General features: G+C 38.0%; 2 protein-coding genes across 10 annotated transcripts; one reads left to right on the top strand and one right to left on the bottom strand.

Moving 5' to 3' along the window:
- Window positions 1–9,500: 9,500 nt before the first annotated feature.
- On the bottom strand, window positions 9,501–33,230 carry PRPF4B (pre-mRNA processing factor 4B). Of its 3 annotated transcripts, XR_007766029.1 has the most exons (16): window positions 33,184–33,230; window positions 28,082–29,275; window positions 24,391–24,564; window positions 23,967–24,122; window positions 23,149–23,230; window positions 21,373–21,583; window positions 18,821–18,894; window positions 17,303–17,393; window positions 16,781–16,928; window positions 15,412–15,549; window positions 14,018–14,171; window positions 12,961–13,075; window positions 12,313–12,464; window positions 11,749–11,835; window positions 10,266–11,038; window positions 9,707–9,752 (listed from the first exon to the last, which is right to left on the bottom strand). XR_007766029.1 is itself a non-coding variant. In XM_050890799.1 (15 exons), the coding sequence occupies exons 1-15, from the start codon at window positions 33,219–33,221 to the stop codon at window positions 10,835–10,837; spliced, it is 3,018 nt and encodes a 1,005-aa protein (XP_050746756.1). In that variant the 5' UTR covers window positions 33,222–33,230; the 3' UTR covers window positions 9,501–10,834. The 3 variants fall into 3 exon arrangements, 2 of the variants coding, with proteins under 2 accessions (XP_050746756.1, XP_050746757.1); XM_050890799.1 differs by having other exon boundaries at window positions 9,501–11,038; XM_050890800.1 differs by lacking the exon at window positions 33,184–33,230 and adding an exon at window positions 32,217–32,244 and having other exon boundaries at window positions 9,707–11,038.
- Window positions 33,231–33,467: 237 nt separating this feature from the next.
- Window positions 33,468–58,146, top strand: LOC127013227 (zinc finger protein 319-like). 7 transcript variants are annotated; one of them, XR_007766058.1, is made up of 8 exons: window positions 33,468–33,633; window positions 34,138–35,271; window positions 42,196–42,329; window positions 43,329–43,416; window positions 43,855–44,121; window positions 52,674–52,796; window positions 54,652–54,750; window positions 57,372–58,146. XR_007766058.1 is itself a non-coding variant. In XM_050891964.1 (6 exons), the coding sequence occupies exons 3-6, from the start codon at window positions 43,398–43,400 to the stop codon at window positions 57,518–57,520; spliced, it is 558 nt and encodes a 185-aa protein (XP_050747921.1). In that variant the 5' UTR covers window positions 37,032–37,293; window positions 42,196–42,329; window positions 43,329–43,397; the 3' UTR covers window positions 57,521–58,146. The 7 variants fall into 7 exon arrangements, 2 of the variants coding, with proteins under 2 accessions (XP_050747919.1, XP_050747921.1); XR_007766059.1 differs by lacking the exon at window positions 43,855–44,121; XR_007766060.1 differs by lacking the exons at window positions 43,329–43,416; window positions 43,855–44,121.
- Window positions 58,147–67,180: the final 9,034 nt, after the last annotated feature.

Below are 67,180 nucleotides of genomic sequence, written 5' to 3'. Positions count from 1 at the left end.
AAGCACCTTTCCACTCATACTACTACTGCTGAATTTTCTTTTGATGATTCTACTGATGATTAGATTATCTTCTAGTGATGCTGAAATTAGATACACCAAGAACTGACATAATTGCTCTAAAATGGTTACCTCAGGAATATTTCAATAGATATTATCTTATTTTAGCAAAACCTTAAGTATGTTAGTTTGAAATTTAGTTCTCACTATTCTATCCATCAAGGGAGAACAAATTCTGCCATATAGGTAAGAACCCAAAATACGTGCAAAAATACTTCTGTTAAGCACTTCCCTTTCCCAAGCCCTTCACTCCCTTCATAGTTCTTCATCTCTGAGAACATGCTCTTCCTTTGTGCTTGTTGGAAACAGAGAAAGGTGACACTAATGGGGTAGAGTGGGGAATTCTCCCAAGTTTTGCTACTCTGTGCTGTAGCTAGCAGAGAGCACACCGGTAAGCTTTTGAAGGGTTTTTCATATGCTTTTGCAAGTTTTTTGTAAACTACATATTTCAAAAGATTTAGGAAGAATCTCTGTGAGATTGCGCTTCCCATTACAGGACATTCCTGCAGCAGTTGCACCATCTGTGCCATAGGAAATCAGAAAAGCAGTTAAAGTATGCTTGGTTGTCTCTACTGGGAGTCAACTGGCAACTAGGAGAACCATGATGGTGGCTTCTGCCAACCTCTCCTTCCCTACTCCGTAAAACCTTGTGGAAGTCCAGTGGCTTAAGCAGTGGTCAGCAAAGGCAGATAATATTTTACTTCTGTGATGGGTGGTAAACCAAGAAACAATTTAAACTTTCTTTAACTCCTTTCACTTGCGTTTTGTGCAAGATCAGCTTAAAACAAACCACAGTTTCGCTTGTGCCTTTCCAGCTTCATTTCCCTTTACCATTCCTGTTGCAGATAAAACACCTTGATATCACTTTTTCTTCTTCTGGGCAGTATCTTAACACAGGTATTCACATAATTCTTAATCTTCTTTGCTGCTAATCATGCAGTGGGAGGTAATGTGAATGAATATTAAACAGCATCTTATACTGCTCTTCAGCAGACACCACTACTAATCTGCTGGACGAAAGGAGACTGGGATATTTTTTCAATACTAGAACTGAAGCTGTTATTTCTAACTTTGAGCCTGCTACTGAATGTAGTACTGAAGATACCCTCTCTGTTTCCAAATGTAGTTTTGGGTTACAAAATGGTAATACAGAGGACAGCCTTTTAATGGAAGGAAATAATGCATCTGAGAATGAAAAGGTAAATGATGGTTTACCTAAATATTTCAAAAGCATGGATTTGAAGTTAAAGCCATAAGCAATAGAAAAAAACTGAGGAACTAACATCCAGACATGAAAACAAAATATTCCCCTCTCCTCCCTCCCCCACCATTCATTAGTCTTTACAAAAGGTATTGTTTTCAAAATAGGATAACCACAAGTTAGGTTTTGATCTGTCCCCAGAAGGCTCTGATGTGAAACTGTTCTCTCATCTACTGGAAACGGAAGGAATGCAGCATCTGTCTACATTCCAGGAGAAGACCAAGACCTCACAGCTTCTCCCCTGATGGTTGTCAGCAATTGACCTACTTCAAAGTCTACGCATCAGTCAGCCAGGGCCATTTCATTCTCCCTGTCTTCAGATAGCTTTTAATCAAGAAAAAATTCCAGCTGCTGTATGCGTGAGCAGAGCTGTTCAAAATGAGTTCTCCAGTGCTGTGGGACAGGTAGGTGCGTAGTGGAACACCCACCACTGGCAGTTCAGCCATGAGGGACGTTAGAGCATCACGCGATGCTCCAGAGAGCTCTGAGACGCCCACAATGTTAAACTCAAACCATATGCCCGTGAGGAGATCTTCCTCTTGCTCTGTTGCTGAACCAAGCTCTCATTTGGCTGTTCTAGCAACTTCAAAGTTACAGTCATCAAATACGGCTGCCACCTACTCTTTCTTATACCATTGTATATGAACAATATAGGGCCAAAACCTCTTCAGAGGGAGCTCAGTAATGAGTAAGATTTTGTCTTGTCAAAAAGGTTAAAATCTCTCTCTTGCCATGCAAAGCTGAAATACACTAATACTGAAAAACATTAATCTCTTGAATTGCTACTTGTTGTGAGTAAGTCTCAGTCAGCGCTGCTGGTTTAGTGTAGTTTATAAGTTAAGTCAGTAAGTGTTTTCTTACTGTTTAGAAGTGATAGGTAATACCTCATGGGAATTGAATACAACTGTGTTATAAAAACAACCAAATTTCATTCATTTTATGTGCCAGGATCTTGAGACATCTTGTAAGACCTCGTTATAAAACTAGCCAGCACATAACCGTCTTCCAAAGGGCTTATCCTTGCTATAATTACAGATTTTTTCAAACATTCATAAAACAGTAATAAAACGTGGCATACAGACTGCTTGTTACTTGCAGTTGTATTACTTAGCATAAATACATTGAAACAGTGTAAAAGTGGTGGTATGACTTAGATACAGTCTCGACCACATTCCAACTGCCTAAAACTAGTGTGGGCTGAAAGCTTTTTAGACTGCAGTGAAATTACTCGTATTTACCTTGGTATAAATAGAAAAAATTGTAAAATAGCTTACTGATAGCTTGACTGTTGCCCGAGACCAAATAATGGGTGGCCTTGTAAATGAAATACATATGTGATTTAAGTAAATACATTTACCCCTCTCTCAGAATCTAGGACTAGAACATGTTCCTGTGGACTCTTGGATTTTGGAGGTGTCATGGTTTAACCCCAGCCAGCAACTCAGCACCACGCAGCCGTTTCCCCCTCCCCCTCCCAGTGGGGTGAGGAGGAGGAAAGCAAAGGAAAAAAAGTAAAACCCGTGGGTTGAGATAAGAACAGTTTAATAACTAAAGTAAAATATAATACTAACAATAGTAATAATGAAATATAATAATAGTAATGAAAAGGAATACAACAAAAAAAGGAAGGGTGGGGGGAAAGGAAAAAAAAAACAGTGATGCACAATGCAATTGCTCACCACCCGCTGGCGGATGCCCAGTTAGTTCCCGAGCTGCGATCCACGCCTCCCGGCCAACTCCCCCCTGTTTATATACTGGGCATGATGTTCCATGGTATGGAATACCCCTTTGGCTAGTTCGGGTCAGCTGCCCTGGCTGTGCTCCCTGCCAGCTTCTTGCACACCTGCTTGCTGGCAGAGCATGGGAAACTGAAAAGTCCTTGGCTTAAGATAAGTGCTACTTAGCAACAACTAAAACATCAGCATGTTATCAATCAGCATTATTCTCACACTAAATCCAAAACACAGCACTGTACCAGCTACTAAAAAGAAAGTTAACTCTGTCCCAGCCAAAACCAGGACAGGAGGACTATGATGACTATTCCAAGAAAACCTCCTTAAGCTTCTACAAGTAAATTACATACTTTATTTCATCTTTTTGTCTGTAAAAGAGGGTTGTTACCATTAAGTATGTGTTTAGATTGCATTCATTTCTCCATCTGTGTACAGGAGCTTCCCACACATGAATTTTGCTAGCTTTTCTCACTTTAAAATTCAGGTGTTGCTTCAGGTATGCAGATCTTCTGTGAGATGTCTTAAATTGCTCTTAATTGCATATATGCAAGTACTGCATGATTTACCACACGGTAAGAGAATTTCTGAATTATTTTTAAAGAAGAAAAACCTTAAGAAAAAAGCTTGTTGACCTAGGTCTTATTTGGGATTCTTATGTAAACATAGCTGAATTTTTTATTAAGCCTTTATGAACAGAAATAGATTAATTACTTGCAAATAGGCATGGACTTGGTATATTAGCTTTAATGAGCTAGCAGAGCAATTTGGGTCAGGTTGTGGAATCACCCGTTTCCTATCCTGTCAGAGTGCCTGGATGTTCTGTGAAAGAGGCAGGGAACTCTATGCCTAAATTTTCCCTGCCAGATTTATTTAATTTAAGCCTCCTAGGGGAAGAAAATGGATAGGCGTTGTGTGTGTTTCAGATTTAACTTAAAAACTCCCAGAAAGAGTGACTAAACTGCCGTTTTCCTGTGTGTGGGAGACCATTCAAAGGAAGAGTGATTGCAGGCAGTCCTCTTGTTCAGCCATGATGAGAAATCTTCATTCAAGAGGCTGAAGGGAATGGTGCCTTTACCGGATTCAGCCAGCGGGCTTAATCTGTCTGGATATTAAATCCAGACTAAATTTTGTAAAATTGTGTATGGAATTCTGTGTGTTACCTTTCCAGATGTCTAGTAGCTGCACAAGTGAGCATGGCACGAAGGTCAGCTTGGCTTTAGTTGAGCAGAACTTTGTTCTTTCCCATGGAAAGACTGCAGCCCAAATGCAGGGCTGTTCTATACTGAGTATATCTCATCTGGATAATGTTTTTAGGATGAGCTTTATTTTAACATAGGAGATCGATTTGTAGAATATCTGAGCTTTAGGTGTATTTAGATAAGGTGAAGCTCCTTTTACAGGTAGCATGTGAAGTTCAGCTTCCTCATTTGAGAACAGGGTTTAGGAGCAGAAAGAATACAGATAAATTCACAGATTGGCGAGTGTGACAGCTCAAAGCCACTGTCAAGAGAGTTTGCAGAAGAAACTTGGCTTTGCCAAAAATCATGAATATTAGTTCTGCTGCTCCTGCTTGTAATGTGTTCAGTGCCATTCTTACTCTTTGCTAGAGTTCAGCTCAAATTCAATAAATTGCAGGAAGAATATTCTCCCATTTATTCTAATGGAGGTTTTTATACATTGGGCAAGAATTATGGTAGCAGTGAGGTATGGGACTTACTTACAAAAGGATAAGACTTAAACATTTTCATTACTTTAGAACCAAAGCCTCATTCCTTGCAAGGAACTTAGCATAAAAACCAATGCTGCTAGTAAATGAACCTTTACAAATGACAGAAACCCCCCCCGAATCATAGAATATAGATTGGGGAGGACTGCTATAAGTCATCTGGTTTTGTCCCCTGCTCAAAGCAGGGCCAGCTGCAGAGGTAAATTAGTTTGCTTGGCATTGCATCTTGTTCAATGCTGGCTGCCTCCAAGGATGGAAATTTCACAGCCTGAGTAAGCTGTTCGGTGCACACTACTGGCCTCCCATTACATCACCATAATTTCCAGCAGCCTACAAGACAGGCTACTTTCCTCAGAGTATTTTCCTTCTGTTGTTATCTGCAGAAGAAGCTGCACCAATCCATTTTTAGACCCTTATACTCCAATCAGGATGCAAGGAATGAAGTGGCTGTTATTTCCAGCTTGCGCTAACTAAAAAAAAAAACCCGCATTTAGCCAGGGAGTTTTGCAAGTGGCAAAGCGCAGCTATGGAACTGTTAGAAAAGTGGATATGCAGAATGTCAAAACCAGACTATTACCATTTATTCTGCTTTGACAGCAGATGTCTTAACGTGGTTACCAGTCTTTCCATCAAGAAAGTCTTTCCATGCAGAAATTCACCTGCATCCTCTAAGAAATTGTACTTCTGCCTGATAATGTATCAGATTCTATGATAAATCTACCTACCCAAAGGGACAGGTCTAGTGTAGCTGCAGGTCTAAACAGGCTTTCAAAGACTTGTAGAACATGTCAAAGAGACAGTTTAACAGTCTATGAAAAGATCCATTTCCTGTAACAATACAGGATTAGGGTTTTTGACATTACTGGAAACCAGAGTGCTTTCTTTTCTGAAGAGGAGGATTGGTTTGCTCCTTGTGAATGCAGAGGCGGCTTACTATGGGGGTACCACAGGCTCCAGGTGCTGGCATTCTGTCCTTGCTCAATGGGAGCCCTTGGAGAGAAAGCAGCTCCCCCAAAATGCCAGGCATCTTGCACGTCAAGCTGGTGGCAGGGCAGAAGAGTCAAAAGACTTTTCTTCATTCCAGCATGACTGCAGATGCCCTCTTGTGCCCAATAACCTCCTTTATCAACTCCCTTTCTTTTTAAAGCCATATGGACTTTCTTTGCTTGTTATTCTTGGTACCAGTCCCATTCTTTTTAATAGGGCATACTTCAGTTGTCCTCAGTTACTGCCTCCTAGTTTCTTTTTACAAGAACACAGAGCCACAGCTGTTGCACTCTCACTTGAAAAGTAACACTTTTGAGACTGGACCATATAGACAGTGACTATATCACTATCTACTTTCTGGGTTATGACCTATTTATTTCTACCTGCCCATAAGTAGCTTTACATTATTTCTCATTAACTTAACTGAACACTGAATCTTTGTAAGTATTCTTCAGGTGTTTTCGCTATTTTATGAATAATTAGCTCATACCTACCACAATCACCAAAATGAGTGTTTATGAGGCAATAACTGAGACAATGAAGAATTCAAAAGGTGTATCATGGAAGGAAGGGCCAAGTTTTTCATTTAGAGAAAGTAATTATTTGTCACGAGTTCAAAGTAAGTTTTAGTTATTTACATATTTAGATGAACAAAACTAAGACATGAAAGTCTAGGAGACACATTTGGTAGTTTCGCTTCTGTACCCACATAACAACAAATATACTTACATTAGTAATTTGATACATAATTTACAAGTTAAGAAGTGAAAATACACACTCCATCCCACTTCACCATGCTGCTTCTCCCATTTGACCAGCCTCAATTTTTTTCTTACAAAGATTAATCTATATCTGGCTTCCCTTCACTGTAATACAATGTAATTCTTTCATCCCCTAACTCATACCGGCTAGTACCTCCCTATAAAAGATTAAAAAAAAAGCATGGGGAAAATCACAGTGAAATCCACATTAATTCTTTGGCACTGACAGGGCTTCCAAAACCAGGAGAGAGGCACCTTAACAAGACAACAGCTCCATTTTACACATATTCAGGAAGACTTTTTCACAGATTCTTTAATACCTCTGATACAACCCCATTCAAAGACAACCCCATTCAAAGAACTATGCTTTTAGTGTATTTAAAAACTGTTCATATATTTAGCAGCTTTGCCATATGACATTTGTAAACACAACAGAAGACAGGATGCAAGTAAGTTTTAAGCGTACTTTATTAATTTCAAGCAATTGCCACTTCCCAACATCCTCCACCGAGTTACAATTTTACACATACTGTAGAAGATCGCTCTATCTGCAGTAGTATCACAGACTGGTCTGCCTTCTGTGTACGGGTCAATATACACATAAAGGTTCTTCAGAGGTTTAATGCCACTTACCCTATGTATGGAGATAAAGTATTATTAAAAAGGTTTTAAAGGAATCATATTCTATCAAACACTTTTAAACAGCTTTTAATTTTTAAATTATAGTAGTGTACACCAAGGTAATAAAAACACATTCTAACTGCATCAGGCTGGTATCTTGTTTTTTCTGAATGCTTGGCAAACTAAGTATGTTAAATGTGAAGCTCCTTGTCACCATGAGGGAGAAGGAAACGGAAATTGGCACAGTAGATTGAGCCAAACTTTCTACAGGTAGGACCTCAGGTGAAGACACAAATTACATCTTCACATACAGGAGGAAAAGATAAATTATGCTCCCTCTTAGATCAGCTGAGAAATAGTTCAACACGAAAACTCTGCTGCACAGCTGTTCTGTTTGCACCAAGCTGCAACCATTGGAATTCAGCTGACTGCAGTGGCACTAGCAGCTACTCTTGCTCTCCTCAGAGACCACAGGCTACTGGGACAGGTATTGCCTAAAACTGGAGAGGTTCCTTGACAGTGTCAAAAAGTCCTCAATTCCAGAGGCTTTTGAAGCCAGAACTGAAGATTTTCTATTGTTGCCAATAAGAAATATCAGCTGAAGCTGACACTGGATGGAGGACTGACATCCACTTGTTTTGAATAACCCCTGCCTGTCAGCTAGCCTCTGTATCAACAATAAAGTCTGACAGAATTAAAATAAATAACAAACCTGCTGAAGTTAAAGAAAAAATTGCATCATCTGCTTAAATATTTACTAGTTAAGACACATGTATTTGAACCAAATATAATGGCAGATTTTTTCCTAAATTTCATAGGTTTTGTACTGATCATTCTATCATTTTAGGAAAACTGCATTTAAACAGTAATGTTTTTTTACCTACATTTCATCACAACAAAAAAAATCTCGTCAACCAGAAATGAAACACATATCTATGTAACAAATTTTAATACAGTAAGTATGTTTCAGGAATTATCAGTACTGCAGCAGTGTTAATCAATTCTAAATTGGAATGCTGGAAACCAAAAGATTAAGACAGAACTACACGAAGAGTATTTTTCATATCTTTTATAGGACAGAAACCTTTGTTCATGTCTTCTGGTAGCCATCATCTTCTTTTGAGCTGCACCTACAACACAAAGAACAAGTAAACGAGCAACTTTATGCTTCTCCAGAATAGCTTAAAACAGTACTGTAGGCATTAAGGGGCATCTTTTCTACTGCTTTGTTTCTGTATCACCAACTGATTTCATTGTTTTATATTCCTATTTTAAGAATAAAGTACAAAGCAACAGAAAGAATAAGCTATTACTATATCTGTGTAAAACTGCCCTCAGAAGTGCTGCCTATGTTGTAAAAGTGCAAGTTACTTTCTGTATTTAACTAGCAAGCAACTAGTATTTCATTAAATGTGAAAGCTATTTTTTTTATTTCCTGTATGAACAAGATACCTTAATATGTGGAAATAAGGAGAGATTATTTTTCATTAAGAATTTTACAATATAAATTGAGAAGAGACAGGTTGAAGGTTCCAAATAGGCATACAAAACCACCCATCTCCTGCTTGTTTTCGTAGTTAGTTCATTACATCTCCTCGGTGGGGTATTCCCCACCAGCAGAATGACTGCTTTGTGTCATTTTTCCATTCTTGAGTGCACTAAGAGTGCATGATTGTTGCCATTATGTACCTAGATGGATACAAAAACCCTTCTTAGTTCAAAGAAGTATTATAAAGTACGTGAAACCAGTGGGGTTTTCACAGCTTGTCAGAATATATTAATAAAAATGAAAGGATGAACTTCTTAACATTGTCAAAGAGAACATTAAAAACAGCAGTATGGACCTGAAAAGTTTGATTCTGTTTTCCTCACCCTGTATAACCAACTCAAATGTTTCAAGCTCTTTTAACTTGTTGCTAAATGTTTATCTACACATGCTGTCAGAAATAACCTTGTTAGGAAGGTGAAGTTGGTGTCTCAGCAAATCAGACCCATGGAGTAGGCGTTGAGTGGCCTGTGACTCGCTTTCCTTTTTCTCTTTCAGCACCATCAAAAGGAAAAGTGAGAAAAACAGCACAAACATTAGTCAAAGCCTGAATTTAATCCCATGTCCTACAGGAATAATTTCATTACAATGAAAGCAGACAGACAGTATCTGTAGGGTTTTTTGCTTTGTTTTTGTTTAAGCAGTGACAATTATATATCTAATTAACATAGCCTATAGCTCTCCCAAAGACCATAACGTTTAATAATCCCTTTAATTAAATGATTAATAGGAAATGCAGGGGTGGTTCTTACGAATTACCTGATTTACCATCACTGAAGACAGATTCTTTTAAAAATGGCTACAAATGCCTTGTTCACAAAAGACTTTATTATCTAATGATGCATACTGAAAACATACAGAAATCTGCATGGTCCACTTTACATGCAGCAGAACAATCTTCACTTTACAATAAGTAAGTGTCAACTGTTTTATGCAAGAGACAACACTTTAAAGTCACATTTCTTAAAGAAAAGCTTCATTTACAAAAGAAATAAAAGGTAAAGAAGCAATTACCGCTTTTAAAAAGCAGCTGCTTTGTTCAAGAGTGGAAGGTTTATGCCTGTATTGAAAGACAACATGATCACAAATAATGAAAACAATGAACAAATGAAACACTTTTAGCATAAAGCAGTACACTTTCAAAATGACATACAAATAGTTAAAAATCTCATTATGTTGTCTATCTATCCTTTAGATATAAGGTCTTTCGAATGAGATCCCAACATACGTAATTACTAAATGAAAACTCTTCTGTAAGTATTGGTTCTATGTCATAGTGAACTGTATTTAACAAAATGTATACAAAGTCTATAGCAAGTTGATTAAAAAAATTAAAGTAATAAGAAACAGTACACTGAAGGCGCTCTATCCATCAAGTGCGCACTCTCGAAGTTGTAAATGTGATGAACAGAACAGAAGTTGTAACTATGCCACGGTTGCAATGCCAGAAAATAAAACAAGATCATTTATCAAACATGCAGGGAATTCTGCCACAATGCTATTGTCTCTCATTTGTCAGTTGTTCCAGTAAAATAACAGCTTAAACACCGGTGATGTTGATGGGTTAGCTTACCTTCAGTGTACTGAAAGTTGTACACAACCTGCTTTAAAAGAGGAGACCATCCCTGCGGGCAGGCTCAAGAAGGAACAGACCCCCTTCGGCACTGACTACACCAAGGGCATGCTGCTGTGGCCTGCACACACACACCTAGGAAAATGTGAATATAAACAGCATTTATGCTGGCCATTTTTTAAAGACAAAAATGAAGCCAAGTCTGCTAAAAACAAATCAACCACCCAGTATTACTGCTCTTTTTTTTTCTTTTTTTTTTTTTTTTTATAACAGATGCTTTTTTCTTTTTATAATATATACGAACTGCAACCATATACATTAGCATTGTACTTCTGTGCAGTCTTGGCAATTAAAACAGTTCTACAGTGAAAATTTTCACATAAGACACAAAACAGAATTACTCTAACATTTCTAAAAGAAATATCAGCCTTGATGTTAATTCAAATGTATCATTTCTTCCTCAACTTTGCAGGGGAAATATTTATGTTTATATACATTAATAACTGCTGTGAAATTTCTTCAGTCTTTGTATCTTAATTACTCAAACCCTTTGAACTTCTTCATCTGGTTTAAATTTTTTCCTGGATGAAGGCGTGCTGCAGAGCCTGGTTGATGCTAATCCGTTTAGCTGGGTCTAACATTAGAATCTGGTCCAACAAGTCCTTTAGCTGGTGTACTTTTTTACGCTGGTCTTCAGGGAGTCGTTGGCACCCAATCAAGTCTGCTAAAAGGTCCTTGGTTGGATTAATGGTGCTCATAACAGTAACTTTCTCCTACAAATACAAAAATGGCAACCTTGTAGAACAGAAGTAATGCGCAAAACCCCTATCCCTTTTACAGTGCTTCAGCAGCAACTTTTCTGCAGGGTTCTCTCATGTCTGATCAGCATATGCCCTTCGTCATCATATGGCCTCAGAAATCCTCATGCGGGCAAAGGAAAAGAGTGGAAGTAATGCTGTCAGGGGTAGGCCAGGCTGCATCTTTCGCCAACAGCAGGTGCATACATGAACCTAACATCAGTTAGGTTCATCTCAGTTAACTGAGAACATCAAAATTCCACGTGGAAAGTTCCCGTATCTGACCACTAATTCTGTGATTCTTGATAAATATACTATGTTAAAATGATACAGAAAGTAACAGTGACCTCCTCCAACGTAAGCACATCATACTGAAGTTGGACAGCCTTCTCTAAAATGAAGGCAGAATTTCTTTTATTAGTAATTTAAGGATAGATTATGTGGAGACACCCTGTATGCCTACCAAGATTAAACTTAAGATTTCTCTTAAACACGGTCCTAAATCGTAGGAAAAAATCTCTGTTGCCAGTTTATAACTATGTAACCTGTCCATACTGCTGCAAAAGGACATTCTAATAGTTTATAAAATCTTATTTTTAATTAAGATGTCAAGATACGTTTGAAAGACCATAATAGTAGGAAAGCTTGGAAAAAGTAATAGGTTAGTCGACACATGAAGGACTTACCCTTTCTGTCACTTTATCTACTTCTATATACATAAAGTTGAGATTTTGATCAAAGTGCTGATCTTTGAACACACCTTTTCGAATCATCTGGAAAACGAGGGAGAGGCAAGAGTTTCAGACAAGTTCTCTGTGTCTTACAAATTCCACAATTAGCATCAATGTCTACTAACTTATTGCAACATGAATAATTTAATACCAATGAAAAATATATCAAAAGGACAGTAGGAAATGTCTAGATTGAATAAAAAAAATACAGTTCAAACCAGTTGAAAAAGGACACAGTATCTTCCATTGACTTACGTATTTTTTTTCAGGTCAGTGCTTAGAAGATTTCTGCTTTCACTTTATACTTAGTCTATGAAAAAGAAGCTGTATACTTTCACTTCGTAAGATTTTAAGTCAATATAAATTATACAGTCAGAGCGATGTCTGATATTTACTTGCTGTTAAGAGAAGATGTATACGATAAGAAACAGAATTCAGGGAGAAAAAAGAAAGTATGTTCTACTGTTCATTATGGCAGTTTCAGATATTAATTAAAAATCATATACTTATTTTTCTTACCTTGTTTGGCATCTTTCCTTTGAGATCCATGGCTAGTTTCAACATATGGTTATTGGTTTTGCCAGGAAATAGTATTTTTCCTGTATAAAGTTCATATAATGTGCAGCCTACAGACCACATATCTATACCATAGTCATAGATTTTTCCTATAACTGAAACAGAGCAATTCCAGTTAATTCCATAAAGGCAGCCTTAAACGATATAATATCACAAAACCAGACAGATGAAAAAATTCTGATTTGTAAACTATATTGGTGCTCCTCCTCATAGGTATAAGTGGTCGCCATAAAAGGATGCAAACCTTTTACAGTATGCCTATTTTAGAAAGGGAGGTTTTTACCTAACACCCAAACTAATCAGCATGAATTAAGTTAGTAAAAAACAAGTCAGAACAATACCTCTAAATTAAAACATAACTATAACCAATCAGAATGACTTCTCCCTGTTCTCACTGAGCTGACCACCAACATACACAAAGAGTCACACAAGCATGCTTTCAAAGTCTGAATTTTTGACTGCCATCATATTTCCAGAGTGATGTTTTGCTAAGACCAAACAGAGAGTAAATTCAAGTCAAATTCTCATTTGCTAGTACTGGTATATCCTGCTACTGCTTATGATACATGTAGCCAATCCAAATGTACTTACTAATTTCTGGAGCTCGATAAAATCTACTAACTAGATACGGTGTGATGTCATTATCTGCAACATGCGAAGCTGATCCAAAATCGCAAAGCTTTAATATCGTTTTAGACTCATTCACCTGAAAGTTAAACATAAATATCCGTTAGCACTATTTGCAGACAGAATTGCCAATAGCACTGTGAAAGTGACAATACATTTAAGTCAGAGAAGAAAAACATTCAGCCTTTAAATTGGAAGTTCTTCACATATTTCAATCCTTCCTCTCTGTATTCTAAGGAAATTGTAAAACTTTCTTAAATTGAAAGTGACAGTTAATGTCTTCAGTTCCTACAAAATACAAAAAAGGTCAGTTTTGTGTACTTTTCCCTTACCAAAATATCTTGGTGGACCTGATTTCATTCAGATACTGAAATTGTTATTTTAGACTTCAACTCTACTATGCAGATACCATCATAAAACACATAATCACATTCATGCTTACATAGTACATTTTATGCTGTGATTCAAGAAGAAACATTGTAAATAAATAAAAATCTAGTTTGTCACAGCATGACACAAGAAACGTGTTGATTCTCTGATGTAGCGCTCACACCTGCTAACCAGAATGTTTAATGGAAACTTTAATGGAAACAGAAGAGAAAAAAGGCGTTAAGGACTTTTCCCCTTATCTCATTCACATAAACAAAATCTCCATCCACACTCAAACAACCTACTTCCATTTTGCAGAAAGCAAGAACATTTTTCAACTATTGATGGAAAAAGTCCCAAGATTTCTCCTAAGGATACTGTCTTTCTTTGGAAGATCTGCTTTCTATAAAGACAGAATTGTATGCAGGTTTGTTTGAGAAGACTGTACTAAATAAAAGATTTTATTTAGATGCTGTATTATATTTCTTACTATTTATACCACGATAGCATTTTATATCAAAACGTGAACTCTTAACATTTTCAGTTAAAGTGAATTTTGACTTCATCTAAATTAACAGAATGATATTAATTTCAGATACTTAATTCTACACTACAGACTGTGCAAAATAAGTTTCAATTATTTATTACTTACCAAAATATTATCTGGTTTAATATCTGCATGTAGGATATTGCATCTTTTAAGAAGTTTTAAAGCCAGGAACAACTGCTGGCTGTAGGAACGCACAGCTTTAATATGGAGTCCAACATCTTTCCCGTACTTCTTCAACACCTCTCGTAAATTCATACTATTAAAAGAAAGAAAGGGAGAGAGAAAGAATAGAAAAGAGCTTAACAAAGAAAAACATAGCGGCCTCCTAAACTGTAAGACAAACTTGAACAAACCAGTTAGCTTTAGACATTTTTGGAGAAAAGCAGCATTCAACTTAACATACATACATACCGCTCTGTTAGCTACAGCAATGAAACAAAAATGCTGGTCAATCAGATCTATCCTATACTGTGTCATTACTTACTAGACTGGACTTACTTAGTTCAGAACACATTTTTAATCAACGTTAATTTGAGAGGATTTATTTGCACATGAACAGCATTTTCTTAACAACTGTAAAGCCTTTGTACTCGTTTTCCTCAGAAATAAATAAAAAAGGAAGTACACAAAAAGATACAAGTTGAGGAGGCGATTTTTTTGTGACTTAAACAGCAGATAAAAAGACGACAATTCCAGGACAAAAACATCATTGGATATAAATAATGTACAAGTGTGTTACAAAGAGATAGTGCAGCACAAGAAAATAATTTGTTGTATGGCTTATTAATGAAAATATAATTGTAATTTCATAAAATTTGCATTGCTTCAGCGTATAACTTATCTTCACCTCAAATATGGCAAAAATTAAAATATTACATACACAGAAAACTTAGGATATGAACAACTGATGTCTCTAAGCAGGAATGGGAATTAAGGCAATTAATATATCCAGATCTATCACAGAACAGTGTCTACAATTAACCTGTCAAAACAGCTTAACTATTTAAAGAAAAAGTGAGCGTGCAAAGAAACCACTGTAACAATTTTATTCCTTAGACTGTTGTTATGTATGTACTCTTCACAGAATATACAGCATTTGCTGAACCTCTCTGGGAATGCATTCTTAATCCAAACACTTAAAATAAAGAATTACGAAAACTAATAAAAATATTGCGACACACACAACACACACACACAAAAAAAAAAATCATTAAGAGCAGCACTGGTGAGATGAACCATCTTTAATAATACATTATTTTGTCTCAGATATTGTCCAGGCAGACAGTTCACAATGATACTTTAAGTAAATCAGAAACAGTTCAGTAGTCTGTGGATTTGTGCCTCCAGATATATATTTTTTTTTTTTAAAAGTTGCTTGCATTCTTGAATCTTGGCAATAGAACAATGTATCAAAACAATAGCCAAAACCAGAAAGGTAAAGATCATGCAATAGTATTTTACTTTTTACAGAGAACCCCAAACATTTGTCATCTTACCTGAGTGGCTCAAATACCAGACAGAGATGTTGTTTGTGGTAGAAATGTCTGAACAACCGTAGACAATGAAACTTGTCATCAGGATCTGCATCATTGAGCTTCTTCAAAAATTCCAGTTCTTTTAGGCCAGTTTTTTGCCTGAAAACAAAGAAATACGATTATAAAACAAAATCAGTGAAATTCTAATACTTTTTTAAAGTCTAGACATTCACTTGCACGATTATAATTATCCAGAAATTAGAAGTGTCTTGTCACTACTTAATGAACCATGGCTTAAAAAAATCACAACAGTGGTTTGCTGTCAGTGCTTACACATTGGGTAAATTTATTTAATTCTTTGATCTTCACTGTGCCTTTGTAACCTGCTTATCCTTTCCTTCTCCCTCCCAGTTGCACGTAAAGCTAAAATTAGATTTCCTCCTGTAATACGACACTTTAGTTTCAAACAGCACTCGAGAAGTTTACTTTTTTAAAAAAAAGTACTTAACCACGTAAATTATTTAAAAAAGTTTTAAGCTAAACTGACTAGAGTCAAGTAGACACCCAAACTGATTATCTATACAACATACCAAGCTGAAATAGCTTACCCCCCCCCTTTTTTTTTTTAAACTTTTCTAGATACCTATTCATATAACTCAAAATAATCCAGTTACACAGCAAGACAACTTTTAAAACTTCCAAGGTAAAATGCATGGAAAAGATTTTCATTTAAGTTGTCTTTAATGGAAGAGGACATAATACATGACTGTAAAAATACTGCAGCAGATACTGAAAATGAATATTATAGACAAGTCCTCACATAACGCAGTTTAACAGATCATACTTGTTAATGTTCACTCATTCTGAAAGACCTCAAATTTTTTCTTATTTCAACAGGGAGAGTCTCATCCCTTTTTATGTAACTTATAGACATGCAAACATATAAGAGAATATACAAAAACAATGTACGGAGGTCTTTTTCTAAGTTGCAGATTATCAATTAGGATCCAACCCATAGCCTGCCAAATTGATTTGGTCCATCAAAACAAAATTTTTACAGTCCATGACTCCCATCTCAAAAATTTTAGGGCTGGGCAGGCCTCATAATTAACTGTAACCTTGTTTCTTGCTACCACTGTTCCCTGCAGTTTTGCAAATGAGAAAGTGCCTGATGAAAATGTAAGTACCCTTCTCCTCTGATAGCTGTAAAGAAGTGTGGATACATAGTCCTCAAGCGCTTCCCATTATCTGGCTCATATTAGCAGAAAAGGCAGGAATCACAGCTGTAATCTGTTACTTCACTTGAAACAAAGGGAGATTCAAATCACATCATGAAAATCTTCCAACTGTTACATATGCTTTATTATTATTAAACAAAAACATTACTTACATAAGTTCATTGTTCCTGATGATTTTAACCGCTACTTCTTGGTTTGCTCTTGCCATGTCCCTGGCTCGCACTACGTTACTGAAGACTCCCTGACCAGTGTAACCATAGACATTGTAACGTTTATCTAGAACTTCACCTATATTAACACCTGAAGGATAAAATCAAGCAATTTAAAGTTATGAGTGACATACATAATGAAGCTTTTTATGAAAAAGAAACCATTCTGTATAATTCAGAAAAACAGGATAAATGGTATAATCACTTAATTTCATAGTGTACAATGTTTTATATCACCTAGCTTTGTGGAAATTATGGGGAACAAACTGTGATTCTCTAAGTCTGCAGTCTTTTTATAACTGAGGTTAAAACCTGCATGCTCATTTCATCCATTACATTACACACTCAGTGAGGGCACCGTGGTACATTTACATTAGAATAACATTTCAGTACTTCTACATGAGGATCTTTTCCATTCAGCACCCTCATTCTAGCTATCCTTGCAAATCAACAAATACAACTTACGGTAATAGCCTTCTGCATCAGTCCAGTTATCCCTGAGATTGGGGTTTTCTTTGAAGTCTTTTCCAAACCCAGCAGCCCTTAGACGAGCACTCTGAAATAAAAAGAAAAGTAACAGCTTTGCTTGTGTGCTCTATGTTTTTCCTTGATGTTTACTTACCAAAAGCCCTTTTTTCCTACTGAAACACTGTTCCTCTCCACTGTACAAACCCACTTATCTTGTAGGGGAGAGAAACTACTGAACACAAAATGCTATTTACATACCAGATCAACCAATATTATTAAACATAAATGGGCAAAGTTTCAATTAATACCCACAAGGAGTTTATACAAGTCATGTTAGAATGCACACTTTGGACCATCTCAATAAGACTTTTTACTTACAGTATGTTTGTAGTAAAAAAGTTCAGCAATTTGCAAGGAAAATCTGACTGTTTAAGCCTTGAATTTCTGTTCATTCAATGCCACTTCACAGATTTCATACTATTATACTTATGAACATAAAATTACTACAATTGTTGTTAACATCTCTTAACAGACTTGGCAACATATTATCACAAATTCAAATCTATGAGCAGTAAAGAATATCTTCAATTGAACAACAGTTTCTGGAAGGGGGAACTGCTCATTTACAAGCCATAAAAATCCCTACTTGTAACTTTCAAATGTTTACAAACGCCTGCCCCCCCCAGCATTTATCTTTTTCAGAGGGGTCAAAGGGGTTTTGATCGTTTTTATGTTATTATTACCAGTGTTACTAGAGTGACATCATGGCAGCCTTTTGTCACCAATGCTTCTGTCATAGCTAACAGATTATATCTGCCATAAACCAAAATTAACTGGAGAATTTCTAAGTTAAGAAGAAAGCTGTTGTCTTGACTTATTTCTCGGTGTTGTGCATCAGCAACAATGAGGTCCATTTAGAGAGAATGGCAAGTAAAGTCTCAAAACCAGTCACTGGACTGCCAATATTTGCAGGCCACTTCAGCACATTTAAAGAAAAGCTGCTGGAATAGTACAAAAGTAAAAAGAGGAAATGTGTCTCTTTATCCCAAAAAACCCCAACCCACCAAACAAACCACCACCACCACATTACTCCAACACAGCATCATTAGCAAATTAAAATATCTTACACAGACACTTTTTAATTAACCATACATCAACCTCTGAAAAAAGCACATATTTAGAACAGTGCAGCATGGTAACATTAACATAAAGCTTAACTTACTTACAAGTTTGTTACCGTGTGCCGTTATAGGTCCTATTCAAACAGCAGGTGAATTCCCCAATTGCTTACTCTGGTAAAACTCCCACTACTTTCAGCAGGTTTTCTTTCACTGAAATACTAATTAAGAACTACTTTGTCTGCCTTGGCTGATCAAAGGATTCAGAACATACTATCCACTCAGTTACACATACTTTTACAAATCAAAGTTCCCACAAACCTCAAGTGATAGTAACTCTCTAACAAAAATCAAGCAAAAAAAAAAATCGCACATTTCATCTTCAAGAATTACCTACATCAAAGTATGCAGCGAACATATCATCTGATTCGGTGAACATATCAGGAGCTAGCAGTTTCTTCTGAGCTGAACCTTAAAATGAAATTTAGATTACTCAACATGAAAAAGACGACAAACTAATAACTCTGTTACCAGTATAATTTGTGACTTGGTATCCTTACAATATAATCTAAGGCCAGTATGTTGGCAAACAGGTAGCTCTACTAATGTTTCTAGCAAATACCATTTTACATTCTAGAAATACAAAACTCAGATTGGTTAAGTTCTTCAAAGCACCCAAAAATTTATACCTCCTTGAAAAATTAAGTATAATAGCTTTCAAATAATTCACGCAGCAGAAAGAAACAAGTATGTGCTTACATGATCCCTACAGATAATGACTATATATAGGTAAGTATAAAAGGAAATATAAAATGACTGTGTGTATATATATAAAAATACAGACATATTTTCCAATATAGAAGTTCAGGCTTTTCTGCTAATCACACGGTATTTTACTAAAAACCAAAGTTGTAATGCCCAGAAGTTGTTTCTTTGGAAAATGTTTTCAACCCTGTCAAAAAGGACCTTGTATGTAGCTTTTAGTCAAAGACAATGTTAACTATTACGTTCCAGAGAAACATTTTTAATGTGGGCAAGATTATCCCTTTCTCACCTTTTAATCATCTTTAAAGACCCAAAGACATTTTACTTTGTTGATAAGATAAAAGCAAAGAAATACAAATTAAGTACACATTAGTGAAAGCAAGTAAACTTCAAACTATTTCATAACACACATTATGGTAGCATCCCTTCATGACCACGGTAAATCACAAACACTCCCTTTAGGGTATTAAGCAATGGAGAAAAATAAACAGTTGACCTCAGATGCTTCAGGTCTCATGATGCATATAGCCAAACACTTTCATACAAAATAACTAGACTGAAATCTTCTGACAGCATCAAAAAATCTCACCCATCATGCCTACACTGTTGTTTCAAGGTACAGACCTGTCACCTGACACTATGGGGACACAGGTTACACCATTGTTTCAAGATATAGACCCAGCAACTTCCTCAAATTTTCTTTTTAGTTCTAGTTACTCACACTTGCACTGGGCTACAAGGAGTTATTAACTAGTTCCTTAGCAACTTACTATCCTGGCTCTACATGAGGTCAGGATATAAATAAAAAATGGCTCTTACAAAGAAAGATGATTCACTGCTTCCATCTGTTTTTATAGCCACCTCCAACCCAGAATCCTACCAATATATGAAAACTCCCAGATTTGAGTGTAACTGATCTGTTTTTAAAAACAAACCTTTTTCATATCTTAAAAATGTCTATGTAGTTAACAGTTATATTTTCATATACTTTAGTGGACAAAATTAGAAAGCAGTACATGCTTCGACAAAAAAGGAAAAAGATATTGTCTGTTACACGTAAGAAGACTAAGTCTAAACTTGTGGTATGCAAATAAAGGAAAAGTGCATAAGATTGCTCTCCTGCAATGTAGGTGGAAAGAACTACCTGAAAACATACTGCTCAAGGGAACACCAGGACAAACTACAGAGCAGTACACCAGTCCCAAAGAGATGCAGCTTTATCACTTCAAAGAGAAGCATCCACTAGAAGATCGCATATTTAGCCCCCGAGGATACATCTAGCACATGACATGAAATACAAACTAGCTGTCCAACTATTTCCTGAGGGGTTGGGCAGGTTTCACAGCCCTTGTTAGACAGCATGCTGTTGCAATTAAACTGTAAAGAGAAACTGAAGTAGTTAAAACTAGCTCAAGTATGACCACACAGCAACTAGACACACCTTCAACTACTTGGAACATGTACAGTAATCCACTTTCAAAAGCCAAAAAACGAAAAAAAAAGGCAAATTTTCAATATTACAGGGTGCATTGGAAGATGCTCTGTGTTCCTTTTGCCACAGCAGGCACAATGCAGGTTTTATATCAAGATGTATTTCATTTCAATATTACTGTACAACAGATTATGTGCAGGGAGGAAGAGGAGGAAACAGCCATTTCTTCAGCAAGAAGTTATGCCGCCAAAATGCACTTACTAGCAATGACTCTCAAAAGCCTTCATCATTCTAAATGACTACAGACCCACCTATATTCTTCTGACACAGTGGCTGCGACCAGAAAAAGGGACAAAAGGGGCATGGTTTCCAACCCACCCCAAAATAAAGACTAGGACTATATTAAACTTCTAAGAAAACAACACGCCTAAGGGAGAACAAAAATTTGGAAGTTAAAAAGGGTGATTCTTGTTTATAAAGACAGACATCGTTATTTGCTCTTCCAAACGTATAGCATGAATTGTGTTAAGAGTTATTGGAAATAGAGAGAACATGTTCCATTCATATCATCCTCCTTAACAAGCAAGCTTTATTTTCATGTTATGTTTTACGTACCATAATATTTGTGGAAACATTCTCAAATTCTGTCCAAAAAGTCAATCTACTTCCAAGTCTGGAAGTGTATAAGGAAACTAAGCAAAATGTCTGAGCTTTCATAAATTGCATTATACAGTGAGATTTCAGATTCTTACCGTTGTTCTGTTCAACTGTCATGAGGTTGTGCTTGGCTTTTACTGAGGCCTCAAATGTGTCCACATTTTCCCGTTCATACTCCTTAACATCAGCAGCTACTCTTTCTAGGATGTCATCTGGCGAATTTGAGCGACTACGCGTACTACTTTGAGGACTGCTTGGTTCAGATGGTACAGATATATTACTGTCTTCTGTCTGGCCTTTGTATTTCTAAAAAGAAATTTAATTATTAATCTCACCATCACAGCTTATCACAGTTTAAACATTTTTATACTCACCCTTTCAATGGTTTGTGCTAAACCTTAATCTTTGCTTTCATAATCACCTACATCTCTAAAGGCAACAGATTATTTGCAGAATGGGATACCGCTTTTGAAAACTCATTTTGCCACAATGCACCACAGCCCAGACCATAAAATAAGACTGAAAAATTCATGTGTCCCCTTTAGGTTTTTACATTTCTGTAAAAAGTGATTTTTATTGAAGATGAACTATTTTGTTGTGCGTGACAAAATGTCAGTAGCAATAGATTTATTACTAAACCATTCTGGCACACAAGTATTGAAATAAAGTCTTTAAGGAAAAATTAATTATTTTGTATCTTACATCCTAGAATCTTTCCCATTTTTATTAGTGTTATGGTACAGAAAAGTAGTTTTTAGATTCAGGTTTTTTATTTGAATTGGAAATCCTGTTCATTCATTCATTCTTGTTGAAAAATTTCAGATGCATTAAAAAAGTTCAAGACAACACATTTACAATTTTTTTTTAACCTAAGTAGTATGAAATTATACAAATGTCACTTCCTCTCCCAAAAGGTAAAAATCAAAATGAATAAATGCTGATACCACTCAGTTATCAAGGTCGAACTATTCAATAATACAAGCAGAGGTTTCCCATTTAGGGAATGAAGCTCTGGAATTTGCTTCCTGCACGGACCAACAACAGGTGTAACCGACCTTCAAAAATAATTTACTTTATATGGTTTTGCTCAGTCACAGTTCTGAAGGATTTTAATATGGGCTTTGCATAGAAGTCAAATGATGAACAGTATTTTTAGTGCTAAGTAGCACATTATAACCGGTGTTTTTATAACTAAATATTAAGTAAATATGCTACAGCATTTTGCTTACATGTTCTAACTGTGTGCCAAATCCCAACTTTAGAAAAAGATACCCAACTTGTGCTGTAGAATTACATCTCCTTTGGCCACAGCTCCCTTTCAGGGTCTCAATCACATAGTACCTCTCACTACTGTTAACCTTCTTACCAGGAGTAAGAAGTTCATCGGAACTCACACGTGTAACTGGATACATTATCTACGTTCATGAAGGGGGAACCCATGTCAGTGGCTTTATGAAGTTTTGGAAATGGACAAGGACAATTTCTACTTGAAAACTGACCAGTTAGGTTAATTGATATGTAACTTAATGCTATATTGACATTATGATATCAATGATACAGCTACAAAGAAAACCTACAGGTTAAGGTAATTGAAAAACATTTTTAACATGTCTTAGGGCTGTCAGAGAACGTTTAGCTGTAGCACAAAAATTACTCACAGAAGAGTTACTTCAGTCTTAAAAGCAATGCTGTTGCAACAGAAGCATGAAGTTTAACTGAGACTAACATTTACAATAAATAAATTGGAAAAAATACAGTAATAGTGATTACTATAATAATGTAGTAACAGGCTAAGAACCTTCCTTTATCACAACATTTTACACTAAAAACATAAAATTAGTTTCTGTAACCCACATAATATAACCATGTACCTGAACAATTGCTTGCCTCTGTAATCTTCTTTGTCTTATCTCTGCTTCTTCATCCTCTTCTTCCAAATCAAAGTCTTCAAGACTATAAAAATATAATTATTTTTTATGTAACATCATAAATGTAAGATTATCTACTGAATTTTACCAAATGCAGTTCTTTGGCATAGAAAGCACACAATATATTAAACAATAGCTGTTCAACTGACTCAGAAAGCAAAGGTGTATTAAATCCCTGTGTGTATACTTACATCTCCTTACAGAGAAAATTTATCTTTTGATATCTCACTGGGACTTTGTGTATTTCATTTTAACTGCAAACAATTAACAGTAACTGTTTTTAAAGAGAAAAAAACCAAAAAACCCCTTGTTCATTTCATTCCAGCATCATTCTTCCTTAATAATTTGATTAAGAATGCATACTCTTGTGCAATTGGATTAAGTAGACATTTAGCAAATATAAAAACAATTTGCAGATAGCAGTTAATCCTTTCAGCTATTACAGTTTTTCTCAAGCAATAAGCTTGAGGAAACAGACCAATATTTTCACAAGATACTGATCAAGTTGAATTTAGAAACCTAACAACATAGCATCCCCTCAGGTCTACCCACTAGCCAACAGGTCTTGATATTTCTTGCATACTCCGAAGTTTTTCAGATCATCCCAACAATAATTTGACAAGATCACAAGTAGTAAAACATGATTAAGGTTTTAGGTGACAACCCAACAACTACACCATGAAGATAAATGTCCATTCATTCTCAGTATCAGTGGATCTGTATTTTTAGATAATCAGCAAAAGTTAGAAATTAATTCTTACTTTTCATCTGATGAAGACTCCTGTTCAGCTTTCATACCCTCAGAAAGACTACCTTTAAATTTGTCTTCTTTAACTTTGCTTCTGCTCCTACGTCTATGGCCACCACGTGACCTGGACCTCCTTCGAAGGCGAGATCTACTTCTTCGGCCTCTATCCCTGGTAACAATAAGAGGGGTTTGGGTTTTGGGGGTTTTGGTTTGGTTTTTTGAAGAAAAGGAGGAAAATCTACTCATAAAACATAAAGATACATAATGACTCCAAGTAATAAAACAAATGAATTCATGGAGGACAATATGAATGCAACTATGCTAGCATATATAAATGTGGACAAAAAAATGCATCATCTTTTTACACATAAGATAGCAATCTTTACTCTTTTAGTAAGATTTTACAAAATACATTAAAAAATGCAGTGTGTCTTTACCTCCTCCGAGGAGACCTACTCCGCCTTCTTGGAGATCGGCTACGTCGAAGGGGTGAACGAGACCTCCTTCTAATGGGGGACCGAGACCTTCTTCTGGATGGGGACCATCTACTGGGTGGGCTAACATCTTTTGATCTTTCACGTCTAGACAAAAGATCATCTCTGGTCCGTGTTCTTAAAATAGAGGAAGAGAATGGTAGTAAAATCAGGAGCAAGCTGAAAACAAAAATCACAGTTCTCTCTAAAAGTTCCCTTTAAAATCTTACTGCAGGTGAGGGACCACCAGACGGGCTTCTGAGGGATGGATGGATAAGTATGCTGCCCCTCCTGTGTGTGTCTCCCCACCCTGGGAAATATGTGCCTATACTTAGGTCCAGTTCAGGACATCTCTGGGAACAGAGCTGGTTAATTACTACCACAAAGCTAAGAGGTTTTAAAACAAAGCTTGCGTTTAGGTCTTACATAAATAGTGGCCTGTTTTCATGTTTATCAGAAACAGTATTTAAACAATAAATGAAACCCAAAAACTAATTTTTGAGAATTTTCTCAGCAACTTTACAACAGAGTGTTGAAATTTAGGACCATGCTACTCCACAGCAATGACTTTAATGTCTATTTCAATTTGGGCACTAGAACTGGATGGGTTCAACATTTCACACATTCTAATACAGCAGCTGAAAACTAAAATTCTTAATTAACGTGTAAACTAACCCTTGTCAAATTAAAAAATAATTCAAGTTTGACACTATATACTATTCAAAATTTGTTCATTCTTGTCTATACAGATTCACAATTATTCAAGGAAAAAAACTGTTGATGGGACAACTATATTGAAAAGCTTAATTGTATTCCACGACAGCAAGACTTCAATCAAAAATTGGAAAGGATAGAACTTAAAAATATTTAACAACTATTCTAATGAGGCTGCAACAGAAATTCTTGGACAACATTTCCACACCATTGTTCAAAGAAAATGTTGCTACTCTACTTCTCCCCCTCCCCCCCCCTTGTTTTTGTTTTAAATCAAATTGGGACAACTTATTTCACATGTTATACCTCATCAATGAACAAAATCTCTTGGGTCCCAAAGATTAATTCCACCCATCCTGTAATGGTTTTTTGTTTGAGACTGCTGTATCAGCTTCAGTTACCTTAGCTACGTATAATGACCAGGCACACAGAACTGATGCAAAATAGTAAACAGTGAAACAGAAGGAAAATTTATGCACATGCAGAAGTACTGGCAGTTTCTACAAGAAATTGCTGTAGACCCAAATGCTGGAGCAGACTGATCCCTTTACCCATTTAATTTACGTTATGTTCTTGTGAACAATATTACACAAAAAGTCACAGGATGAACTGACAGTTCCAGGTTTCCTGGCTAACAAAGTGGTTGTACTGCCAAAACCCAATCAAAATATCCGTAAAAAAGATAAATCAGTTCAGGGATCACAGGTATGAGATAAAAAGTAGAAGCTGATTAAGAATTCATAGTAACATCACATAATGAGTAACTTCAGTCAAAGACCTGAGAAGTATCTTACATGATTAGAACACTGGAAACAAACATGAAAAATAAAATTACTGGGAATTTTTGGTTAAAACTGTTCATTAAAGCTCCTGAAATTCTCTGACAGCCTGAGTAGTTACAGGTAGTTGAAACTCCAACATAGCTGGAGTTAGTTCAGGATGTCCCACAAACAAAGAGTATTCCTACTGATTTGCAAACACTTCCAGCAGGAAATATTTCTTAGTAGTCCCCCACTCACATGCTGCTCACCACGGTGTTACAGAAGTATGAATTTGATAGCAAAATTCTAGACACATGCATCACTTGAAATAGCGTCTAGACAACTAATCCACACTGGCTGCAATGCAAGCTGTCATGAGAAATGAAAACTCAAAGACGCAAAATGCTACAGAAGAAGAGTCAAATACTACCACAGAATCATAGAATGGTTTGGGTTGGAAGGGACCTTAAAGATCATCTAGTTCCAACCCCGCTGCCATGGGCAGGGACACCTGCCACTAGACCAGGCTGCTCAAAGCCCCATCCAACCTGGCCTTGAACACTTCCAGGGAGGGGGCATCCACAGCCTCTCTGGGCAACCTGTTCCAGTGCCTCACCACCCTCACAGTGAAGAATTTCTTCCTTACATCTCATCTAAATCTACCCTCTTTCAGTTTAAAGCCATTACCCCTTGTCCTATCACTGCCTGCCCTTGTAAAAAGTCCCTCTCCGGCTTTCTTGTAGGCCCCCTTTAGGTACTGGAAGGCTGCCATAAGGTCTCCCCAGAGCCTTCTCTTCTCCGGGCTGAACAACCCCAACTCTCTCAGCCTGTCTTCATAGGAGAGGTGCTTCAGCCCTCTGATCATCTTCGTGGCCCTCCTCTGGACTCACTCCAACAGATCCATGTCCTTCTTATGTTGGGGGCCCCAGAGCTGAACGCAGTACTCCAGGTCAGGTTGTGCCGATACATTCCTGATTCACCAGAAAGCAGTCAGATAAACTGCTAACATTTACAATACTTGCTTATCTGGTTAACACCACTGAGACCATCCTCCAAAGCACCTGCAGTGTTGCTAAGCAGTAGTACAGACAAATAAGCTGATAATGCGCCTGTAGAAGACACCCCACACTCGAAGCCAGAGTAACCTTCAGTGATGCAGGCAGAAAGACTTTCACATTTATTAGGCGCTTATTTACTGAGCTAGATCTTTGTGGTTCCAATACACGGTTTTAAATTCATACTTCTTTGTTCATAATTCTCGGAGTGGGTGGAGCTAAACCCCATGATAAAAAGTTTTAAATTATTCATTATCCAAAAGTAATGAACTCTTCTGCCTGTTGAACTTCTTACATTTAATGAATTAACTTCCAAAAATGCATACACTTATATTGTTCTCTGCTTGGGAACTTAACCATCCAGGCCTTATCAGCTGCAGAGAAGGAGATGCTAGTAATTATTGTCTCATGGTTTATATTAAATTTCAAGGTAACTGCTTTCATAGGCTAAATTGTCTTTTCAAAAAAAAGCCAAGACTAAAAATACATTAAAAAGATCTCCATCTTTCTCCTTTAAGTGTATACAAAATACGGTAATGATATACAACAGACCCATAATGAAGCAACACTACCATACCTCTAGCAAATGAAAAATACAAAATATTTTTAAGAAAAAAATTACTGTGAGAAGGACATCTTGATATAAAAGATGTGCTTACATTCACACAGGCTGACTCTATCATTAGGGGTGTTTTTGTGGGGGGAACGGGGTTAATTACCCACTTTTAGCTAACACTGATATGTAAGAGTGGAGGGGACTCTCACTACACAGAAATTCCTGAAAGCAACAGAACTATTAACTAAAAAACAAAATAGAAGCCAAATTCTGAATCCAACCGAGTGACAAAAAGGAGAAACTGAGCTACAAAACTTATTCCCAGTAATGGTGTGAGCAGCCAATAACTCAGCACTTTAACAACCAAAGCTGAATTTGCACATCTGACAGCTGGGGGGCGTATTTTTAAAAAACGGAATACATACAAAGTAAGCTCATAATATAATGCACAATCTCATTACCCTTTTTAATAGCTATTTTCAGAATAAAACAAAGAGATAAACACCAAACTAGAAGACAGTTAATCCTGTAATGCATTTTTGTGATGGTTCATGACATCTTTAAGTTACCTGGGAGAAGAAAGACGCCTCCTTTCTGATTCTCTTCTTTTCCTTTCTGCAGATCTACTCCTCACTCTTCTAACTGGAGACCGAGTTCGAGAGGGGGATTTACTCTGTTTAGATCTACGATCATTAAAGAGAGGGGATCTGCTTCTTCTTGACTTTTCGCGTTGTTTGGGAGATAAGCTTCTTCCTTTTGGGCTACGGCCAGGTCGTCTAGGGGACCTGTTTTCTTTCCCTGAAGAAGCATCTTTAGAAGGAGATTTAATTGGCTTTTTTTCTTTGTCAGTCTCTGATCTCCTAGGTTTTCTATCTTTGGACCGTGATCTTCTATCTTTGGATTTGCTTCTTAGTTCTGTTGGAGATTTAGATTTTCTGCCACGATCTCTGCTTTTGTTTTCATTTACAACCGGAGACTTTCTGCGATCTCTTGATTTACTTTTATCATCAGCCTTAGTTCTATCCTCTGGGGGAGATTTAGACTTTCTGTTTTTCTCCTGAGATCGTCTTTTAAGCATTGGAGACCTAGATTTCCTTGTCTGATCTTGAGACTTACTTCTCTTATAAGGGCTTTTGGATTTCCTCCTCTCTTTTGACTTGCTTCTAGTTGTCTTCTCTTTGATTCCATCAACTCCTACCTTGCCTTTCTTTTTGTCAGATCTGTGCCTAGTCCTTTCTTTTGATTCACTCTTACTTCCTTTCTTGGAACTAGTTTTATTGTCCACAGGTTCTAATTTCCCCTTAGTGTTTGACTTAGCTGTAGGTCTTGTTCCATTTCGCACTTTTTCATTAATCTCCCCCTCTTCTTCAGATCCTGACTCATAACCTTGTAATATTAATCCCATCCCAGACTGGACTTTTCCTTCCATTAATTCGTTTTCAAGTTCAGCTTTCAATAATGCTCTTTGTTTCTCCAAGTCTTCCAGAGGAGCTAAAAAATCAATTTTAGTTCTTTTAGCTGGTCCATCTTCTTTGTCAGAGGTATCAGCTACCTCTTTCCGTTTATGTTTCTTATGTTTGTGTCTGTGTTTATGTTTTTTGTCCTTATCTTCTTCTGAAGAATGTTTATGCTTCTTGTGTTTACTTCGGTGTTTGTGTTTCTTTTTTTTGTGTCGGCTGTGTTTGTTCTGCGGTTGGTCTGCCTCTGATACTTCCCCATTTTCTTCATTTACACTTCTCTCAGATGCATCAGCATCCTCAACCCTGCAAAAAATAAAAGCTACAGATCAGTACTATCAGCTCACTGCAGTCCTTAATCCTGTGTTGACAGTCTTTTTTATGATAGAAACTAACGCATTTAATTACCTACCTTTGGGAGAATTAAAAATATACGACTAATGTAACTAAGTTATAATAGCAGATACACTTCCTTATGAACAGACAGCTATGACTGCAAAAAGAAATACTACGGAAGGAAGATACAGCAAAAGCACTAACAAAACAAAACATGTGGGTGAAATCAATGCTTATGCTTTTAGGTTCAATACTGACAGTATCTGTTAATAGTATACAACAGTGCTGCACATTTATGCATCCCGTCAGTCCGTCATCTATCTTATTTGCTGCTCCACTCCGATACCTAACCCAAGCTATGCCTTTTAAAAGTATTTTCAAATGGCAGAACACAGTTGTGCTCCAAAGATCAAAACTTATTTCAAGGGATGATGCTGACCATCTAATGAAACCATCTTGCAAAATCTCATGCAGTCAACTGATTCTCTTAACTGCAATTTCTTTCTGTAAGTGTACACACCTGTTAGAAAAATCAAGAACTGTTCTTACCATGCATTTATATTACTTATGCAATACAAGGAACACTACTGAGGAACAGGATAAATTAAGGAAGTCTAATTTCAGAAAAACTTTCTGATAGTATACAGCAGACTATCAGCTTCCCAAGAAAAAGGTGGTAATCTTTAGAACTGTAAAATGGCATTGGCCGAAAAAGCAGGAAATAACTCTACAGCAGGTTATTAAAATAATAATGTACAGTGTTTCTTCTAAAAAAAAAAAAAAATTCAACTAGCTAGTCACAGGAACAAGCAATTTAAACTGTGCACTTAGTAACTTCAAAAATTATAAAATTAATTCCTGATGTTATGCATTCACTTATATTATCTTCCTTAGACACTGAAACTGGCTTACCAATAGGTTTTTTTTACATTGTTTAGCAAACACCTCCTGACCTCCTTCAGAACATCAACTAAATCACTGTCAGTGGTAAGACAGACATTTGCCTTTTGAAATCTGTTGCCAAATATTACAGGTGCCAGAGTTCACCTTTCTACAAACTCATCCCATCGAAACTACAGTTTCGGAATTTACTAGCTAACACTTTAATAACTTAAATATAGCTCCTTCTGTATCCCAAGCCTCATTCATTGGAAAAAAAATTCCCTAAACATGATGGTCAGGAGTGGTGGGGGGATGTACAGAGAAATCTTCCGAACTCTACTAGTTTCATACGACAGTTGTTTCTGAATATGATCAACGATCCAATAGAATAAATCTATCAGAGGTATTCTAAGCCAGGCCTAAAGGATGGCACTTCACTATAAATTCGATTAGTGTCTTCCTAATTAAGGACAGGACCTTCACACAGTACACAGTTACTGATTCTCTCCTGCTTGAGTTAATGCAAATTCTAGTACTAGTAAATAATCCAGACTTTTCTGCAACATACACTAAAATTATTTGCTAAAATTATTAACACTTTAGTGCTCTGAAATGAGAAACTTCCTAAGGGAACTGACTGTTTGAGTTAAAAATATGCAATATTCAGAGACTTAAGTCAGAATGCTGTGTTTTCTTTTACATCTTTACCACTACTTCTGCTTACTCAAAGCGTATAAAAGGAAGGGTGTTTTTCTTAATTGCTTCCTCCTGACACTCCACACCATTATGACAACAGAATATCAGAAAGAAAGAGGTCAAACTGCCTTAAAATGAGTTTGCTCTATGTTGCTTTTGGCACAAAAGACATGAAAAAGAAGGAAAAAGTATTCAATGTAAAACTTTTTCAACTTGGATTTGCAATCCAGAGCAAGTATGTCAGTGACGTAAGTTGGCTAAAGGGCAGAGAAATGTCACAAGGAGAATTTTAAGGGAACTATGCATCTTTCAAGATTTCTTTTAGTTGGATACAGGATGCTGTATAAGTCCCCGATTAACACATTAATGGTACTTCAACACATTATAAAAGTATTACAGAACAACAAAAATCACATCCGTTCAAGCTGCTCCAGGTAAGTCTTTCTTCTTTTAATAGCAGAAAGTAACACTGAAATCTGTAAAGAAGTTATTTTGTTATCCTATGTATTTTAATGTTATGTAATAACCTCACCTTACATTCCGTAAAAGCAAGGTGGTAGCAGAGGTGCCAGATGAGCTACATCACCACAGCAGTATCTCAGGCCACTACAGACTACTAATACAACTGCCAGCTTTCTTTGTGTTTGTACCTCAACTATAAAATTACTATTAACTTCATTAATAACCATGAAATGTTTCAGAGTTTCTTCACGTACAGGAATCTGTTTATTTGAAGTAATTCCATCAAAACATGGATAAACTTTTACTTCATTTAAATGCTTCAGAGGTGTGATGACATGGATGAGAAACCTTTTAAGAAGATGTCAGAAGGTGATGAGGCAGATAGGTATCTACATGTTTAGGTGCTAAGGGCTTTAAATAGAGAGGAATTGTGACATGATCTTGTTATAGCCCCACTTTTACTTTTGAAGTCAAGGAGAAGAATGATAGAAAGCTCATGAAGATTTGCAAAGAGATTTCACGCATCTTTTCCTACATTCAGGCTTCCTATCATCAGTTTTTACCTTATTACTCTTAGATAAGTTTCTGTATACAACACTTAACTCTCTTCTTCATGTGCTCATGTGTTTTACATGGTTCACATGTACATCCACTGCTCTTCCTCACCTGTTTTCTAGTCCCACGATTAACAAACAAAAAACCAAGCCTCAAATCGCAACTTTTTAAGGCAAAAAAAAAAAAATATAAAGCAGTTTACACGGCCAAAATATTTATATAGTGAAGAGGAGCAATAAAGTAAGCATTAGGTTGTCAACTCTCGGCAAAAGTTCCAGAGTAGAAAGCGTTCACGTGCTCGTGAGCGTCGACAAACCTAAATCTCACGACGCGAACAGGGGTGCCAGGACAATGCACCCCCGGAGCCCCGGTCCGGCGGGGAGGCGGCAGCTCGATCTTCGCTTTCCAACGGGAGCCGGGAGTTGCCAGTCATTTCGAGGGCTGGAAGGAGGGGCTGGCGGCAACAAATCGCTTTTTGCTTCCACCAGCACAAGCACTTTTTATAACGCGAGAGCGCCCGGGACTCAGGGGAGGTGGGCTCGCCGCAGGGCGGGCAGCGGCTCGGCGGCAGGCGGAGGAGCAGCCCCGAGGCACCCGCTGGCCCGGCTCCCCCCCCGCCCCGCTCGGACAGAGATCCGCGGTCCGCAGGGTGGGGGGCGGATCCCGGGGAGCGCCGGCCCGGCTTCGCCTCAGGGATGCCCGAGCTCTGCGGGACGCCGGGCACCCGGCCGGCCCGGGAGGGCAACGGCCTCGCCACCACGCGAAGGAAGAGGATCTCCCCCCCACACACACACTTCCCCTCCCTCCCCCCCACCAGCAAACCCGCTTCCCCGGGGAGGGGCAGGAGGTGCCGGAGCGGGAGCGGGGAGGGCAGCACCGGAGCCCCCCCCGAGGCGGGAAGGCGCACGCGGAACTGAGGACACGCGCCCGCAGGTCCCGGCTCCGCTTCCCCTCCCCCCGCCCCAGCGGGCCGGCTCGCGCGCGCCCGGCTCGCGGCCTCCTGCGCCCCCCCTCCCCCCTTCCCAGTGCCCAGCCGGCGGGAGGCGGCTCCCGCGCCCCGGCCCCGCTGGGCCGCCTCGCGGCGGGGCGGCCGGCCAGCCGCTCCTATAGCAACCCCTCTCCCCCGGCGCGGCCGCCTTCCCCATCTCCCTCCTCCTCCTCCTCCCTCGCCACCGCCACCCGGGCCGCTTCTCGTCCTCCCCCCTTCCCCTCGCCCGCGCTTCCCCTCCGCCTCCCTCCTCCCCGAGGCGCCATCGCGAGGAGCCTCCCAGCCGGTCTCTTACTCGGGCGCTCGCAGCTCGGGCTCCGCCGCGGCGGCCATTTTGAACTTCCAAACTCCTTCGCTGCCGCTGGGGAGACGCGGGGCCGCGGCGCACGCGCACGGAGGCGCCGCGGGGGAGTGGGGGGAGGGCGGGTTGAGGCGGGGGCAGCCGGCCGCCGGAAGTGAACCCCGCGTCCTGGGCAGGGAGCGGGCCGGAAGCTCCACCCCCTCCTCCCCCGGGTGAGGGGGAGGGAGGTGGAGCGAAGGTCGGGAGGGCTTCGGCGGGTGCTCGGCCTCGGCAGCCGCGCTCGCACCTCCTCGCCTCCCGGGGTGGCCGGGCCCCGGCCCCGGGCGTCTCTTCAGGGAACCTCGCCGAGACAAGGGTGCCGCTTCCATCCGCTCGAGTTCGGAGAGGGCCTGGCGACGGGAGAGGCCGCCGCCGCAGCCCGGGAGGGGGCTGCCAGGTGTTTCGGTACGGGCTCTCCAGAGGCAGCTGGCGCATGCATGGCTCCTCTTAATTTGCTTTTCCAGACTCCATCTGGCCGTACTGAGCTGCACGGAAAGGGTCGGCGGGCCTTTAGCGACGGGGTGCTGGGCTGTTTTTAGGGTACGCTTGTAAGTGGTTGTTGGACTGGAGGCCTCTGTGTGTTAGCGGTGCAGGTTTCTCACCAGCGTTCTTTGCTTTAAGATTAATACAGCCCGTCTCTTAACAGGAACTGTTATACACTTAAAACAAAAATGCTGTAGCATTATTAACCTGTAGTTAATTTTTAATTTCAACAAGTGATTTGAGTAACCATTTATGGCATCATTTTTCTCACGGCAAAACCCTCACTTCTTTCAGATAGTCTTAAAATATGCAGGCATCCCTAGGACTGGAATCTGAATCTAGGTTTCATTGTGGCCTAGAGTTTTGATAAAAGACATTTGAAATCATAAAGTGGATTTTAACTGTTTTGTTTATTGTTTTTTGTAGACTTACCTACCAGCAACTACGGAAAAGTAATGAATTTAACTACAAATAGCAATGTGTTCTGTCAATGAACCTGTATTGCCCCGAGGAAATCACAACATCCCAGTTGTATGCTGCTGTGCTTGAGGGTTTTGAAGCCCAGATTGCCGGACTGGTGGAAATGGTTCTGGTGGAAGTATACAGGTGCAAGCTCTGCTAGTTCACAAGCAGCAGCAAAAGTAAGATCAGGACACACCTGGCTCACATGCATGAAAGAGATACAGCGTGCCAAATTTCAGGCTGTCCTAAAATGGACCAAGATGAAAATGAGTCGTATAGTATGGGAGATGAAGCTAACCAAGAAAATGAAGAAAATTTTGCAAAAAATGTCTGTCTTATTACCTGTGTATCGGATGCTTCAAAATAGGAGTCTTCACTGTTGTGACGTGAGCCCAAGCAGTCAGAGCAGTAATCCTTATGCCTCTCACTCCTGTGAAGTGAACACATTGTTTGGAGAAGCAGCTCATTTGCAGCTTGAGGAGCCCTCTTCTGCAGTGCCAACTTCTCTTTCATATTCCAAGAGCAAAGACGAAAAAGAAGCCCAGTCTATGCATCTTGGCCTCTGTTGTGTTTCCAGTGTTAGAACTTGGACCTTAGCTGGGGAGATAAAAACCCCTAAAGCTGAATCAAGGTGTAAAAATTATAAAAATCAGAAGAAAGCTAGATGTGATAGTAAGGGGTTAGCTCATCGTGTGAAAGATGCTTGCGCCTTAAAGCTGGCTTCTGAGAGAACACAGCATTTCTGCAATGCGTGCAACATAGCACTGAAGTTGAAAGATGCTCATAAAATCCATGAAAAGGGTCGTGATGTGGATCGTGGCCTTAAATGTGTTTATTGTTGCGTGACTGAGTGGGATTTAATGGAAAATCATTTAAAATCACACAAGCGGATAAGAGAAGCCTACCAGTGCCTCGTCTGTGAAAGTGTTTTATTGTCACAAAGTGCCTGGAAAGTGCACAGAAACAGCCATCAGAGGAAATGTCATCTCTTTCAGTGCACAATATATTTATCATCTTTTGAAACTGAGCAGATAAGAAATCTTCATGTAGCTTGCCATTATCAGGATATGTTTAAATGTCCGCACAGTGATTTTGCTAGTAAGTCAAATTTTGTTTTTTATTCTCATACAATTGCCTCAGCTATAAACTTCTCCGTGCACATAACTTTATTTGGTCAATGCAGAGTTTATTAGAGAGTTTCAGCATGAGCTGTAAATGCTATCATGAGAAGCTACGGTAAAACGTCTTCATATTGGTTTAAACAAAGAAAATAGAAGAATAGCAAAAATTCTAAAAAGTGTTGTAAATGTTCACTTTTTGATGATGTTCCTTCATTCTGCAAAATCCTGTCTCATTTTATATTGTGGATTCTGAATATTTCTAGGAGTAGTTGACCATCATATTCCAATAATTTCAATATTACTAGCTTTTTAATGGCTCTATAACATTCCTGTAAAGGTACTTCTCTCAATGTTAATGCTTTTTATCTCTAAGTTTTGTGACACTGCTAATAGCTAAATATTATCTCCATTTATAAATGGAGGACCTTGGCAGAGTAACATAATCTGTGTCTCTTAAATCACAAAAAGGACATAATTCCAGTATTCTAGTGCTGTTCTCCTTTGCATTGACTACCAATGTTGCTTTTTTACCAATTGTACTTTATTTAAGCAAGGAGGGAAAAAAAACGTAAAAATGTTTCTGTTACTAATTGCAAGTGTTTTGCCCTCAATAAAGCCATGCATTTAGTGCTTAGCTTCAAGTCTGTAGGCAAAATCTTGAAAGATTTGTGTACAAAGGTAGTCTGGGCATTTTTCCGTTTAACCGTTCAGTGTTGCAGGTGATTGCAGTGATTGATTTTAGCAAGCTTTCCATGGCTGCTGCTGCTAATATAGACCAAATTCTTGCTGTCTGGGTTGAACTACTGATTTGGTTCTGATTGCTCAGTAAGGCTAGTGCAAAACCAGGTAATTTATGTGAAATAAGATGATGGCTCACAGGAGTGCTCTGGAATTTGTGGCAGTGGTCAGATAAGAAAACAGGCAATGTTAGGAGCGTTGGGGAACGTGGAATAACAGGGCTTCCTGCGATTGTAGCCAGGCCAAGCATTGCATCTGTGTTGCAGTGTAGGTTTTGAAGGGTTTAGATTAGATTATGTGTTGTGCAGTCTAATTTTGAAGTCTGTCTTTGGGATAGGTGGGGTTGTTCTGAGCTTTTACGGTTTAAAAGGGCAGGAGATAGAATTTTCATAGAAGGTTATTGCAGAAATTCTGCAGGAAAAGTAAGTAAAAAAAGGGTCATTTTTAGAACTAAAAGCAAAATGTGTATTTTATTTGTTTCACAATGACATACAGTGTCTCCACTTAATTGTATGCGACTGTAAGCTGACAACAAGGCTGCAGTCCTGTCTAACTTTTTCTCCAAGAGGTTGGGAAGGAGAGCACATAGAAAGACAGCTGAAATTCACAGTATTTCAAAATAGAGATGACTACAACAGTGAAAAGATTTGGGTGATTGTACAAACAATGTTTTCTGAAGCGAAAGGAGAACAGTTTTGTATTGACAAATTTATAAGTTGTCTCTTGAATAAGTAATTTCCTTCCGTTTTGGGGGTGGGGGATCAAAAGTCTATCTCCCTTACAACTGCAGTGAGAAAACAACCTGGGACTAGGTTTTCTGGGATACTTTTTTGACAATTTCCATCACGTCTGGGGGCAATGAATTTTGAAGATTATAACTTACCATTCACTGTTATGTTAACATATGTAGAAAGTTTACTTAGCTTTAGCTTCCTGTTGAAAAATTTAGTAGGTTAAATACTTAATAACTTTTTAAGCTATTGGTAGTATTATAGAATTGTAAATATTTTATATTTGTTTTGAATATTGTTTGCATTTTTGTGATATATTTAGAAAGGCTTCCTTTGCTCACATGTCTGTTTAACACCATGCTAATTTCTATACATTTTTGAGGTGGCGAAGAAACATTAAAGCAATTGTGAGAAGTCTTCAGCTTGGCAGTATTTTTCAGATGTTTCATTCCATTAAAGGGAGTTTTACTGTAACATTACAAAGAACTGTTGTCTGCCAAATTATTATGCTCGTGGAGCTGATACAATGGGTATGTGAGCCTTCCTGCTTGCTATGGTGACAGTTTTTGAAATAAGTTTTAACTGTTGCTTCTTATCATTAAGCTTGTGTTTAACTTTGTGTCAAGTTTTACCTGTAATTGCTAATGTTACTTGCTACAGTATGCTTGTTATAACTTTTAACCTACATGAAATCCTAACCGGTTAGTGGAAAAAAAAAAAAAGTACAAATTGCTAAAATACTTTGGTGCAGTATACTGAAGTTTCTTCTTAATTTCTTATTTAGGACAAAGCTATCAATTTGTCATGCTGAGAGATTCTTGTATGCGATTATGCGCTGTTGTTTGTTGTTTACTTGTTTAACAGTTGTCGATACTTGTATAGGCTGTATCGTGACAGTTTACCATCTGCATCAGGGATAAAGAGGCAAAAGACCTGAAAGACTAATCACGCTGCCTGTCATCATTTTCGGTCTTTGCATCTTAAATCTTAAAAAAGAGTCCAGAAGTTGCTACAAAGTTGAGTGATTTTATATTAAAACCTTTACAGGAAGGGGTTAGTGGTCTTGATTGCATTTCCTGTTAAACAGAAATCTTCTATGCAAAACCCGCAACCTCCAACCAGTACTTTCTCCAGGCCAAATTTAGACTGTCAGCAGATGTGCTTAGAAGAAAATGGACAAGTAAAGTGTATTGCATCTCGCCACTAAAAATAATCGTTTGAAGCTTGGGTATTTTGATGTTTCCTAAGTATCTGTTCTTTCGATATCTTTCATATGCTCTATAATGCACATCAAAATAACTCCACTGCAAGTATATATTTTGGTAACTCATTTTAAATTGTGGTTTAAAGTCTTTGAGAACTGCTTGTTATCCTGGTTTTGGTTTTTTTTTTTTTTTTTGTTCTGTTTTGACATTGAGGGAGAGGAATGCATTGAGCATCCTTAGAGCTGAGCTAACCTTGCTTTTGCCGCCAGAGCCCCCATGGTCAAATTGTGTCTTCATAATCAATAATTCCTCTTTCTTCTGAAATGCTGTGCATCTCAGCCAAATTCAGCCTCATATTGCTTAAATAAGCGAAAAACACTAAAACTACATAGGAGTTAAGTTTGAACTTTTATGTTAATAAATGTTTAATGTGGAGAAATGTCTTCTATTTTAAATTAATGTATTTAATCCGATTTTAACCTATTATAACAAGCTGTGGCTTTTAACACAGCTAAGGAATGGATCAAGGTCTACGAGCATCTGCGCAACCATGGTTACAATTTCAAACTGCATCCATGTGCTGAATGTGAGAGATGTCAGAGACATTTTTTCCAAATGTAGATGGATTTTGGTGTTTTGTTTTTTTTTTTTATTCCTCCCTCCCTTCAGTAGGTCTCTCTTACTTTTTTTTTAACTGCTTAGTTTATAAAGTGCAACAAATGCTTTGTAAATACTATAAACATGTACTGGATTTCTGATGAAATGCTTTACTTCTGTTGTTTTAATTGGTGGAAGAAGGCTTTAAAATTCATTAAGCTAGATTAAAACTGTGGTTTGAAGAGGGGGAAGAGGATTAGGGACTTTTTGCAGTTTGCTTGAAGGCACTAAATGAGGATCCCCATCTGCAAAGGCTGTTGGTGGCGGTGGGATGTAGCAGCTGCATTGAGGTCGCAGCTGAGCAGCTGTTAGGTAGGGGAGAAAAGAAGACCACAACAACAGTCAGCGCAGGGAATCTGGATGCAGGACATGATGAGATGCTTGGGTTGTAGATACTTTTTATGTTGATATGAGTTTCTGATGGGCTTATTTTGGCAATTGGTAATTGCTTGGTTGGATAACCAGTTGTCTGTTAGTTTAAAAGGAAGTGCTTCTTTGTTAAGTTAGTAGCAGCAAGTTTATCTTCCTTCATCAATCTTGCTCCACCTTACTCAGTGAGAGCTTTGTTTCCATCTGCAATAGGTAGAGATTCTTTCTTCATACAAGGAAGACTCTGTATTACCTCACAGTTTTATTATTTTTCTTGTTATCAAACTGGGCCCTTCACTTGGAGGAGGGGGGGATACTGTACTGCTTAAAACGTCAAAGCTGAAGGATGCTTCATGTCTGAAGCTTTTCTGACTTTAGCTTTGTGTCAATGTGACTGGAACAACACCAGAATTGTAATACTCTGAATGATGGCCAGCCAGGTTCAATCTACAATTTGGACCTTTTTTGACCAAGAGTTTGGTCTCTTTCTGATTCCTTTTTGGACATTTAATGATGTCAACAGTGCATGTTGCAATTCATACAGTTAGCAGTTCCAATTCCTCAGGCCTTGACCTACAAAGTCCTAGACTTGTGGTTAGAACGGAGCTATGTGGAGAGACTTGTCCCTGCGTCTCTGATTTCTGACTGCTGTTTTCGGTTAATGTCATTAACTGAAGCAGGGTAAATCTGATGGGGAAATGTATAGCAGCCTATCAGTCAATATATATTTACTTTAGTTCCATCAAATGTGCAATACTTACGGCTAACTTCAACGCTTCTTAAATCCTCAAGCAACTTTCAAAGGACTCTATCCAGCTTTGTCTCTTGCAGGGTGAACAAAAGTGTGAGGAGAAGCTGTGCATTCTTACACCATCAAATTTGATTTTGTAATTTATCTTTTAATAGTGGTAGAGGCTCTACATCTCTAGCAGCAGTTCCTCTTCATGCTGATACATACTTTCCCCAAGATTATATTAAAGAAGGCCCCTTCCTCTGAAAACAGAACTTAAATGAATTCATGACATATGCCTGCATCTTTCACACTTCTTCTATATTTTAACCGCTTACTTCATATATAGTGTTATAAAACCACACTGCATTTTTTTTACTACTCTAGATGCTCTCCTTTGTTACCGTCGTGGTTTAACCCCAGCCGGCAACTAAGCACCATGCAGCCACTCGCTCACTTCCCCCACCCAGTGGGATCGGGGAGAGAATCAGAAAAAAGTAAAACTCGTGGGTTGAGATAAAGACAGTTTAATAGGACAGAAAGGAAGAAAATAATGATAATGATGATAATAATAAAATTACATAATAATAAAAAAAGAATTAAACTATACAAAACAAGTGATGCACAATGCAGTTGCTCACCACTCGCTGACCGATGCCCAGTCAGTTCCTGAGCAGCGATCCGCCCCTCCCAGCCAACTCCCCCCAGTTTATATACTGGGCATGACTTCATATGGTATGGAATATTCCTTTGGCCAGTTTGGGTCAGCTGTCCTGGCTGTGTCCCCTCCCAGCTTCTTGTGCCCCTCCAGCCTTCTTGCTGGCTGGGCATGAGAAGCTGAAAAATCCTTGACTTAGTATAAACACTGCTTAGCAACAACTGAAAACATCAGTGTGTTATCAACATTATTCTCACACTAAATCCAAAACATAACACTATACCAGCTACTAGGAGGAAAATTAACTCTATCCCAGCCGAAACCAGGACAGTTACCAATGTTGTTGTTTGTTTAAGATACTGTTGTCACTTGCTCTCCTGTCTTGCTTTTTCGTTTGTTTAAACTGTGTTGGCTAAAATTTCTTATGTTGCTCTTTGCCTCCAACTGATACTTTTCCTTTAAAAACAGATCAACCAAAATGATTCAACCAATTTTCTAGAATGCATATGGGGGAAAACTTTCTCTTCGTAATGTTTTCAAGTGGAACCAGTAAGACTGTGGATGCCTTTTATTTAAAAAGCCGTAATAGTCCGTGGCTTGCAGGAAAAATCTAGGCATTTTTCAGATGATGTCTTCTGTTAGAATAGATGAAAGGTACACTCCTGATGCAAAAGTCTGTCAAGATTTGGCCTCTTCACAGCCTGTGAAAAATGCAGTGAACAGTGAAGATACCTCACTGCAGGAAGATAATTGTGACAGACTGTTTTAGGGAGGCAGGGACCAGGAGCTAAGAAGACTTGCCAGTTTTCTTTGGTACCTGTCTGCAAAGCTTTTTAATTCTTTCATAGAGAGCATATAAAAAAAGTTGGATACTAAAGACCAGTGGGGCTGGAAAACCTGTGAGAAGTTGCTAGAGGACATGATGAGATGAGGAGATGAACTCAAGCAGAATTTGGCGCGTTAGGAAAACTGCTACTGAGACAGGGCATAGTGGGCAGAGAATAAAATAGTGGGGAGTCTCAGAGAATGAAAATAACTTGGGCAGCAGGGTGGCCTGAAGTGGACAGAAAGGATTTAGAGTCTCAGACATGTGAACCAGCATTAAAATAACAGGGTACACAATCACTTCTATTTACTATTGCTGTCATTACTCAAACAGCAATTAGTTCAAGCATCAGAGGTTTCTGGTGTATCTAAGGGTTTCAGCAATGCCAGTCAGCCCAAATATAATTCCCCATTGTGAAATCTGGAATTTATGTTTTAACTTCTTAGGTATTTTGTTTCAAAAAATAAAGTCTAAAACATGTTTAAAAAGAACCCACAAAAAATTCAAGAAAACTCACAATAAAGGTTGCAAAGTCAAACACTTATCATCTGTGTGGGTGGGTACACTTGCAAAATCATCAATTGCCTGACTTGAATGTATACAATTTTTTCCCCCCCCACATGATCCTTCCAAAATTCAGCATGTGGAATGGGTAGTGCTTCATTAGCCTTGGTTTATTGTTTAGTGAGCATAGAGTATATACACAAAAAGCAACAAAATTAAGGTTACCAAGGCAACTTTAATTTTGGCAATTCCTAATTTTTATTTCTTGGCTTAGCAACCTTAATGAGCTGGGATTTTGTTTGGTTTTTAATACAGGATTTATTTTGTGTTGTGGGAAATATGTTGGGAATCTACCTTAACATACTAAAATAAATTACCAAAAATGCCATCACCTTTAGCAGTATGTGCTGTATGCTCTTAGTTACTAGGCTGTGAGACTGTACAGTACATTGCTATACAAAAGTTCACATATTTCTTCCATAGGTCCTGTGACATTTAGACCCTTTAGGGTCACTGGCTTCAGCTCTATCATGACATCCTAACATGCTGTGTTGGTGGTGATGTGTTGACCACTGAATCACACTGGAGAAGCTGGTGTACACTGAATGGAGGGTCAGGTGAGTGTTTGTTTATTCATAATGCTGTCTTGAACATACCGTCTCAAAAAACCATACGACACTTAAAAAAAATTTTTTTTAATCTGTAAATGGTCATGAAATTGGCAATTTATCTTCCCTTCTCCCTGTCACTAGAGGCTCCATAATCCAGCAGCGTTTGTAATCTGATGCTTGCTGTGCCATCACATTAAAAGGAATTGGCAATTTAATAAATAAGGCTTGATGGTACTGGGTGAGGAAAAAAATCTGTATTTTTTTCTTCCTGTAAACAGCAGTGTGCTGAGATGTCTTACATTACCAAGTTCTTGTGGGGAGCATTTGATACATACTGCTTAAGTTGATGGATTTTACAGGTCACCTTCAGAGTTGGTGCAACTGTTTTGAGATTGATTCATTTATATAATAATTAACATCAGCTTTTATATCTTGTTTGTAGGCTTTGGGGGGGAATGAAAAGAGAATTATTGTTACTTTGTTGCTAAAATAAATAACATACAAAAGCAGTAATATGCAAACTATGTCAGGACCAAAAAGATTGAGTCAAATTGATTCTGTGCCAAATGATATTTTCTGTAGATGAAAGTATTCCACTTACTCTGAGACAAATATTGGCTATCTTCTCAATCATCTAACGGGCTTATTTAATTTTTTTCCTAGTCTTACAAAGTATGCTATATATTTAAAAGTCTATGCAGCACTGTGGTTTTTAAGCTTATATTTGAGGAAACTTAAAAAAGACAACTATTTAAAATGTGCATTGTTAGATAAAGCTTTTGTATGATAAATATATTGTAATCTGGTAAACCCAATGGATTCAGGTCAAATGAGATACCTGAAAATCATGTTTCTCCTTCCTGCTTTGTCACTTTTAAAAACCAGGGATATTTATTGTGGTCGCAAGTGTGTCAAACACAGCAGTGACTTTCCAAATGCTATCATTTTTATCATTATAATTTGTGCTTATCTAATTTTGTTTTTCTCTTTCTTTGTGCTGAGCAGTGCTGTGGCAATTTTATAATGAAAGTGTGCATCCAAGAATGATAAGCTGTACTTCAAGGGTGTGTGTGAATGGCAGTTAAACATTGCTGTAAGTCATCTGCCTATTCATTGCATTCACAATATGTGCAAAAGTAAAATAGAGCAGTTCTTTCCTCAACATTACCTATATTTAATAACTTAGATCTAATTCTGCCCTACAGTTTAAAAAAACAAAACAAAACATCACAAACCAAACAAAAAACCCCAACCAAAAAAACCAACCCAAACAAATGGCTTGTCTAGCTTTTTTGAGAAGCTGTTTTTTCCCTTTGTTCGTGTGTGTTTCGCAAACATAACAGAATGATCAGCAAGGTTTTTTTTCTCTGTTAGTGGACTGAATTATGAGTGTTGCACTATTTCAGAAGTCCCTCTACAACTTTGTCTTTCACCTGAAAATATCTTATGTCAAATTCTTAAGTCTTTTCAGTCACTGATGGTAAAGTAAAATATTGGTTGATACTGTATTTTGGGTTTCTTTTTGAATTAGTTTACTTATTTCTTAATTGGGAATCCAGAGAAGAGTTGAAAGAGCATATGAAAATCACAAAACTTCTACAGCTGTTCTGTCTTCATTTTGGGATTCAAAACCAGACGTCAGATGAATGGACATCACAAACAAATCCATCAGAAAAAAAAAAAAACAAACAAATGAAAGGACAAGCAGAAAGAAGGCTGAAGATAATCCTGTGTGCTCCAACACAGAAGCAGCTAGAAAGAAGGATTCAAGTTAATTTACATGCAATACCTACAGTAGGTATGACCTGTATTATAGCAAAACTTGCCATTTTGTTTGTTATGCTCCAAGTACTTCTGTAGATCTTCATTGCAGAACAATTGATAATGTGGCACGTTTATTTATTTACTTATTTATTTTTACAAGAAAATTGCCCACAGATAGCCTGAACAAAGATAAGGTACCCAATTCAAATAGCTGTCTTCTACTCGGTTTGTGATAGTACCAGTCTTTTGAATAAAGTAAGCAGGTGCTGATCAAAATGTGCTTTTAAAGGTTTTCTCTTACATTTTGTTACAAGCAAGAACAACGGAGAGCCACTGAGATGTGCTCTTTGAAGAACCAAGAGAAGTGCTGTGAGAGTTCTTGGAATTCTGCACGTAAACTAGATGAAAAAACTGCGACAATGTACAGCTTCCTTTGCGGTCATGGCTACATTTCTAAGAAGCATATTTGTTGAAGCACCGATTTTATCAGTTAATGCAAAATTCCACTTATCTGCAGTTGTAAGAGTTAACACTAAGACTTTGTATGACCTCAAGTGCATCTCTCTTCCAAAGAGAACTTGAGAAGGTGTTTGATGCTTCCCTGTTATTCAGAAAAGATCTTTTTTTCTTTGATAAAGAAGATAGTAATCTCAGGTAGCCACCTGTCCATGAGATGACATCACACAATATTCTAATGATAGCTTTTCTAGTATTTAGGTAGAGAAGTTAGGGTACATTCTCTAGGTTTCTTCTAAGTATGTGAGTTTGGTTTGAGGGATGTTCTTTTGTTGTTGTTTATGGCCTGACATGTCTGTTACATCATTAGAAAACATTTTCACAATAGACACCTTCAGTTTAACTACAGAAATTACTTTCTGACTTTTACAGTTGTGTATTATAATTAATATAAATTGTCAAAGTTTTTTCCCAAAATAGCTTCTTTACCCCACTGTTTGTCTATACCGAATCTGGATTTCCTGGTTTGAAGTTGTTATTGCTCACATGGAAAGAAATAAATACATGCTTTAGTAGCTTGCTGAAATTGGTGTAATAAAAAGAAAGAAAAAAGGAATTTGGGTTTGGATAGTCAAAGGCCTGATTACTTGTAGTGAACTAGCAGATTTGCTAGTAGGTAGGGAGTAGACCAACGTGCTGATGATGTACCTTTCACATAGGCATCTGTTTTTTGTTTTGTTTTGTTTTGTTTTAAATTAAGTAGTCAGTTAACAAGCCTTGTCATAGTCAAAGCACATTTCAGTCGTTACAGATTCACAAAGCAGGTAGACAAGTTGCTCCCATGTTCACAGTGAGGTATTTTGAAATAAGTTGTCTCAGTTTTAAAGAAGTTGGAGAAGTATAAGGTTAAGCACTTTGCATCATTATATCATTACAACGGTTATTTTTGAACCAGTGGAGTATGGCAATCCAAATTTAGTCTGAAGTTACATATGACATGTCATTATGTGATGAACGCATTACCTCTCTGTTTCGGGAGTAAAAAGAGCATTTATGGACTGGGTCTCTGGAGCTTTCCCTGGAACGATGCTTGTAATTACTGCAAAGATTAAGAACTTGAACTTTTCATACCTAGTTCTGACCTGAGTTTTGCTGTGCTATCTGTACAGCAAAGCAAACTTCATGTTAACACTGTTTCTTTCTTACAGCCTCTTTGAAGGGCAAACTAATGAAACTAGCAATTAGCCAGAATACCAGCCTGTGGCTGTCTCTTATTTCTTTGCACTAAAGGCCCTGACCCCCTGGCAGAACAGAATCTGTTGCGAATCGCAGCCAGTTTAGTGTTGTGTCCTGCAGCTTAGGTTGAATAGCTGATGGCAGAGAGGCATAAAGATAATGCTGCTGTGCTGGCTGTGACTCTGAGTGCGCGTCTGTGCTGCTACGCAGAACTCCAGAATGCCAAAGCAAGTAGCCTCGTTTTCTGTTTTTCCTGGAGTCGTCTCTCATTATGCCTAGATTAACAGACTCATTTGGGAAATATATTTTAGAGTCTATTGATCCTTTAAAACTTTAAAAAATGTCCTTGAACTGAAAAAGATCTGCTGTCACACGGTTGAGTTGTTAGAGAGATGTAGGTAACGGTACACAGGGAGCCGCTGTTTTCCTGGCTGTCTTGTGGTGCTTTTTTTGTTTGGTGGTTGTTTTCCCCAGAAGAGGGCAGCAAATGAACATCATCACACTGGCTTTTACTTTTCAAATGCTTTTTCAGTGTTCCTCTTTGCCTGTAAACCTCAGTGCAAACTACCTACTGATGTTACAGTTTAAAATGATGATTTCTACCTAATTTATTTACTACAAGGATAGCTGGAATGTATGAATTGGAAGTCTTCATTCTTTTCAGTATTAGGCAGTAGAATTTGTTTAGTAAAATCTGTTTCAAGTTTATGAAAAAGGCAGTTCTATATGAAGATTTAAGATTGTATGACTATGGCATTAGGTGTGTGTATATTTTAAAGGATAAAACAGCTGAACAACCGAACCCTATGACATTATTAGTTAATGTCACCTAAGTCTTGCTTACATCTTTCAAATATTTATTTTCTATATTTCAAGTTAAATTAATGTCATACTACAATTCAAAATAATGTTCTCATGGCCATTTTTCTCCCATCAGAAAATAAAACTGAGAATACACTAAATATAGTGATGCTTTTAATTCATGTATTAATTAATGCATTCTTGTACAAGGATGGCTTGTGCGTTCTGCTGACAGTGCATACGAGTTAAAGGCCTCAATTCACAGGGAATACTAGTGATACTAAACAATATAACCAAATCTTATTGTCTTATTTCAGCAACAAAGTACAGTTTTATCATCTAAAACTTTATGGAGGCGTACCATATTACTGATTTGGAGTATTGGGGTTTTTATGACTATATGGGAAAATGCTGATTAATACCTACCATTGTGAATTTCTTGAAAGCGTATGGCCATAATTCTGTTTAAGTTACAGATCAAGTAGTTAGCAAGAAGCCACAGAGAGAGGGCAGTCTAACCTCTTCAGTTGCTGAGTTTTATCCAATAGTTCATATAAAGAAGGGAAAATCATAGTGGCATCTGTGAGTATCAGCTGCCTATAATTGGTGTTCAAAAGCTAACTGGGAAGAATGAAACTGACTCCTAACAAGACTGATTTATTGATAGTCTTGCCTGACAGTTTCATTAAAATCACAAGTGTTATAATGCATGTGGGACCTTTATAGAGCCTAAAACTTGATCAAGAGTACTCAAGACCCTTTGGTCTTAATGGGTCGGAATTTCCCACTGTCTCAAATACACCTTATTTATATCTGAAGGATGAAAGGTTAAATCATCCATATTACAATTCCAGGTTCCTTTGGACTTTGGCTCCTTAACCTTAGAAGATTGAACCAACCCTCCTAGTAACACAGTATTCTTTCTTTTCTCCTTAAAGAAAAAAGAACACGTCAGTATTTGTGGGGAGTTTGCACCACAAGCGCTGCATAAGATAGGCACTGCTGGCAACATTATCAGAATTCTGAAATCTGCATTTAAAGCTATTAAATGTGCTGGAAATATGCAGCTATGCTTACACTTTTTTTAAGGAGTAATTCAAATAGCTAGAAAATCCAAATAGCTCTACTTTTCTACAAAGCATTTAATCCCCTAACAAAGGAAGGTTGTTCAGTTATGTCATTGTGAAAGACATGTCCTTTAAATGCATAAAAAGTACAGTTTTAATTCTGATTTCAATGAGTAGAAATGGTAACAAAGAACATGTTCCTAGTCTGTGAATCGGCATGTTATACCTTTGAACTACTGTACTTGTATTGGATTCACAAAGATGTTACAGAAATTAGCCTCTGCATTTTTGGTCTCTGCTTCATAGCTCTAAAAAAGTTCTGTCTGTCCTGTAGGAGTTTGGAATCTAGATCTTTGACAATTTTTTTTTTGTGATGTTTTTTCCTCTTGAAAGATCACAAATGTTTAGGGAAGAGGGGAAAAATTATTACAAAGAGTTATTCAGAATGGCACAGCTCGCCTTTCAGAGTTGGCTTTCATCTTGAAGCCCGCTGTTTAAATCCCAGATTTTTCCATATAGGCCCTTGGTTCTACTGAGATCGCTGTTTTAGCTTTCACACCTTCTATGCATTGAACAGTTCAACAGCTCCCCTGAGTACTTAAGTTCCCTCATGCAAGTTAAGGGCTTTCATTCTTTGAGCAGTGTAAGCTTTGTTTCTCTGGTGCAAAAAAGTGTTAATCCACACAAATAACTGAGGATTAAATCCCCTTTTGCATCTTTCTTGTTTTGAATACTGTTGCATAAAATAACAACTGAGTTATTGAGAGTGAATAAAATTTACTCTTACTTTAGAATTAGCAGGAATATTTTTACCAGTAGAAGTCTTGAGTATAATACAAACTGATTTCATTGTTTTCTAAAATACTTTGTTTTCAAAATAGCAGGACTTTAATTACCTTCACAAATGAAAATAGCTGTGTTTTCATTATAGAGTGTTTAAAGAATGAGTAATCCTGTTTATTACATCTAACGTGAATGGAGTGCATGTACTTGGAAATAGTATTTATTTAGTAATTAATTATTTACAGGTATGATTCAAAAGGACGTTGTTTCCTTTTGTTGAGTGCTGATCAATCATCTGGATAGAGATGTAGGCACCTTTTAAACCTGCTATAGTTGACTTCCACAGGATAAGGATTGTAAAGTCCTTCTATGCTTATATTTCTCCCTTTGAAATTATTGTGTGTTAAAGATGTGACTTTACAGCATTATAGACTTGTGTTTGAATTTGTGAACAGCCAGTGCCTCCTCTGTTGCTGCTGAGTTTTGAGGAAATTGAGACATAGAGTTAAGCGGGTTTGAGGTATTCTAAGCATGGTTCAGGGAACAATCTGGAAAATCAAGGAATTTGGAACAGCAGATCTGTGATCTGTGTAGGCCTTTTCAAATGTTTTACAACTTTGTTCCCTAGGAATCCTCTCTCTGTATATAAGTGCACATACGGTTTTCATACGCATTACTTTTCCTTTTAAATAAATTCCACTTGCAGGCCTGAAAGAGTAGCAGGTCACACAGTGGAGAAGGTAGAATCTGTCTTTTTCATCCAGACAAAAAATTTCTAGAAAACTTAGGTAGACTATTCAAACATCAAAATACAGCAATCCAGTATGATCATGTTGCATTATACCATATTGGCTGCTAGTAAATTACTTCAACACAGCAAAGTATGTCATTCTCGGAATATAAATAAATAATTGAAAGATAATATAATAATAACTGAAGTATTTGATTGTAGACAGGTCTGATAGGAATCTTTGTTCTCTCATCTCTCCCATAATGATATCAATCTTTCCTAACTAATAGCCTTAAATACTCATGATAAAAGGCATTAAAAGCCTAAATTCACACAGTAACTGAGAAATGTCATCCCTTCAGACCATTTACACAGGAAGAATAGATGATGATTTTCCAGCTGTGACAAGGTTCATTTCCTTTCTGACAGGAAATGTTCTTATAGTTAGCTCTGCAGAAACACATGGGAATGCATGCTGGCATCAAAGCCTTTCACTGCCAGCACTGCGAGTACAAAACAAGGCTCAAGGCCTCTCTGATACAGCAGGTGCAAATGCATACATGTGGATTACATGTATGTCTTCTTTATGTTACAAATTAGGTAAACAGCTTAGGGAGGAAAAAAAAGTACTGTACAGTTGAATGTTGAATGCTGTGTAGGAGTCATTCTTTTGTGACATGAAAATGATTTCTAGAGAAAAGGGCTATTTTTTACCTATTGGTAGTTCTTCCTCTTATGTTGAATATGCAAAAACCAAATGCTGTGATCCTGATTTAACAAAACAGGCAAATTTTTAACTGAAATGTTTTTTATGGCATTTAGGGATATTGATCTTAAGGATATGTTTGATCCTGGTTTAGGATTTATATTCAGGAGACACCTATGTAAAGGTATAGATACTGCAAAGACAAGGACAACTTATGTCCCTGACTTGTTAACTAAAAAGGATGTCTTTGCTAGTTCAGAGGGATGTGGACTTCAGCCAGTTCATAAGTTTTTGTCTGTACTAGTACTCCATGGCCAGGAAAGAATGGGAATGTCTTCTCAAAACTTTTTAAATCAACTTGCACATACTGGCATATTTCAAGATTTTTAATATAATAGATTGTTGTTTGTCTACCTTGGCTACGTTCCCTTTCATTTTCTGGAAAGCTTCCTGCTTCAGTTTTCTGTTTTAAAGTTTAATGTTGAACCTCTATCAAAGGCCCAACCTCTCTGTGACTGATGCTCTGGGGTTCTTTCTGTCTCAGTCAAGTGATTTGTTTACATGGACTTTGTGTTGCCATGGTTATAGTAAGTCCATCATTCTGCCAAAAAAGGCACTTGCATTAGAAATTCTGAATTTACACAGAAGATCGTACTTTGTAGCAGTGTCTGCTTGGAACTGTTGGATCTGCTCCATCTTGTTGGTATTTAAAAAGTGAAGCCTTTCTGCTTTTTTCTGAACTGAGCATTTTACAGGATTAGAAAATAAGTTTAACTGCACGAATAGGATGGGAACATGCTAAGTTGCATTAATGGCCTTCTGAAACCTCGTACTTGATGTGTGCAGTGGACACATCAGGTGGACGGGATAGTGGGACGCCAGTTAGATGCTTGTGATAATGTTTAAATAAATCAGCTTGCAGAGAACTCGTCCTATAGGACCTGGCAGTGTAGTGAATAGGGAATATCCGCCTTTGTCCACACTGACAAAATTAACTTTTCAGCGAGTTGAAGAAATTAAATACTCTTGCAGTGGTTGGGCAGGAGTGTGGCGCTCCGACACTTGAGCGACGTGGGTGATGCTCCATTACACAGCGTTGGAGCCATGGCTTCACACACGGCAGCAGAGGAGAGTAGGCAGATGTCTGGCAGGAAACATAGGTGTGAAGGGGGCTGATAGACATCTCATGCTACTGGGACAGATGGCTCTGAATCTCTGTGGTAGCAAGTATGCCATGTCTTCAAAGACAGACGTTTGCTCTATTAAACATTCTTAGCTTATGTCGAAGGCAACTGACAGGGTTTCAAAAGGTACAGGAAAAGAAGAGTGATACCCAAAGAAGAGATAACTGACTTCTCCTAGGAGGCTGGCTAGGCAGTGTGGCCGGGCACTGTTGATGATGTTCAGGTGCAGAAGTAGACAAGTGACCAAAAACATGAAAAATAAATTAAACTTTTGCAAAAAAAGAATAAAATAAGTCACCATCTAGAAAAAGAATTGCAAATTCAGAACTGTCTCCTATTCCTTGTTCTGCAGCTGACCTGCTATGTGACCTACAGCAAACATATTTAATGAGTTTTAGGAAGCTGCTTATTACCTATGAAAATGTAATTTATTATCCAGATATCAAGCCATTGACAACTGCTCCTGAAAATATCATCAGCCTCTTCCTGTTTGCTTCTCCATTGACAACTGGGGGTAAACATAAAAAAATGCTTTGATTTCCACATCATGCTGACTATGCTATGATCACGCAATGTGATATCCCCTGCATTATTTCTTAAAAGACAACACTAATAGAACTGGAACTGGAGAGTTACTTGCAATAATGTTGGCGTGAAATAGCGTCTTGAGGAGAATTATTACTATACCAGGGTTGGTGTTAGGACTTAGATTCTTAAAATATGTTCACTTTTCATTATTTTTTAACTCAAATGTATTTAATTGTTTGGTTTATGTTTTATTTTTGGCTGCAAAAATGAAAATACATTTGCCTATTTGAGGGTTGGACCAAATGACCTCCAGAGATTCCATTCGACCTCGACCATTCTGTGATTCTGTTTCATTTTTTTTTTTTAGTTGGTGGTTTCTTTCTGGTTAGATTTGTTTCAGGTTCTCCACTGTACAGCTAATATTTCAGAATTTTAGTACATCAGAAACATATGAAGATAAATATTGTAAATTAGAAGTTATCAGTGGGAATGTAGATGAAAGGGGAGGCTAGTCCTTTAAGAATGTACCTCTCAATGGTTTTGTTATTGGAAGTAATTGTTTTCCTTTGTATTTGTGACCTAAATGTTGTCCTTGCTGTCTTTACAGAAAATTCTTTGTGTGTTTTCTTCATTAAGTTAAAATTACTTTCCCTTAATGTCATTTCCTTTTGCTTCTTGAAAATTTCCTGTTCTGCTACATTTGCCCTTTCTGAGGGATTTTGTTTGTTTATTTGTTTTTAATTGGTGACATAGAGTACGCTGAGAGTTGGCCCTCTGAACTTTGATTCAGAAAAAAAAGATCAAAACTAAATTTGGAAATGGTTCTGGCCAGTTTTTCTTGATTAGACTTGTGGTGGAAGCCAAATTTAGGTGCAGTAGGTCTCCTACTGGTAAAACAGACTGTAACCTTTAACTGCCTAGACCATTATCTAAGATCATGCTTCGTTAGCAACAAGATCATGTGAAAGATGAGCTGTGGCTTTGAGGATGTGCTGTAAATGCTAATCTGCTGATTTGCTTTTGAATTTCCCCCCACACTTTGTGTTCCCATAGAAGATACTACATCCTTCAAATTTGCTTTCCATTTCCTGGTAGGCGAGAAGCCTTTGAAATGTGAGATCTGCTCTTATGCCTCCATTGATGCAAGCTCGCTGCAGTGGCACTTCGAACCTGCGCTTGTGAGAGGTCCTACAAATGTTGACTCTGTTCATATAGTTGGTAAGTGTAAATGATCTCTCTGTCAGACAAATTCTGTAAATCTGTTGGCTTTAAAAAAAAAACCAAAACCAAACCAAAACCCCCCCACACTTTAAGGTATGCACTCCTACCCATTAATAAAAGCCAAGTCAAACATTTAAATATATTCCTGTTGGGAGCTTGGCTCTATGAAGGCTTTTTTGTTTAAAGGGATCGCTTTCTGTCGCCTCTTTACAGCTCTTTCTGTATATAAGTACTGCATAGATTGTGCTGGAAGATGTATGGAGCACTAATATGATAAATACAAAAATATCTGGTAGAAGAAGGTGATAGTATCTGTGTCTGAAGGAGTACTGGGACAAATGGTAGTGACTTGTTTAAAAACAAAAATGTGTTCGTTCACTAACTGTATGTCTTAATTTGCTGTATTAGGTGTACCATGCTGCTTTTTCACACTGATTTTGTCTGCAGCTTTGCTTGTAGTGTTTTGATTCCACCCTCCCGCCCCCGCCGATTAAGGAAATGATCACATTTCTGACAGTGCTAACACATTTCATTTTGCAGTGTTGGCAGAGTGCATCATGTGATGAGTGGGAGCATTAGCTAGTCTTAGTAAAGCCGAAGTACATGTTGAAAGCATGTACTTAGCAGCCTCAGAGGCTGTTTAAATGTTAAATTCTTGTGTGTTTAAACTCTGTATGCTAAATGATGTACTATTTGCTTTGGTTTTTTTTAAACTCAAAAGGTTTAAACTAAGATAAGCTAATGTCCGCAAGTCACTTGTTGAGGTATGCAGTGGTTGGTGGAGAGATGGCTTGATTAGTTTTGGTTTGTTACTTATGTGGGGGAAAGCTTAATTTACTCTGTTTCTTTATCTGTCATAATAAAGGTAATTCTGATTACAAAACTAGTACTCCTTTTGGAGAGTCTTCTGATACCAGAATTAAAATCTGGAAATGCATCTCTCAAAAGTGATAAGATACCTTGAGCTTAAAGTAAATTCCTTCTTCACAGACAGCTTTTCAGTATCTGGTGATGGAATAACAGGGAAAAAGGCTTTTTCCTAATTTCTGTGGCAGCTGTGTAAAAATGCGGAAGTGTAAACATTATCCAAATGTTGTAACAAAAAATGAAGGAAATTTGTATAATGGAATGGTCACTTACTGGCCTTGTTACAGAGACAGATATTTGTTTGCAGATATTTACTTTCTAGGAAGTATCATGTATGTCTTAATACAGGAGAAAATAGTGGTTGGAAAATTTGAGGGGAGTGGTAGTGGTGAACTCCACAGACTATAGAGTGGAACACTGGTAACCTATTACTCTTTATGCGTTACTGTAGTAGGCACAAGAAATCCAGTTTCCTCTCCTATCAGATAAGCTTTAGTTATAGGATACAGCTAAGCATGACAGGGGACTGTCATTAAGTCCTGTACTACTAAAAATGTATTTTTTAAATAAACCATTCTGTAATACCTGTCATAGTATTTTCTCTCCTCTTGCACTATTACTTTACAAGCATATACTTTTTCATTTATTTGTAGTAAGTCAGCCCGGCTTGCAGGGATCAAAGATTTTGTTGCTTGCAAATTAACAATGTGCCTCCTTCCACCAGCCTGCTTTGCACTGTTAGATGCACGTTAGCCATCATAATATAAACGCATGCTTAACTTTTTGATGTGGAACTAGTTCCATTGAAGTTAATAGAATTGCTCTTTAGTAAGTTAAAAACTTATTATATAATGAGAGTCTATGAGATCAGGAGGTAAATGGTTTAACCGGTGTCTGTAGGAGTAAACAATAACACTGTCTGAAAGTACTCTTTTCTTGTATGTAAGATCTATACTTACAAAATATTTCATTCCTGTCTACATAGTGGTAACGGCAAATGCCTGCATAGTGTTCCAGACCTAAATAGTTTGGATGTTGTGAAACTTGTGAAACAGTTTGCCTGAATTGGGTAAATACAGTTAAGGTGGGTTTTTTTCTTAAGTAATCTGTTTCAGGTCTGTAATAGTCTTAAGATTTTTAAGCGCACTAGAATATAACACCCTCTATTTCTGAAATTACCTCTTCTATTGTCAAATTACTTCTATTATCAAATACAACAAATGTAGGAATATGAAAGAAGAAAAAAAGAAAGAAACACCCCCCCAAGCAAACCCAACCCTTTTCCAGTCCCCAGGCATATACTTTACTCCCACATTAGAACCCATTTACTGATTCAGCGGGCTGTATTCAAAAGTGAGATGTAAAAGGGTAGAAATCACACACGAGCATCCAGATCAGAGTGTAAGCAAGACCAAGGATGGCATAACTGCAGTGATGCAATATACAGAAAAGTGTCATCTCTAAACTTTTCCAGTATTCTGATTTAGTTTGTGAATTAATATATATTGTTTACTGATACTCAATTAGAAAAGAGTTTTGTTATTCAAGCTCTCACCTGTTAAGATTATTTGTGTTTTGAGTTTACCAGAGACATTGAATGAAAAACAATATAGTGAAATCTGCAGTGGCAGCTGCTCATCAAAATTCAGGGTTACAGTGAAATTTAATTTTAAAGTGCATCTCTTTGTGTGTATGGATATACATACACACATAAATATATATACATAATGAGCTCAAGACTTAAAATATGTATGTAACTGGGCTGTTTACAACACATAGAGTCCCTTTAAGGCTTTTGTCATATCAAGAGCTCGGAGCTATATAGAAAAAGAGATGTAAATTTGCTTGAGATATCTGCCTTGCTTAGTGACTGTGAAGAGTCATATGACTGCTTCTGATGGCACAGAATGTGACAGGTTCACATTTTTCGTAGTTTTGCTGTCAAAGACTGCAAGAGGATTTCCTCAAAGTTGTGTGTTCCTGTTGATGATACAGACAGGGTTTTAAAGAGTTCTGTGCTGCTTTAATAAAAATGTATGGGAAAATGTTTCATTTTCTGTGTAAATCTTAGCTCGAAACCCTAAGTTTTTCTGTGCCTGTGTAGTAAAATATTTTCTCACATGCCAGATCAACCAATTACATTTTTTTTTTTAGGTGTGAGGGGGAAGGAAGGTTAAGGTATACTTATCTGATTAAGCATACTTTAAGAAATTCCAGTCTTTTGCTTGTTGCATTCATATAAATAACACCACCACCTAAGTACCCCAACCCTGAATACAGAAAACCTGTAAATATTTGCAGCACCAACCAAGTGAGTTTTAAACTGGTATGGTGTATACATTACTGAGTCTAAGAATTAATTTTAGCCAACATAGTTGTTTAATCTGACCTCTCTGTGGATCCCCTTCTGTACTCAATGGAGAATGATGGGCATTCCCACAAGATGTCTTAATTTCATATGAGACATTACTTAAATGTGTGGGCTAATTCGCCCCCGTTAGGTTTACTGCCTGCCTACAGATAACTTTACAGAGGAAATCTAGAAGATAATACACCTGTTGGCTAACATTATGTGGGATGAATCCTACTGTAGGTGATTGTTTTGATTTTCCTAGCTCATAGGGCTGCAAATAGTTGTTGCCAAAATAAACTGATGCTCAATATCTGTTGAATTTAGAGAAGCTTACATTACAAATTGGTATGTTTTGAAATCTGATTGTTTGATTTAGGTAACAAGTGCTGAGACTAACTCACAAGTCTCAGTCTGGATTCTCTTACAGCCTGTACACAGTTGTCTTCTAGGTTGGCCTTGTTCAGGGGAAGCACCAAAACCCAAAGGTTTAGATCCTAGATTTGGTATTCACTGAATCTGAAAGAACTGAGATTTTGATTAGGACCAGATGATAATTCCATTGTCTCAGGACAGGATTTAGACCCATAGTAAGTATGTACCAGACCTCACATTTTAATATAGAATGAATCCTTGACAGTATTTGTGTTATGGTTAAGCTCTTTATTTTGAGGTATATCCCTTTGTCATAATGCAAAATAGGTAGAATGAAATGACAAATGCAAGATCAAAACTTTTCAGTATATTCAGACTGGTTTGCAGCTTTCACTATGTTGAGCTGGAATTGTATGCGGATTCACATGCACATGCAAATGTGTGCGTCTGTGGTGTGCGTGGCTGCATGCTGGTGCAATTGTATCCTAAGGATGTAAATGCGTAAAAAGTAAATTGGGACATGTGCCTGTAGGAGTTTAGATTCTTAATGCCTGTACAGAGGTTTTATTTTCAAAGAACAGATATATCCACAGGTGCACAACTGACACTAAAATAGAAATATTGCTGAAAACATGGTGCAAACTCCACTAACTTAGTCCAGTGGTAGGAGAAAAAATGGTGAAAGGCGTTGTCTTTCTTGTGTAAGATGAGACACATTTTAGGTCTAGAAATCCTCACTTGGGAATACAGCTAGCTGTAAGTGAAGTCACTGGGCTATGAGTCAGGAGAGCTGTGTTCTGGTCTAGCTCTGCCACTGGACAGAGCCGTGAGATCTTGCTAGGGATGACTTATCCTCTGACCTACTGTTTGGCTATTTTGGATTTGTGAACACTCCAGCTAGAGACTGACTGCCTGTGTTTGTGCAGTGCTCGCTGCTACTGATGGTACTAATGACTGATACATTTTTAATTTTTTTACAGCATTCAGAAGAAGAGCTTGGAACTTCACATATGCCGACATCACGCTGGTGAGGCATTCGGCTGTAGTTTTTGCTGCTATTCTTCCTCTGACAAGCAACTTCTCTGAAAACACATTAGGAAATATCACCTGGGTTCAGGAACTTCATTAATCAGTTCCCAGGCCACCTTTACCCTCAAATCACTTCCTGTGGAACATTAGGTTCTTCGTGCTTAAACTTCCACCAAAGCATCCTGGCAAATAAAGAAGCTGTTGGCATTGTCAGACTTTTGTGCTGAGAGCCAGCGGTTATCTGGAAGAAGAGAAGAAACGGTCCTTATGTGGCAATTAGAAGCACTTAGGATGGTCTTCCCAAAAAGCTTTGTGTGTGCTATTGTACAGGTGGTAACTCCAATGTGCTGAGAGGACCGTGGAGGTTTGTGTTGCACAAAGGGTGGACATGTTGATTTTTGTTCTGGTTACCTCTTGCTGATATGTTCCGCTTACTTACAAATGAAGAGTTTGACATTTCAAGGCAGAATCTGTTGAAATGTACCAAAGCTGACAGTGAACCCTGCAGGTGGTTTCTGTACTACATCTCTCATTTTTAATACAGGTCTCTATATAAAACAGTAAATGATTCAAGAAAATTACTGATGCCGTAGCACTCATAATGTGGTAAAAAAAATTCATTAAATTTCTTCATGGTTATTTTTTATAACAAAATGTGTCTATTATTATAAGCTAATCCAATGTTGAAATAAAAATATAAACTACTGAAACATGACATGAAATAAACTTGACTTGAAAATTCAGTTATTAAATACATTTGTACCTTATTTAGCCGAACAGAAATTGCTCACTTTAAAAAAAGATTAAATGAGAAAATGGAATCCTTTCTAATTTTAGGCTGTTAAGAGGACTGGTTTTAATCTAAGACTCCACATTTATTCTTTGACTATGGTGGTTTTGTGGAGTCTGTTGTTAGCTATGAATGTTACTCAGGAAATATAACTCTTGCTAAAAATAAAAAATCTAACATCACATCTTCCTGCCAGACAGAAGCAAATAGTGACTGAAGGGTGCCTACACTGTTCTCTTAAACACAATTGTAAAGAATATACTACTTCAACAGGATAGAAGTTTCCCTTCAGGTAACTTTTACATTTCTTGACTGACAGGAAAATGTTAGTAAAAGAGTTATGTGGAGAGTAGCTACTGCCAAGTTGTAGGTAGAATCTTTATTAAAGAATTAAAGACAAACTTTTTTCAGAGAAGAAAATTCTTATGCTGTTAGAAACTGATGAGCATCACAGACCTCATCTTCCTATTGTACAGTTGGAACAAAAAAGGTTGGCAATGTATACCAAACATAAACACTTGGTTCCCCTTCATCTGGAAGTATAATAGTTGGACATTTGCAACTGAGCACATGCGTCATTACTAATGGGAAATATTTTTTTTCCTTAATACAATTTACATTGCAGCATTTTAACTTGTTTGTGCAATAGTGTGATGGTTCTTTAACTTGAAATTGCTTGAATGGTAAGTACTCATTTATGACAACAGTAGTACTTTACTCTGAAGGATTCCAGCAGCTTTTCACTAACTTTGCATTGGGGAAGTATTTTGATCCTTGTTGATGTTAGGCCCAGAGGACGTTGACTTAACGTATTGGTTGTTTAATAGTATTTAGCAGTAGCAAAAGATGTGAACTGCAGAGGGGATCTAGATATGTGGAATTTAATTAATGAAACTGGAATTCAGCCAAAACTCAGATCAACAGTCCCAATCTTGCAAAAAGCACAAGAGGACTTCTAATAGTTGGTAAGTGAACTGAGCTTTCATTTTGATGTCACCTTGACAATTGTGGTGTAAGCAATCTAGTACCTACTTTTCTAGGGAATTTATTCAGTAATGTTGTGAAAGGCGGTCTATACCACTTACTAAATTACTAGTAATTACAAGAGATTACTTCTGGCAGCATTCTATCCTGTTTTCATGTCTTTCATATAAGCACCAAGCTCAACTTTAGCATTTGAGAACAGGCAAGAGTACAGCTTGGAGTAGCAGAGCTGCAGGCATAGCATGGTGCAGTTGCATGCCCACTAGAATTTTTAATGTGCTGGGTTTTTTTTCCCCCGTTTTTTTCCCACTGTTGTTAGTGCAGGCTGTATAATAGGCTTGATAAGTTAATTAGGGATGGGATCTTGAATATAAAATAAGTGCTTTATTTCTTTTTTATATATTTATTAGCGTATTTTAAGTGGGCAGAAATATTCAGCATTAGCTAGTTTACTGAAAAGACTGACTGCCGATAGCAGTTTTTGTACATATAAGGTATGATTTATAGAGCCAAATTCTAATCTGTTCTTTCTACTAGCCTCAGGCAGTACAGTTATTCTGCAGTGAAGTGAAGGATTTTTGGTATGTCCTTGTAAGTGATCTTTCAATATGAATATGACATGGTCTATCAGAAATACTTCCTTGCTCTCTAGAAAAGAAACAAAATTTAGATACAGAAAGTAATAATCTTGACATGTTTCTTTTGTGTTGTGTAAGACATCTTGGAATGCTAGCCTTTTGTCAAAAGTCCGCACAGTCTGGTCATTCAGGAGTAGCTATTAATGGGAGACTAAAGTGGCTATCATGTAAAACTATCATTTAGATCAGTAAACAATTAGTTTCTAGTTCAACTGTCACATATATTACAAATCTTCAAAGTCTGCTTCTGGCTCCAAGCACAATTTTTCTAATAATTTCTGAGTTAGTATGCTTTGTTTTCTTTCCGTGTAAACCAAGTAAACAGTGATGTGTGTGTGGTTTTTTGAGTGTCAACTTATGCAAGTCTGAGGGGAAACTGAGGTAGGTTTTCTGTGTGACTGTCACAAAGCTGTTAAATGAACTGTGCTTCCTCTTGAACAAACTATCCCTTGCATTCCCTTTCCTTCTTACTTCCCTTTGCTGTCAGGAGAGACCTTTCATAGAGCAGTAGTTCCACAAAGTGCAGCCTCAGCATAGGTTAGGGGCTGTAACAGAGTTGACAAAGGACTCTTTGTCTTGTTATATTCAGGCAAAGGCTCTACTGCTATAAATAATGCATGTTTTAATTGGAAACTGCAAATGGAAATGCCAGTCTCTACAGGCTTGTTGATTTCAGTATAATCTGTTAGGGGCAGATTCTGCTTACATGCTGAACACACAAACACATTCCCCAAAGTTGTGGTTGGTTGTTTTTATTAGTACTACCTGTTCTAGTGAGTTCCTTCCTATAAATTAAGACAAATGTGATATCTTAGCTAATCATCTGGGAATTTCTATCACTGTATATTATGCAAATTGCCTAAAACACACTTACAAGACTGGGTACCCACTGATACTAAGAGTTCTAGATGCCATTTCCCTTGGTCAGTATTATTAGGATTGTGCACTGTACCTACTGAAAGTAAATTTAACTATTAGTAGGGGATGAGTTTAAAAGCAGATAATAAACATACTAATTTCTTGCCAGATTTCCCTGGGATTAATCACACTGTGCCTGATGTTAGCCACAGGTTTAGGCTTGCATGCACAATTACTGTGGCGAAGCTGATACCTGGCTAATTCATGAAGCTGGAACGCTAATCACATCTAAGAGGATGAGCACAACTTTTTGTACCGTTTTAATTAAGTTGGTTTAAAACCACACCTTAAGGCCTCTTCTAAACGTAACATCCTACCAACTTCAGTAAAGGTGTCCGACACTTACCTAAGTGGTGCATAAGGGTGTGAATACAAATCTGTGTGAAGGCTATGAGTTTGCTTTGGGCTAGATTGATTTCTGCTTTAATTTGGATCATTTCTATTTGCATACATTCACCAATCTTGTTTTAAACTCTTTTAACAGTGTCAAGATGAACTTTGCACTCTTTTTTTAGTAGTTTATAGATATTAAAATAGTAAATGAGCCCCCCGCCCCCAACTTGCAGAACTATAGAAAAAAGGGGAAACAGATTAGGGTGGCCCAATGTCATTTTATTGCTGTCCAGTTTGTGCACCCTAATCTCCTGCTGTTTGTGGGCAAGCCTGAGCAACTTATACCTAGAATGCTTCTAACAAGTAGAATTTAGGATTAAAATTGGATTTAAATGTGTGGAACTCCTAAGCGATGTGGAATCCTTCCAGAAGTGACTGAAGGCTCATTTCAGAAAATGCTGTAGGAACACCAGACCCCAAGCTTTGAGTGCCTAGAGCGACTCAGTGTCCCAGCATGGGTATTTATTTAGCTACAGGTGAGCTGGGTGCCTCAGAGTCCAATCCAGAAGATGCTGACATTGAGCAGGGAGCCTTCAAGTTAAGAGGCAAGGCTGAATGTGGCATTGAGTTTTACCCCCAATCGTCAGACTTCGGTACCTCTGGCTGGTCGTGATTCACTCATGAACTCTTACCCCCTTGTTTGATGGCTGGAGTTTGCTTTGACAAAATGCAACCAGGGAAAGTCTTGGGGCCCCCATTTTAATTTATTTGCCTGTGTGTAGGTATCACATGGTGGTTCAGATCACTCCTTTGCATAGGAGGACAGGGCTTCATATTCTGTGTTTCCCAAGAGAGTGCAGAAGGGTAAAACCTTTTGGAAATGGGGTTTATCAAGTGCTCCTATGAAAGTGTTATTTATGCATGAGGAGACCAGGCTTCTAACTTCTATTCCAGAGCATATTTAAATCTTTTGTATTAAATGGAACAGGGATTAGGTCTCATCATTCCATGTAGCATGTCTTAAATGCTATGTTGTATAGACATTCTCTTCTTTTTCTGTTGGCTAATAATTACTGAATTAGTCTATGTGCGTAGCAATGGTTTCAGATGTTCTAGCTTTATGGTCAGAGCCCTTTCTTTAGGGGTGGTGGAGATATCATCAGGCAGAAGAGGTCACTGAGGTTACAAAGCAAGTCAGGGGCAGAAGTTAGGCAGGGAAAAATAGTTCTGTCTCATGCATCAGTTCTTTCAGATATACCTGTCCTTTTTAGGACAGTAGTAAAAATAGAGAAGAAAGATAACTTCCTTCCCTTCTTCCCCTAGAAGATTCTTCTTGAAAACAAATTCAGGATAGTTAATAAAACTAAAAAGGTAGGAAGGAGACATCTGACTCGGATGGAATTGCTCAAACCTGATTTTTGTTGGAGGACCGATAGTTAAAGCACTAACTCTACACTCTGCAAGGTGGTGCATTGTATTAGTACGTCATTCTTTTCTTGGTCATAACTAAACAGGATTTAGTGATATACATGATGTACATTCTTGGATTGTATTGCTTGAAAGCATCTTGAATAATATTTCAAGTTTATTGAAAACCGAAATCAATGTTTTTAACTTGACATTCCTCTGTTCAAAGGTCATTGTGCATATAACAGGAAATGTAAAAGGCCAACAGAAATAAATTGGCTACAAACACAGCAGCAGTGTTGGCAGAAAATATCTCAAAAACATTATGTAAATGTTTCCTCATTTACAGTGTATTGATTATTTTCAGAATAAGCAGCTACCTGTGGACTCTTAGATCCAGACAATGTGTGCCAAGAGATGGCGTGTGAAGATGAACCAATAGACGTGGGGTAGGTGAAAGTTCCATGCTGTAAACTGATATTCAGCGTTCTTTTGGGTCATTGCCTTGATAACTCCACACCCAGTGAGTAATATGGTCATACAGCAGTGACAAGCCACTATAGGCCAGGAAGAAGGAAGCTCTTTTTGTGTTCCTAACTAGGCATATTCAAAGGAATGCCCATAAGCTGTGCTGACTGCATCTAATTGGTGTTAATTTATTCTGGTCTGAATTGTACTGATTAATAGCTGTTAGCAGGAGCAGAGGAATTTTCCTCTTTATAGGTGGGGCTCAGAGCCTTGTCAGTTCAAGTCTTGCTGGAGAACAGTGTGCTGCTGTAATTACTAGTAATTCTTATCCCTGGGGAAAGGAATCTGTAGCACTCCTCTTTTGTGTCATGAGGAATACTTTGGCCAGAATTTTATTATTCTTGCCAGTACGGGTTGGCAAGAAATCGTGGCTCCTCGTCCTGTCTGTGTCTCTAGTGTCCCTGCCACTGGGGTTATGTGCACGAGCAGCTCTCGTCCAGAATGAGATTGCTCAGGGGCTTGTTCCCAGATTGTTGCTACTGACACACTTGCTGCGAGACAGCATCTCTCTTTGGCTCCTAGTTTTTAGGGGTGGGTGTGTCCAGTGTTAGTGTTACAGGATTAGAAAATGCCATGCAATGGTAAATAGCTGCATTATGTTTATTGTCATTATTCTTTGTTCATATGCAAATGCAAGCAAACAACCACCTAATGTAATCTTTTTACATACTAAGAAAACATCACGTCCTCAGCATTAGTTGGTGCGACTGGCTCAAGGTGTTTGATTGATGTCTGAATTTCGGAAATGATGTCTTGGTGATCGGAATGCCTTTTCTTCACTTGCCAGCTGCTGCGTGGAGGTGCAGCAGTTCCATTTTCATGTGGCAGCTTTAATTGCTGTTTCCTTAACAGAAGGTGAGCAATGCAGCACACCTTTCACAGGATGCAATTAAACCTGCCTTAGTCACTGCTGGAGGAACAGGCAGAAACAGGTCATTTAATAGAAACTGTCTCTAATAAAACTGAGACAAACATGTCCTGTTTAAAGATTTGGGGAAATCTCTTCAGGCAAAAAACCTGCTTCCTAAGGATGGACTTTGCATGGCCTTCCTTCTATTGTACTTTCCTTCCTGTAGATGAGAGAGATGGTTAAATGCTGGTACCAGTCATGTTATTCAGAGTGAAGCCAGGATTTCATGCACCATGTCTGCAGGCAATGGCTTTACTCCCCACCCTGCTAAAAGGGGTCACACTGGCTGCTACTGAATCTTCCCAACCTGATCTTGTATTAATTTCAAACTCTTCTGGAGCCAGATGTGTGATTGATCTTTCCAAACTTTAGTAGCCTAAGAAGTCATGCATTCCGTCTAAAATTAGGCACTTGGATTCCTTCTAGAGCCAATGGGAGGCAGTATTTATTTCCTGGGAGTAATTAATCCCACCCTGATTGGGGGTGGTGGGCTAGGAAGGTGGTTGCTTCCTAGATGTAGCCGCAGCAGGAAGTGTTCTAACAGCCAGCGCCTCTGCTCTCTGCAACCTGACGTTGCGACAGGATCTGCCGAGGGACCTTTTTCAGGTTAGATTTTCAGTAAAATGAAAAGCTCTCAATAGTCAAACTGGTTATTAAAACTCCTTTTTGGGATCTGTCTGAAAATTGCAATGATATTTAAAAAAGCTCAGTCCCTGCAGTCTAGTGCTGAATGTGGAATTCAGATGAGTAAGAAAAGCCATATTGTCCATCGTCTTTTTCTCTACTATGTTTTAGAGAGCTCCTCAGACTAAGATTGGTGAAAGACCCCTACTATATGACAGATTTGAAGAAAAAGTAACACACTAGTATAGATTTTAAGGCCAAAAGAGATCATCAGATCAACATCTCCCAGATAGCATACAGACCATGTTTAGCTCAGAAGATAAACCATCAGTAGCCATAGCACAAAATTGCTTTTGTAATATTCTCACTTAAGCCATTCCATGAACAGCAAAACTTATGAAGCCTTGTTTCCAAAGTGTGTGTATGTGTGTCTCGCCTCCTCCCATGTGGATTCTCTGGTGTCTAATGCTGTGGCCAGCTCCCCTATTGGGAATATGAGATCCTTTCTCTTTTGTCTATTTTCACAAATTATTTAAGGGTTTAGTATTTCAGAAGCCTCCTACCTTTCTGTTAAAGTTCGTTAAAATTTGCCACTGGGTTCCAGAATTACTAAGAGGCAGTGGACAGACCCATGTCTATGTAGAGCACAAAGACACGTGTTTTATTTTCATAGGAAACTTGGCAACAAATTTAGAGTGAGGGGTGTGTTAAGAGTATTGAGAAATGACTGATTCCAAAGTGTGGTTGGCCCCAAAAAGCACAGAAAGGCGCCTGTGTCAGATCTCCTACCTCGCCTGTTCTCTGTAGTCCATTCCACAGAACTTCTGTGTGCCAGCCCCCGCTAGACAAGAGGTGGCTTGTATTTTATGAAAATACTAGATCATTTAAAACTGAAAGAGAAATGTACTGCTTCTGTTCATAATCTGTCTCAGCAATGTGTCACAGTTAAAATGTTGCTTATTTTATTTCTAAATTTGTGTTGTTATTTTTAGCTTTAATTTTTTACGGTTGATTCTTGTAATGCATTTCTCTGCTAGGTTAGACAACCCTCTAAGACCAGCTGTTTTTCACCATGAAGGTGTGTGTGTGCTGTAATTGCATCATTCTTGATTTCGTTTTTGATAAACGAAGCACATTGAACTCTTTAGGCCCCTATGGTAGGGCATTTTCTCTAGCCTTCATGTTACTCTGGCTCTTCTCTTCACTCTGTAATTGCAATCAGTGTAGTCAAAAAACAATTTATAAATTACTTGTCAGATTCTGTCTATAGTATACTTTCTGGCTGGCACAGAACCTGCAGAAAGAGTGCAATATCCTGTTTCCTATCTGCTTTGCACAATAAAAACATATGTTAATGTAAGGATGGCGACATCAAGTGGGTTTTTTGCTTCTTTTTTTCCAATGTGGCTGTGAAGGTGCTAGTTCAGTACGAGCTGTAAAACCAGCTGATTTATGAAGTTGCATTTTTATAATATTTGTATTTACTTTTCCTTTTACAACTCTTGCATTCATTAGCAAGCATTTGTCGAACCATGCTGTTCCTTTAAGATCCTCAAATGCCCTGCTCAAAGCCAAGCAGTGTGTGCGTTCATGAAGATGTTGGCCTATCACAACATGTTTCCATTTTTCTCTCTATGAAGATCAATTTAAATTTATTATTGCCAGCTGTTTCTGTCTATGGTGTATTTTTTCTCATGTGATTAGCGATCCTGATTGATTCAACTCCTTGCGCTGCACAGGGAAAGCATCAGGGCTGTTCCGTTGTGTTAACTGGTCTGGCAAACTAGCATCACAAAAGATTTAAAACCGTAAGCAGAAAGAGCATGTGTTTGACCAGATTTTGCTCTTTTAAAAATGCCCCCTGACGTAGTAATTTCTTTATTTTTTAATTACAATAATAAACAAATGTGGTTAAGTTTACAGTTTGTCTTGGTTTTATCCAGAGTGGTTATCCTATTGTTTTTTTCTTGGGTAAATACTTGCACCAGTTTTGTTTGCTTGCCGCTATCTGACGCATGAGAGCATCGTCTCGTTGACTGCTGAACCCTCTTGCTCATGGAACAGCAACTGTTCCACGCAGACACAGTGATATAGTTAGTCCTTAGTCTCTGAGGATGATCAATAGATTGAAGTTAACCATTTCACCTTATGGCTAAACATTAATTATGCAGAGTGTACTAGCATCCTTTTTTTAGAAACATTTTAACCTTATGCATTCAGTGATTAAGTGCTGGCAGGTCATTTTTTCCTGTGCTGCTGCAGAGAAAAGCTAAACTTAGCTGGCTGCAACTGTGCCTCTAGCTGGGTGATGAGTTGTACGGGTTTAAGACGTCGCTACTGACAAAATGGATGGGTTGAAAATCAGATTCTTTTGTTGTTACGAAACAGCCAGGCTAGAATGAAATGGCAGTGGTTCAAGCGCATGCTAGACAGACCATATGTTCCTTACAGTGAAATGAAGTGGTGTTGTATATCTGTATTGCTAAGCATAAGGACAACAGCTCCAGCTTCCAGAACTGCTGGCAGGAGTCCTACATAGAAGAAATGTACTCTTCTTCTATCTTTTAAAAGTCATTTAGGAGTGCAGCCAGTGTCTGTTCCTGCCCGTCTCATGCTAGAGCAAGATGT

The sequence above is a fragment of the Gymnogyps californianus genome, chromosome 2 (genome assembly GCF_018139145.2).
Source record: "Gymnogyps californianus isolate 813 chromosome 2, ASM1813914v2, whole genome shotgun sequence".
In the NCBI taxonomy this organism is placed as follows: Eukaryota; Metazoa; Chordata; class Aves; order Accipitriformes; family Cathartidae; genus Gymnogyps; species Gymnogyps californianus.
Note: the sequence above shows the minus strand (reverse complement) of the source record. Positions and strands in the feature narration are given on the sequence as shown.

Excerpts from the sequence above, each read along its gene's own strand:
- PRPF4B (XM_050890799.1), bottom strand. The coding sequence starts at position 33,221 with ATGGCCGCCGCGGCGGAGCCCGAGCTGCGAGCGCCCGA. Across the intron at positions 21,584-23,148 it reads AGAGGCAAGCAATTGTTCAG|AAATACAAAGGCCAGACAGA; the intron begins GTACATGGTTAT and ends ATTTCTTTTTAG. Across the intron at positions 17,394-18,820 it reads TGTTCGCTGCATACTTTGAT|AGTGCTCGTCTAAGGGCTGC; the intron begins GTAGGTAATTCT and ends TTTTTATTTCAG.
- LOC127013227 (XM_050891962.1), top strand. The coding sequence starts at position 34,245 with ATGCTGCTGTGCTTGAGGGTTTTGAAGCCCAGATTGCCGGACTGGTGG. Across the intron at positions 35,272-52,673 it reads TCCGCACAGTGATTTTGCTA|GCGAGAAGCCTTTGAAATGT; the intron begins GTAAGTCAAATT and ends ATTTCCTGGTAG. Across the intron at positions 52,797-57,371 it reads TGACTCTGTTCATATAGTTG|CATTCAGAAGAAGAGCTTGG; the intron begins GTAAGTGTAAAT and ends ATTTTTTTACAG.